Source organism: Peromyscus leucopus, chromosome 5 (assembly GCF_004664715.2).
Source record: "Peromyscus leucopus breed LL Stock chromosome 5, UCI_PerLeu_2.1, whole genome shotgun sequence".
NCBI classification, from domain to species: domain Eukaryota; kingdom Metazoa; phylum Chordata; class Mammalia; order Rodentia; family Cricetidae; genus Peromyscus; species Peromyscus leucopus.
In genome coordinates, this window is record NC_051067.1 from 35,895,023 (window position 1) to 35,967,111 (window position 72,089).

The following is a 72,089-nucleotide window of genomic DNA, read 5'->3' on the forward strand; positions in this document are numbered from 1 at the left end:
TGTAGTAATTGCTTAAGAAAAAAGTTGAAGAAATGAAATATGGTAAAGAAACAGAGTTTTGAAGTGTATCAATATTCTAAGAACTACATTAAGATATTTTGTATCTTGAAAATAGATTTAGATAATTTCACCACTTTGGAAATCAATATGGTGCTTTCTTAGAAAATTGGGAATCAATCTCCCCCAAGATCCAGCTATACCACTCTTGGGCATATACCCAAGAAATGCTCAAACATACCACAAGAGCACTTGCTCAGCTATGTTCATATCAGCATTGTTTGCAATAGCCAAACCTGGAAACAACCTAGATGCCCTTCAACTGAAGAATGGATAAATAAATTGTGGCACATATACACAATGGAATACTACTCAGCAGAGAAAAACAATGACATCATGAGGTTTGCAGGCAAATGGATGGATCTAGAAAAAAATCATCCTGAGTGAGGTAACTCAGACTCAGAAAGACAAATATGGTATGTACTCACTCATAGGAAGATGCTAGATGTGGAACAAGGATGACTGGACTGCTACTCACATCACCAAGCAGGCTAACTGGAAAACAGGACCCCAAGAAAGACACGGGGATCACCCAATGACAGAGAAATGGCTGAGATTTACATGAACAACCTGGACATGAGTGGGAGTAATGAAGGGCGAGGATCAAGGGAAAGAGAGACTGTGGGAGCAGGAGATCCCAGCTGGATCAAGAACAGAGAGGGAGAACAGGAATAGGAGACCATGATAAATGAAGACCACATGAGAAAAGGAAGAAACAAAGAGGTAGTAAGGCCCACAGAAATCCATAAAGATACCCCCACAATAGACTGCTGGCAATGGTTGAGAGACAGCCAGAACTGACCTACTCTGGTGATGGGATGGCCAAACACCCTAATAGTCATGCCAGAAACCTCATCCAACAACTGAGGGATCTGGATGCAGAGATCCATGGCTAGCCCCTGGGTGGAACTCCGAGAGTCTAATTAATGAGAAAGAGAAGGGTTTATATGAGCGATAATTGTTGAATCCAAGGTTGGATAAAGCACAGGGACAAATAGCCAAACAAATGGAAACACATGAACTATGAACCAAAGACTGAGGGGCCCCCAACTGGATCAAGCCCTCTGAATAGGTGAGACAGTTGATTGGCTTGATCTGTTTGGGAGGCATCTAGGCAATGGTACTGGTTCCTGTGCTTACTGCATGAGTTGGCTGTTTGAAACCTGGGTCTTATGCAGGGATGCTTGGCTCAGTCTGGGAGGAGGAGACTGGACCTGCCTGGACTGAGTCTACCAGGTTGATCTCAGTCCTTGGGGGAGGCTTTGCCCTGGAGGAGGTGGGAATGGAGGGTGGGCTGGGTGGAATGGGAGGGGGCAGGAGTGGGGAGACAAAGGGAATCCGTGGCTGATATGTAGAACTGAATAGTATTGTAAAATAAAATAAAAGGAAAAAAAAAACCTTAATACAAAAAAAATGAAAATAGATTTAGAGAAGATAACATTGTATTTTACCTTAAAATGTAAATGGTTTAATTATATTAATTGTGAAATGTGACATAAATGTGGACAGGAGGAAAACCCAGGAGTCCTTGACCTTATACAAAGATCTATAGGCTATTTGGGAATCTTGAGAAAGGAGAAATACTTTTCTCAATGGAAGAGCACATAAATTGAATACCCAACACCAAATGAAACATTCATATAAGTGATATTATGCAGATTGAACAGTTTGTATTTATTTACTTAGGAATATGTATGTATATTCATATCCATTGCATATACATATATAACAACAATTGATGAAAAAGAGGCCATGAATTTGAAATAGAGCAAGGAGGGATATATGAGATGTTATGGAGAGGGGAAAGGGATGAGGAAATGATGTAATCATATAATCTCAAACAAAATAAATGAATTAAAATTATATGAAAATTTTTTTTGTTTTCAAATGTTTTGTTTTTTTGAAAATGTCCATTTCAAGGTTGGTGTATCCTTGATGATTTGGAGCACAAATAATAGAAATCTGGGGTCTTAACAATGGTTCCCAATGTTTCCTTTTCTTTTCCTGTCTCTATTATACAAATAAGTTGTAATTATGACAGATGATTTTCATACAGAAGAGGCTATTTTTCTGCTTATAGGATATTCTTGAAAATTGCTAAGGAAATAAATTCTGCTACTGAGCTTTCCTTACCAGTATATTAGAATGTATGCAGTCAGCAATAATTAAATATGAATACCATTTTAGTGATAGATGTGTATAATTATCTGGTATTCACTTATCATTTGATAATAACATATGAAGAGATGATCCAATCAGTGATGAATTCTGAAAATATTTTGTTGGTAAGTTTTCATTGTTACGACAAAATACACAAGGAATACATCTTAAATGGTGTAAAGGTTTATTTTAGTTCATAGTTTCCAAGGGTTTAGTTAATTGTCACTTAGTCCTGTGACAGTACTGTATATTATGGGCAGATGTAGCCTATTTAAATATTCATGTTCATGAAGGAGGGAAAGAGAGAGGGCGAGAGAAAGATTTCTTTATCCTTTTCAAAGTATATACTCAGTGATACACCTTCTACCAGGTTCTATTTCCTAAATTTTAAAATTTTTACCAGTGCTCTGTAGTTCCACAGGGTGAAGATTCAAGCTTCAAAACAGAAGCTTTTGTAAACTACTGCAGATACAAAGTGTTACACAATGTATTGTAAACTTTTAGAAAGCTGGACACGAGTTCAAAGAGAATAGGCAGTCCTTGTGTGGTATTCAGGTACAATGAGGAATAGGGAAGACAGTGACTTCTGTCTTGTTATTGTTTAATGATGGTAACTCTTCTTTTCTGGTACAGTACATACTTAAAAGCACCATTTGATTAGACTCAGCTTAATGATGTTTTTACGTTACAATATGTTGGTAAATGTGGTTTAGTCAGTGATATATAGGAAAATAAAGTTCATGAGCAATTGGCCATAAAGTTAACTGGCCTCATCTCAGTCTCTTGGATTTTACCCTCATTTTCCATCTATTCTCATTCTCTGAAGATCCCTTGTTGTTTCTGTGTGCTACCTTCCTCTGTTGAGCCCTGGGTTGCTGATGGCTGCTTTGATTTCTTCTGCATTGGAGAGTCCTTGAGGAGTTTCTTTTAGATTGTCTGCAGTGAACATAGACTCACTTGCCCCTTTTCTTCTATCAATTATGCATTCCAGTAGCACAGCCCATTATCATCTATATTCTAGTTACATCATCAAATTCTAGCTATCTCTATTTCTTGTAGTACTATGTGCTGCTGTCCCATTACTCATACAATGATTTCAGACTCAACACTGATAGATATCACTCTCTATGATGGAAAGGCTTTTAGCATCAGGGGTTACCATTTCTTACTCCATAGTAATATCTACAGAAAAATCTTAAACATTGATTGTTTACTAATGTCTTATTATAAAACTCATCTCCTTTTACTAAAAGTCAGTGTATGCAAATGATATAGGAATACTGAAAATTAACTGATGAATATATTTTTTTTCCTTTTTTGATCAATCAGCATTTCATCAAACCATCAAAGCCACGAGGCCTTGAAAGAAAAGATTTAATCATTCGGTAATTTCTTTGCTGTTTGTTTTTGTTCGTATTTCCTTTATTTATCAGTATCCACCACTCTGACATTAGTGCAGTGATCTGCATATTTGTCTAACCCTTCCTCCCAAGTTCAGCTCAAACTACTGGCAGCCAGATTTTTTAAAACTTTCTTTTGGTATTTGTAGTGCCCATAACACTAGGTTTCAAAACATCAGATGAATATTTGTGGTGCTAATTTCTTTCTGTTTTGATATCATGGCTCTTATTCCTACAATAAAATGATTGTTTCCTCTAATGTCACTTTATGTTGAAATCCATAGATACAAGCACACATAACCTCATTAGAGAGGACTGACTCCTATGTTCGTCTTAAATATTTATTCTTCTTTTTTCTGATTCTGTGTAACATTTATAGCTATAGTAACTTTTCTCTGAAAAGTTTCATTTCAGTTATAAGCCACTTTTGCACAGAGGTCTTTCTCCATCATATACAAATGAATAATTGGCAGTATAAAGACCGTGCTTTATGTAATACTGTGAAATTTACATTCCTTAGAATTGTCAGTCATTGCCCAGTTTCCTCCCTGTTTAGTTATCATCATACATTCATAAATTGACTATTGAGAAATCAAAACTAACATATATAAAGTATCCTTGTGTGGCGATGTAGTGTGTCCCCCAATAAAATTTATCTGAGGATTAGAGGAAAAAGCCAGCCACTATAGTAAACATAGAAGTCAGGTAATGGTAGCATATGCCTCTAATCCTATCATTCGGGAGGCAGGGATCTGTGATCTCTGTGAGTTCAAATCCACACTAGGAATAGAGCCAATCTTGGTGACACATACCTTTAATCCCAGCACTAGCCTCCAGAGGTCTGGAGGTCTGTACAGACAGATAGGAAGTGACAGAGCTGAGCAGAAAGAGGAAGTGATGTAGTTGGGTGGAGAGAGGAAATGAGATAGCAGAACAGAAAGGCATATAGGCATGGGTATACAGGAAGTAGGTCTCTTTGGAGACTGAGGTGTTGGTGAGGTTAGTTTGCAGCTTTTCCTATTCCTCTGATCTCTCAATTTTTCACCCCTATATCTGGCTCCAGGTTTTTATTTAATAATAAAACTGTCATGTTTTGAATAATGAGCCAGTGTTATAGAAATGACATGTTTACTGGGATTTGTTTTAAAATATTCAATATATATTATCCATTAAAATATACAATGTGAAGTTTATGTATGGAGTTTTCTAATGAGATCTTGTCTCAAACAATGAAGCAAATTATATTCAACTATATATATAAAAAAAGACCATTTAGAAATTCATCTACATCCCTGGATCTCATGATATATATCCACGTTTTGAAGAAAAAAGTTTGAAATATGTCAGAGCAATAATAATTTTGAATGTATTCAAGAGAAAATAGAAGAACTGATATATTTTGAAGCATGGTGTTCAGTTGTTTTCGAGAAAAAAATAGAGATCATCACCATTAGGGAGAAGGCAGATTCAGTGCAAATAAACCTGGCTGTGAGGCAAACAATAAGTTTACCTGAACTATTGTCTTATAATCACCAGGAAATTTCATTACACAGCAAGACTTATTCTTGAATTTTGTCACGGAGAGTGGTCTAGTTTTGATTGTCACCTAGAGCTCTAACAATTCAATGAATGAAGGAAAAGGTACTTTTGATGCAATGAAACTTTAAAGAAAGTAGGTAAGATGAGAAAAGGCACGTGGAAGGAGAAGGTGGAATAAAAGTTTTATATGTGGTTCTAAAATTTAAGGTACTTCTAGGTGATCATAAAGTTTAGTATCCTAACACTACAGATTCATTGATAGTAACAAAATATACCTATATCATCATAGTATCAAAGCACACCATGCCTTTTGAAGGTTTTCTTTTATTTAGGTTTTCTTTTCTTTACTCCTTCCCCCAACATTCAATTTTGTCAATTTCATCCATTGTTTTCATTTATATTTATTAGAATTCTGTCTGGATGGTCTCTCGGTATCTGGAAATCCTTGTAAATCTCTGATCCTTGGAAACAGAACCCGGCAGTCCACTTCCTCTAGGAGCATCTGACAGTGTGATGGGTCCATATCTTAGGTGCTTAGACACATATGACAAACTGAGCTCCCATCAATTAATCATAACTATGAAGACTGAAGAAGTCAAATATCAGGTGTTTTGACTAATTGTATTGGATGACTATTAGGATTAGTGTGCTACTCAGGAACAACTGAGTGAATGAATCTAAAGGTGTTATTCCTAGACAAAAGTACATATGGGATTCAAAAGAAAGGAAGAATAGCATCTTATTCTTCAGGTGATGAGTTGCTAAGCTAGCTTGTATCCATATGAACAGGAAGAGAACAACGTTGGTAGAGACCCCAATGGGGAGTCAGCAGTGATATAATGCTATTGCTTCTTGACTATTCTAGTAATCCTGATGCAGAAAATTGCTACATCCACTCATCAGAAAGATCACTTTGACCACTATTCTCTAGTACTATGAATTTATCATAAAGGAAGGAATGCCAAAGGACATAAAGGACAATGCTAATGTCAGAACTGTAGGTAGGAAAATTCAGCAAGGTTATTAATACACTGTATCTTGTGGTAATCTCCCAGTAGGTGTCCTTGGAAAGCACCAAAGTGACCCATGGGAGAGTCAGTTGCCACTGAGAGGAAATCAAATTGTGATCTTATCTAAAATAGGTCTTTCATATCGCTATGTAAGTTGGAGATAAGAGAAATTTTCATTTCCCTTAATCCTCCACCCTATTCTATACAAATCAAAGGACTGTAAATGGAGCAGGAGGAAGGAAAGGGAAATTGTTGGACTGACCTTCTCTGAGTTTAATGGTGTGTGACTTGATTCACAAGAGTATAATGTTAATGTCTTAAGTAATTGGAATTTGAGCTGACACTAAACCAAAGAAGGCTTGTTAGACTCAGGAGTAAAGAACACATGAAATATGTCTCAGAAGATGCTGAGGAGAAGTAAGAAATGTGGAGGTTTTGTTGTTGTTTTGGTTTTTTGTTTGTTTGGTTGGTTGGTTGGTTCACAGTTTGACAGTACATCATGAGGCAGATATTTCATTGAAATTGAAATCAAGAAGAAAGATGAGTGCTCATCTCTTAGGGCCCATTCTGAAGGAACACTGATTTTCCTATCTTACAAAAATCACTTATCAGTTACTTTTCTCCACCTAACAATGGAGCCTTGTTAGATTTCCCTGATTCCATGTCAGAAAATTGCAGTAAAATTTTTTCCTTTTGGTTTCATGGCCTCATTAGCCATTGGTAGTTGTCTAGTTCAAGGTGTTAGCCCACCAGGAGGTAATGCCCTGATGGGTGAATCTCCATTAGACAAGGCCCCTAGACCTCACACCCCAGGATGTCTTTTGCTTTTGCTGCGCCTTTACTTTTGTTGCTGCTATGGCCTGCCAACAAAAGAGTTGGCTATGAAAAAATACTTTCTGCTTGTTCATGTTCTGTTAATATGTAACAAGTTACTTAAATATAAATGTATATGGCTTATTGGAGTGACTTTGTTTTTAATCATGTAAGGGAGATTTAAAAAAAATGGGTTTTTACCTGCACTCTGTAGGAATTTAGCAGAATCCCTGTATGGCGTAGATGTTAGAATGCACAGCTATTTTTTAGAAGTACCTTGACCTTGAAGAATTCCTGTGTAAGACAGTGATTGTTTTGCTGAAGGGGCTTTGCAGTCATCCCATGACTTTGGTCACAAGACACCTCAGGTACACCTGAGGCTCTTGTATTACTGTGTATTGCACACAATGCATAATAAAGAACAAGAGTCATGAAAGCATGTGATGCTCTCCTTCAGTAAGACATGTAAATTAAGATTAGAGACCTTGGTATGAGGAAATACTTTGTGTAACAATCAATAAATACACCTTGGTATGGCTGTTCAGGGTTCAAGCCATCAGAAGGGGTTAGACCTTCCTGCTGCCACATGGGTCTTAAAATTTCATCTTAGAGTACCTTTTTTCTTCAACTAACAATGGAAGAACACAGAAAGAACACAAAAGAATAGAGAATAAAGAAAGAAATCATCAAGAGAGAGTTTGAGTGTCTTTTTCCCTAACCCCCTCAGATTAAAAAAAAAAAAAAAAGCCTAATACATGATGATGCTGTGGATTTCCATTTGAGTCCCATGCTGCTGAAGGCTCCCCTCCACCCCCGGCACTGATACCTCTTAATGTCATGTTACTAATATCAATACAAACTCAAATTCTATTACATAATTCTATTACATATACAATTTCATGGTAAAGACTTGGAATTCATGAACTTACCACACTATTTTTGGTATGTAAAAGAGATAGGTGGTGGGAGAGGGTGGGGATGAACTGTTATCAATAAAACACTGGATACTGACTTTGTACAGTCAACCTTCCATGTGTTGCTAGTGTTTGGAAATTTGATTTACACAGGGGCTACCTGCTTTCCCTTGTCAAGATGTATCCTGACTATATACCAAATAATGTTTAGGGACTATGAAAATCACTAAGATTATTACCTCTGAGATGATTTTAGGAAAAAATATTGCTGTCAAATAAAATCTGTCTTGCTTTTTTATATGATTTGCTAAGTCATCAATGTAAATTTTTGAGGATTGACTGAGTGAAGGAAGAAGCCAATTTCATCATTTCCCAATGAAACATCTATTTTTTTTCTGTTAGGAGGGGGTCCATGCTACTGATGTGTTTAGTACTAAATGAATGAAAGATATTAATAATTGTCACATTATACATTGACATATTTAAAGCACTATTTTGTTTTTGTGGAGGCATGTTACACTCAAGCACACATGCAAAAATCATTAAAAATGGATCATTATAGAGTATCAGTCCTCTAAGTTGTAGCAGATGTCTCAATGAACATGAACACACCTCAGGAGTCTGAGATAAGTGTTAACCTTATCTGTGTCAACACAAAGGCAGTAGGATAATTTATAAAGAGCAAAAAAAAGAAAACAAAAAAACAAAAACAAAAACATGATTTTTCCTCCACTGATTGTAAGGATGCAAGCTCTGACCAGACAGGTACTCTTAATTTCCTTCCATTCCAGGATGAACCTAATGACAAAATTAATAGTCACATTATTACTGTTTGTGTTGGATTGTCCTTTTCCCTTTTAAGTATTGTCATCAACACAAATCCAGAGTCAGAAGTGTGAATTTTCATGTGTCAAAGCCTGGATACCATGCATCCTTCTGGTCATCTGAAAACTAGAAGTAAGACTCAAGTATATATTTTCTCAGATAAAACTGATTCTAGACAATGCATATTCTTTTGTGAAAAGCTATATAGAGGACCAAAAAAAATTATACTTATGTTTGTGCAAGGCACAACTGAAGGACTGATTGTATCATCTTTCTCACTTTAGATGCACAGAGGCCAGGAATGGTAGATAGTTGAGAAGAACTCACTTTGCCAGGAAAGGTACTACCCTGGTGACTGTGAGGAAGAGCTCTATCAACTAGTGGCCAGGGAACAGAAAGACTTTGTGCATAAACTGTGTTCTTGCAGAGTGGAGTGTTTCAAATGTTATTGTTCTCCACATATGTCACATCATTCAAGGAGAAAAGTAAGAAGACTGCTCACCCTGCTGACTATCCTCATGATGCTCTCCTGAAGCTCTTTGTGTTTTACCTCAATATCTTCAACTCTTGATAGAATATCATCAGGGGCTCCTGGCATAGCACTGAGTTCCTCCAGTAAGTGGTGTAGAGGGTTGTTCCAGGCATGCAATATGCTGAGTATCAGTTTCAGAAAGTCTTCAAGCTATGCAACAGTAAGTAAGCAATCATATTGACATAAATGAAGTTGATCGCGATGCATTGCATTTTTATTTTAATCAGAAAATCATAACTAAAATGTACATTTGTCATTTTATGGATATATAGAATACATTTTGTAGATGAAAATTATGTAGAACTGTGAATTTCAACAAATTCATCTATATTTTGCTAAATAATATATTATTTTAAACAGTAACTTTTTCTAATAAAATATCATGTTGTTTTTATTTTATTTTCCTACTGCAATTGTACCATTTGAACCCCCTTTAGTATTGTGTCCAGAAGAAACCAAAGCTTTGTTGGGATTTGGTAGGTGCCCAAAAGACCTGACTCAGAAAGATAACTGTCACTAATGTCAGTGGCATATGGCTCAAGTCATTTTCAGTCAGATTTGTCATAATAAGGAGATGGTTCACAATTACACTCATCTAAGATGGCAAGGTTTTAGGGGATATAAAAACAAAGATTTAATAAAGAAATCATGTTGTTCATGAATGTGCTTTCTACAGTCTACTTCACTCTCTGTCCTTGCCTCTAGCAGAGCTGTCTGTCAGCATCAGCAGATGAAGATCAATGGCACAGTGTTGTCTTCATTACTAGCATCAGTGGAAATCTCAATGGAGTTTGATTTCCCAGTGTGTGCCCTCTGCCAGGATCATACATGAAGCCCAAATGTGATTTCAAATACTTGTTGTGTTGATATCTGTAAGCAATTCTGTGGTAATAAATATAAAATCTAGAAAGGTATGACACAAACTTTGTGAAGTAAGACATGAAAGAAAAGACCATACCAAATGGTGACAGATCCTGGGAGCAGTGAATGCTTGACTTAGAGGAACTACAGACTCCCAATGTTTTTTTTTTTTTCCTTATTAATCACTTTTATTTTTTTATTTATTTCACAATACTATTCAGTTCTACATAATAGCCACAGATTCCCTTGTTCTCTCCCTTCCTGCTCCCCTCCCCTTCCCCCCAGCCCACCCCCGATTCCCACCTCCTCCAGATCAATGTCTCCCCCGAGGACTGGGATCGACCTGATAGACTCAGTCCAGGCAGGTCCAGTCCCCTCCTCCCAGACTGAGCCAAGCGTCCCTGCATAAGTCCCAGGTTTCAAACAGCTAACTCATGCAATGAGCCCAGGACCTGGTACCACTGCCTAGATGTCTCCCAAACAGATCAAGCCAATCAACTGTCTCATCTATTCAGAGGGCCTGATCCAGTTGGGGGCCCCTCAGCCTTTGGTTCATAGTTCATGTGTTTCCATTCATTTGGTTATTTGTCCCTGTGCTTTATCCAACCTCGGTTTCAACAATTCTCGCTCATATAAACCCTCCTCTTTATCACTAATTAGACTCCCAGCGCTCCACCAGGGGCCTAGCCATGAATGTCTGCATCCAGATTCCTAGGTCCTTGGATGGGGTTTATGGCACAACTATTAGGGTATTTGGCCATCCCATCACCAGAGTAGGTCAGTTCCTGCTGTCTCTCGGCCATTGCCAGCACAGACTCGCAATGTTACTGGGCATGCTGGTGGTTAAAATTCTGTGTTAACCTCCCAAATCTTCACTTTTTATTTCTCAGCTAGTATGATAATATTCCATTTGTAAGGACACTGGAGTGAAGTCAATATAGTATTTCATGAAGTGTCTACCAATGCCAGTGAAGAACGGCATTAAAATATTACTCCTTCACTTCTCATTATTACTTCCATATAATGTTCAAACCAAATCAGTTCATGATAAGTTATGGTAAAGGTCATACAGGAATGATCATATCAATTAGAAGTTATAGCTGCCATAATAAGATGATCTTTCCAACATTTTTGAGGACATAGTTTCATTTGGAGAAACATTAAATAGTATTTGTGTGATCCTCGTGTTTGAGTCCTTTCAGTAAAGCCATAGGAAAAGTCCATAAAACAGAGAGTAATAACACATCTGTAAGATGCAAACATGGAATCAGGAGATTCTTGAGAATTAAGAGGAGCTGATTTAATGGTCAGTAGTATAAAATATTGCCAATAAGGTACCATTAGTAATACGCAATAAATATAACTACATTTTCATTCTTATGGATATACATGAATGTATATTTAAACACGGATGCCCAATTCAGGTCAGTCTCCTACAGAATAGTAAATAAATTTGGTAGCCAGATATTGCAAAACTAGGGTTATGTAAACAGACAATTTATAACTTAGCTACAAAATTGTTTTATTATTAAAACTTTATTTACTTGTAATTCATCAACGATGTAATATGATTTTGTATCATTGTTTACTCTTTCAGCATTTCCTTGTAGGGGTGATTATAACACATATATAGTGCTCATAATGACCTACAGAACAGCTGATCCAGTATACTACTTGAGTTCCTTAGGATAAAACCATGGACTGAGGATTCACCGAGATCTTTTTGGCTTCCTCTTTTGTTTCTGGGGTGTTGAGTAAAAACGTATGGCAGCTGTTCAATGTCTTGAGCATGAGCTCTTGGTCTCTGAGTAACTCTAGTGTCTGTAAATGTTAAAATAGAAACTGAGTTAGTTGTAGTTCAGTCAATGATCTATGATCAGAATATGAATGCATTTAATAAATGTGTAATTTTAAATGTGAGTGTTAAATAAACCTGAAATTAAGGAAGAAAATGGCTATTTTACCTACTCTTTTCTCTTTAGATACAAAATTTCAGTTTCTTTTCATCTAAGTGTCTAGCCTCTGAATCACTTCCTTTCTCATGGTTCCTGTGTATCCCCATGCTTCTCAATATTTATGTTTAGAAGTGAGGTCCTTCAAATAACAAAATAACTAATATTTTAAAGCTCATTTTACTCTGGGATTTGAATTAAAACTCATTACTCTCCTGTTTTTTTGTTGCTCAAAACAGATGTTTCCTTTAACAAGATATTGTTAAATTAGACAATTCTTTCTATTGATGCTGAATATATTCAATTATATCTTGCAAAGTTAATCATAAGTACTGAGTGGAATTGTGTTACTGTTGATATAATTAGTTATCAGGTCTAGTATTTTTAAAAATGACTAAATAAGAATAAATTAAAATACAAAAATATGATTTAGTATGTATATATCTATCAATATATAAGTATTAAAACATTTACTTAACTATATTATTTTCAATATGTTATTTAAAATAATAATCAGATATTTTATGAAAGTTTAATGGATCACTAGGAAGTATAGGCAGTTAATGGCTGTAAAATCTAGAAACACAAACTGAAAGAAAAACATGTGAGTAAAAATAAAGTGTGAGTGACTTTTATTACAAATGCTGAGATATATTTTCTGCTTGCCATTTGTTGAATTGAGGTCTAATTTATTTTCTCTTCATTGAACTAAATAGCTAAATGTCCTTGTATACATAAAATACAACCATCAAGCAGAGATAAACTACTTACTTCTTTTCCCCCTTTTATTACTAACTTTTTTCATACAACATAATTTGATCATATTCTTTACCCACTCTCAAATAGTTATAAATCCCCACTACCTCCATACTCACTTAGCTCTGGTTTGCTCTTTTTTTTTTGTCTCTTTGAAACAAAAGCAAAAGGAAAACAAAAGAGTGGAAAGAAAAACAAACAAAAGTAAGATGAAAAATATCAAAACAGAATTCCTCCCAAACACCCCAAACTCAACAACATGGAGTCAGTTTTATGTTGGTCAAGCACTCCTGGTTTGAGGCCTCTCCTGCAGTGTCGTTGATTTACCCCATTACACTCCATCAGGGAAATCAGATTCTTCATTCCCCACCAGGCACCAATTGCAAATAGTTTTTTGGTTAGGAGGGGGACATTGTGGCTCTCTCCTCAAGACTAAGTGATTGTTGAAAAGGAAAAAGAAAGATCATGAGTTAGAGGTGTAGGGCCACTCTAAGAAACAGTTTCTGCTAGGTACAGCAAGAAGATACACATAGTAACTCACAAAAACTATGCCTTCTTCTAAACCAGTCCTCCTGTTGAATAAACTCTATTAATATATATATTCTCCTAGCATTAGGGGGCTTCTAAAAAAGCTAATCTATTAATACCTGATATGGTTTCAGTTTATGCTAGCTCTTTCAATCCATGGAATGTAATACATAACAATGAAATTCTCATCCCATGGAATATTTGCAGTGTACTCGATAAAAATGGCAGAGGATACTACCTCCCTATAAGCACAATCAGAACAGCAGTGTTCTTCACCTCGGAGACATTTTAGACCTCTCTCTCTCTCTCTCTCTCTCTCTCTCCATATATATATATATATATATATATATATATATATATATAATCATATATATCATTTAATATAAGATTGTAAGAAGATAAATTTACTCAAAACCTGAGATTTCTTTGCATCTATTATAAATCAGAGATTCTCTACATGGTCCTACACTTGTTCTACTATTCCTGACTGATATTTCCTTTCCTCTAGAGGTATACTATTAGAAATTTGGCTCATGGCTGTTTCTCATCTAAGCTAAACTGTAGTGCAATCATTGGCTCCAAGTTTTTGTTTTTTTTAGGAAAAACTATCTGAAGTAGGGGAAGTACTTACAATATTAAGGAACATGTCTGACGAGAAGGCATTGGTGCTCTGAAACAAGAGGGATGAAAGAAAAATTTATAAGTAAAAGATAGCATGAGTTCATACTTATTGCAATTGGCGAGACACATTTTGGGGATGCCTATTGGAGCACTCAAGCCTTTTCCTTCCTTGATCTTGACTGTTCTTGATCACATAACATACAGTTATTAGGAAGAGAGAAATTGTTTGTCCAATCACCCTATTGTCTAAGCGTTAACTTTAGGAATGCATTACGAATGTTTTTAAAAGTTTCCTAGCACTTATGGGTTTTAGAAAAGCTGCTGTGGATATCGTTCTGTATAAATAAAATGCTGATTGGCCAGTAGCCAGGCAGGAAGTATAGGCGGGACAAACAGAGAAGAGAATTCTGGGAAGAGGAAGGCTGAGCCAGCCGATGCCAACCCACTGTCCAGGGAGCAGCATGTAATAGGCACACAGGTAAAGCCACAGAATATGTGGCAACATCTAGATTAACAGAAATGGACTGAGTGTAAGAGCTAGTTAGTGATAGGCCTGAGCGAAAGGCCAAGCAGTTTTAAATAATATTAGCCTGTGTATATTTATTTGTGTCTTAGTGGCTGTGGAAACGCAAGGACACAGGAGCTGGGTGGCCACAGGAAAACTTAAACTACAAAAAGCTATGACTTTTTTCCCATTTTGAAATCTATTGTAATTTAATTTACTACTATTTTATTCACCTAATTCATGGCTGTGTACTTGATTAAATAAATGTGCTTCCTTATTGAAGAAGGCAGTAAATTTGGCCTCCTACAAGCAAGATCAGGAAGTGGGTGTTCTAGAAAATTTTAAAACATGTGTTTATTCTTTTAAGTCATTTGTTTGTAATTCTCTAAGAAGTCATGAAGTTCTTTTCCTGCTTCTTGGAGACAGATGCTTGCTTTCACATATGAAGGTGTAGTACTTGAATTTTAGCTCATGAATATTTCTGTTAGATTGTGATGCACTACCACTACTGTTAGGGGCATCTGTTGTTGCAAGATACCTGGGACCAGTGAGGTACTAACAAATAGCCTTTGAATTTCTGTAGCAAGCTCACTGATGTTCTTGGACAATATGATAGCATCATCAAAATGGTCTTTGAGGAATACTTCAAAATTGCCAGACACACTGGTATCCATGGATGCAGAGACCATGTTCTCCCACAGGAGGAGGCTTGACACCAACAGCATCAGAGTAGTCCCTGCTATACAGAAACAGAAGCTCTGTTGAGATCCATATTTCTGTTTCTTGCTTACAAAAACACCTTTATAAACTCCGCCTGGCCTCCTCCATGATACAGTTCCCTCATATCCTACTGTATTAAGGAATAACCATATTATATGGTAAAAATTAATTTTGTTACTACATTTACACTGACATATTTGAAGAAGTTGATGTGGCAAAAGTTTGGTTGGCTGTCAGAAGTGACATTAAAGTTTTTAACATTTAACATAAGTTAATTCTAAGTGAGTGTTTTCAAATCATTCACCACAGATGATTTAATTTTGAGAATTTATGCTGAACTTCAGTGGTCTTATTCTCCAAGGCTTTGTCTCTAACTCAGCAAGCAGTGTTTGCATTTAGTCAAGGACAGTACACTATTTTTTGTATCTTCATGCCCAATAAGAGTAAAGACATGATTGCTTGGTGTTTAATAATGAAAGTGATGAGAATTCAGTCATGAAAGCATACTGTACGCTGGATTTGCTAAATCCCAATAAAGCCATATACTGTTATTTTACCAAAGCCTTAGGTTGTGTTTTCTGTGAAGTCAGGCTTTAGAATAACCTATGAGTAGGGTGGGCCCATGTAATATCATCAAACTGGACTGATGAAAGAGAGTCTCCCAGGGTTATGTGATTTTTGCTAAGCCCCTTTAATCAATGCTGAGAGACAGAATGCCAACACTATGGACTCTCTGCCACACATGGAACTTTATATAGTGGGTAGCTGTTTCAGCTTTGACATGGAAGTACTACCCCCAGTGGTAATTGTCACGTCTACCTATGACCTGCCCCTGAGGCAGGGCTGATTTGGGAGCCCTTAAGACCCGAGATCCAGATATGTCAGCTCTCTTGGTTCTTGGTAATCTTGGATGCTAGATGGTAGACCAAGCAGAATTCTCCAGAGTAACCAGCTGGACTGTACCTCACCTCTCCTGGAGCCTGTGACCAACCCCTTTACTAGCTGTAAGTTACCCCAACCCTTGTTTGGACTCTCTGCCTCACATGGAATTTTATCTTTGATCACATGAGTACAGAAGCCCTAGGAATCTTCATTTTATCTACATTTCTTGTTCTGTAAAAAAGTATTATCTTTATATTTTTGACAATGATGACTGTTGAATTCCTCCCTAATTTGCTGAATCATTAAAAAGCTAGTGATAAGTCTCTAACATATCAACAGTTACACTCTTAACAAAAAAGAATCTAGATATAGAAACCAAGTTAATATAACTTTTTTACATTTCTTGACACTTTTTACATTTCTTCACATAATTTGTGAAAAAAATGTGACTCTAAGTAATCCAAATAATTTTCATGATGCATTGAACATGTGCTCAGAATATACCAGGAAAATGTTAAAGATTTACGCCTAAAGAACACCTAAACTCAAATGTTCACAAGTAAGTGGATCTAAACTTTTTGTACATGAAATTTTACTAAGGGTTTCTTGGGTAAATAACTAAGCTATTAGTAGATAAACTCCTATTATAGACTTTCATTTTCCATGAATATTTTGGTTTCAGACATTATTTTATAAAATTATGTGTATTTCATATATAATTTCAAACATAATTCAATATATAAATTCAATAGTTATCTATCTCTCTATAGATACATGCATATGTATATATGTATAAGTGTACTATCCAATTTCACCTGAAGCATTTCCATAATCTAATATGAAGTGAAATAGAAAAATGTTTTTGTTCTCTATTTCATAAAATACATTTCATAAAATTCTGTTTTGCTGTGCTTGTCACCTACAGAACTTTAATACCACCAACTGTTAATAAATATATTGGTGTCATTCAAATAACTTCATAACTCCCTATTGATTAGTCAAGAAATGTAAGAAATGCATCTGCTATCATCATCTATTCTAGGTCTCAGCAGTGAAAGTTTTAAAGGTTAATTCAAGAGGTTAAACTATTGTTTAAAATGCAAGAAAAACAAGAAAACCTTTCCTTCTTTCTGAGTTGTGTCTATTTGAACACACTGATTCTTGTGTTCCCAGTAAATTACCATTTCTGAATCTCAGCAAAATCAACCTTTGAACTATAGTTTTTTTTTTTCTTCTCCAGAAACTGTCATGGCAATTGAAAGTTTTTAAGCATCATCCATGCTTTCTAACCATTAAGATGCCTTTCTCTAACCCTTAGAATGCTTTAGAGTATATGGGTATTTATGTGTGCATTCACATGAGTATAAGTATGTATATAAGGCAGAGAACAACTTCAGGGGTTATTTTTAAATACCAACCACACTTTTATTTTATAATTGCTGAGATGAAAACTCACTCTCCTGGAACTCCCTAAGTAGACTATGCTGGCTGGTTAGCCAGACTCGAGACCGATCTGCCTCTGCTATCTCAGCACAGAAGTACAACTGGCTTTACCCATCCCATTTCCTCCATCACTTCAAGTAAGATAAGGAAAACAAATTAATTATTGCCCTTGACATAAAGAAAAGGTCCCCATGTTGTGAACCTCTGTAAACAGTGAAGATTCCTCCTAGACTGTAAAATTTCTCCTAAGCCTGGTCCTGTGTTACTTGAACAAATATGCATGTCTGTTAACACAAGATGACTGAGACAGGACTCTATCAAAAGGATTCCATCTCATAACCTCAGAGAACTCACAGACTGATCAGATATACTTAGAGCATGAGTGAGAGCTTACTTACAGAAGCATGGTTGACTCAATGACAGCTGCATCTCAGAGAAGTTCTACCACAGTATGTGGGCCACTGGAGAAGGCTGCTGCACTGGAGTTCTAATCTCTGTTTGCTTTTTACCTCCTATATACTCTAGCAGATTGCTGCAAGGCCACCTACAGCTGTAACAGGAAGGAAATAAGTTTTTAATGCTGGGTATGTTTCCAATGACTCTCCTGCTTCTGGAAATGTTAGTAGTGTTATCACCATCATCACAGAATTGTTGTTTCTGTGTGTGTCTGCTGTTTGTAGCTAGTGTCCAACTCAATGTAGAGCTCTCCAAAGCCAAGTTGACTACATGATCATTAGTGACATATCAGTCCAGGTATATTTTTTTGTATGCTATCACATCTTCTCCTTCCTCATACTCTTGCATTCTTTCAGTAAAGTTTTATAAATTTCAAGCCTCTTTGAGAGGGTGATATATGTATGTGCTTTTTTTTTTACTCGATATTGAGCCAGTATGTCACAGCGCCCATCTTTTTTTTTTTTTTTTTTTTTTTTTTTGTAGCAGTTTAACTAGCCATTACTACTGTAATCAGTACTGCTGTGTCACAGTGGTTTTGGTGGACATGCATTTCTGTGCTCTCCCCTGGCATTAGCATGTAATTGAATTCTCTCCCTGGTGTCAGTTCTCCCCAGGCAGATCCCTTACTGCCTTTGGAACTGAGAAACAAGTAGCATGGAGGAAGATTCCACTTCAACCCCAGTCTGATTTTTCCACATCATGAAATAAGACCATGAAATGTCTTTCAGCAACTGGGTCCAATCAGTTCCTTCCCACAAGTGACTACCTGTAGTGTCAACAGCCTAAATGGTGTAAAAAGATCTAGAAATCTTGCTTGTCCACTAAGTCCTAGTGAGGGAACATATGGCAGGCAGTGGCATTTCATTAAATAAACTTATAACTGTTAGGAATGCTTTTCCCCATGCCTGTGTAAAACATCTTACTCATTCTTGTAACAGCTGTCTTTAGCTGGGAAGCTGTCAGTTTTCTCTGAATACATTGCTAAATTATTAAGACCCTTAGAAGTTAGCTTTAGATAATGGCAGCTTTAGAGAGAGTCAGCATGCTATTTTATTGTCTACTTCATGAAAGTGTAGAACTGCATCTGAAATTTTCATCTATGTGGATGCTAAATAAAATCCTCATAACTGTTCAGTACATCATGAACATGTCTCATTCTCATTTCAATGTTTTCCTTTAGAGCAGTGATTCTCAATCTTCCTAATGCTATGACATTTTAATACAGTTCCCCATGCTGTGGTGACCACCTCAACCATAACATTATTTTCATTGATACTTCATAACTATAATTGTGCTACTATTATGAATCTTAATGTGAATATCTATATTTTCCAATGGTCTTAGGCAAACCAGTGAAAAGATCATCAATACCTCCAAAAAGGGTCATGACCCACAGGTTGAGAACCATTGTTCTAAAGCACAATCTAAGTTATAATAGATGGTTATTAATATCTACTTTTCATAAAGTATAATCTATTTTTTCACTAGCTGTTTACTTTAGCTGATGCTTTGCCATGGCTTTACCAACCTTGCTACATGTTGATCATCTATGCCACAGTGAGTTATCTACTTTTGGCTTTTGGTTAGTCCTTTGTAAAGGAGCAGGGTAACTTTAATGAATGCCTTCTGAAAGGGCCTGGAGTTGGGTGAGCAACTTCTTCCCCACTGATATATTTCTGGGAAAGCAAATGATTGCCTAATATTTCAGTCCTCAGGGAAAAGTTTACAAAAGGTTATACAGCAGATGTTCCACTGAACACCCTGATGTAGCATTCCTCTGCTTAGGACAGAACTGAACACAATGTACTCTTTGAGGAGGGGATCATTGTCCACACTTAAGTTCAAGCTTATTCATATTTATGTCTCTGTAATTATCCATCAACTGTTGTCTGTAGTCTAAATGATTTAGGTATCAGGATGTAGTCATGAATTAAGGTATACTTAGAGCAATTTATGTTTTTCCCAAATCTACCCCTTTAAAATTTTTATTAGCCACAGAGAAACCCTGTCTCGAAAAACCAAAAAAAAAAAATTATTAGCATATACCAATGATGATAATAATAGGTTTTATTTCAACATTTTGTATTTTGATCACAATGACTCTGTTAATCTCTTTTGCCCCCCCCCAATCCTAGTGATCTCCTGCTTCTTTGTTAATCTCCCTCTTTTACTTAAAAAATATTTTATTTGTTATTTGAGAAGTTTGTACGTGTTTTGATGAATTCCTCTATTTCCCCAATTCTTCCGAGATCTACCCTCCATCCTGCTCACCGAACCTTGCCCCATTTGTTTCCTTTTGTGGCTGTTGTTAAATGTATCAAGACCAGTTTGTGCTGCAAAATATTCTTGGTTGTATGGACTTTTATTGGAGCGTGATCATCTTCCTATGATCTGAACTTTTAAAGAAAATTGACTCTGTCTCTCTCTCTCTGTCTCGATGTCTCTGTCTCTGTCTGTCTGTCTCTGTCTGTCTCTGTCTCTCTGTCTCTCTCTTTGTCTTTGCCCCTCTGTCTGTCCCTGTCTCTGTTTCTGTCTGTCTGTCTGTCTCCCTGTCTGTCATCTCTCAGCAGCTATCAGTGAAAATGGTCTTTGGATAGGGGTACAACTTCCTGTCAAAGTCTCCTTTCCAGATTAGGGTTTTGTCTGGCTTGGGCAAATACAAGTCTTATGCATACTGTCACAAATATTACTTTCATTATAGACATTCCTATCCTGTGGCTCTTACATTCTTTCCACAACCACTTCATTAGTGATCCTTGAGTCTAGGAAGAAAGGGGGTATATATGTCCAATTCGTGCTAAGCATTCTGCAGTCTCTTATATTGTTTAACTTTGTCAATTGTAGGTCTATTTATTAATCAATATCTGCTACAAAATGAAGTTTCTCAGATGATAGCTGAGCAATGCACTTATCTAGGAATATAATGATAAGTTACTACTAGGTGTCTTTTTTAATACTTTGTCCATTTAGGAGAAAAATAAGAATAGGTACTCAACAATGGTCAATGAACTATCTAGCTATATATTCCTAGTCCAATAATGGTGCCAGGTACAGGCTTCCTGTTGAAGAGAGGACTTTAAAGCTAACCAGAAAGTAGCTGATTACTCCCATGATGTTCTTGCCACTATTATACCATTGGTTATGTCTTAGCTAGTCATTGTTGCTTGCATGTTTCACGACTGGGTCAAATTGATGGCTATTTTTCTTCTTTGGCACTGCTCATGGCATGATCTAGCACTATGGAGTGTATAAATTAGTAATAAATAAATCAGTAGTAATAAAGCTTTCAGGTCTGTTCCACTTTAATTTCTCCATGTTACATGACTTAAGTGTCAGTGTCTTCATGAATATAGTCTTGCCATTATCAAGAATATTGCCAATAGCCTTTAGTGTTGTATATCTATGGTACTTCAATAAACAACAACTACTAAAGAATTACCATTTCTGTCACTGGACTTTTTACTTCATAGCCTATGGTATCAGGAAAGACATATCGCCCCATTCATATGCAAACTCCATTATAACTCAGGGCCATGTGGTGTCATCTTGAGTATCCTAATGGTGTTGTTAGGGTGTCTTACTCAAAATGTCTAGTGATATAGAGACACACTAGAAGAATTCATGGTTGATGTGACTATAGCAACTCATCTTTAAACACAAATAAAGCTTTGCTATGTACACCCTCACATTAGAAGGCACCCTCAATTTCAAAAGTAAATATCTTATCCTTGGATGAAACTTTGGTAAGAAATCTCCATTAAGCAGCACATATTACTGAATTGCCAACATTGACTCTTCTTTACACACCAGGATGAGCTTTATGCAATGGCAACAGAAAACTCAACCTCCCCCTAGAATCTTTAACAATGTCAGACTCACACTCCTCTATCCACTTCATAAGACAATTATTGGATGCACAAATTTAGTTTAATACACAGTCAGTTACTGGATTTTTCTTCTTCTCCCATTACCTCCCCTTCCCCTCCCCTCTTGCTTGTCTACTCTCCCCTTCTCTTCAATTTTCCTGTTTTCCTTTGCATTTTTTGTCTATTTCATGGACTTTTTCTCTCTCTACCTCTCTCTTCTTCCTCCTTTTCTTGTTGTCCCTTTGTATTGTTTCTGCCCTTAGTTACTTAGTTGTTCAAAGTCTTTATCCCAGAGAGAGCTAATGGAAATTAAGATTTAAAATTCTTGGTGAAGATTTTGAAGCTCTTCCATCTCTTATAGTTCTGTAACCTAAAAGAAAGCATGATACATTTAGGCACACGAGCCTATGAAGAAAATTTTTCCCTAATTAATAATGGAATCATGCCTATTTCCATTCTTTTCCTATCCATGCATGTATATCTTTTTATTGATTTTAAAATTATTTCATTTGATAATATGCTTCATTACAATATTTCTGTAAATATTTATTATTAAATAAAGAACTCATTCACTCTCCTACTGTGCACTCCAGCTCCATCTCTCTGTTTCTCACACCCTCTTTCCTTTTTCATATGGTTCTACTTCTTTATTCCTTAAGAACATAACTGGAATTTTGCAGAGAATAGCACTGAACATTCAAGTTAAGTTTTTTTTTTGCCCTGTAGCCATTTTCACAAGACCAATCTGTCAATCATGATAAAATGTCTTCTTTAGTTTTGTCTCCAGTGCTTTAAAACTTTTATGGTACAGTTCTAGATCTTTCACATTCTTTGTTAGGCTTACTCCCAGGTATAATTTAGATGGTGCTCCACTGTTGTTCTGGTCCTTGGATAATAAAAAAATTAATATCTTCACATGATTAATCAAATCTCTTGGTTTCCTTTTGCATCTTTCCTGGGAAGAATGATACCAAACAGGTCTAAGATTTCTTGTGTAAAGATATGAGTAGAGTTTGTCTCAACTAAAGGAATATGTGTAGTCAAAAGAAAAAACTCTGAGCAGACAGAAGGAAGTTGACACTCTAGAACTATTCTTGGTCTGTAAAGCCTTGGAGTGCTTAAAAAAATTCTGTAACACATGAATATTTATCCCTCCTTAAATAGCTGGGTATTTTTGTTGCTCTCATATTTGAGTACTTATTGTTTTTTCATATTCATTTATACAAATGAGGATGCAAAATGATACCCACAGTGAGTTTAGTTCATTGTTTACATAATTAGTTTGCTTTCAGAGTGTCTTGGGATTTACATTCTTCTGGAAAGGATTCTAATGTGAAATTTCAATTAGAAAGTGTATTATTTGACAAATCGACAATCAGATAATAAAAAGTCTAATGGTGATTAGTCACTGATCTCATTAACTCTTATGCATGTATATAAATATATATGTATATATGTATATGTATATATATAATCTTATTCTTAGCTGCTTCTGAAATTATAAAAGCTTAGATTTAAATTACACATAAAATGATATTTTGTTTGATGACTATGCAAAAGTTCATATATTTACTTATGTATATAGAGCATATGAAATACTAAACTTTAAAAATGAGTGTCCTTACCAAAATAGCTATTTCTATTTTCAATGTATCTTGTCCTTCACTCAAACTTTCTATGAATTATAAGATATAATGCAATAATAGCAATAGGTATGTTACAATTTAAATTTCATAATGCTAAGTACTGGTAAGATTTGGTGAGTAAAGTGAGACTTAGTTTCTAAAATCTGGAAACAGCTTTAAACACTATATTCAATATGTATTAAATTTTCAGGAGTTTGCTGAACAATTATGCATAAAAAAATTTCATATAACTGGAAAGTTTGTATAGTTGTAGCCTTCTTGTTCAGATCAACTTGAAGTACATGCCTAATCTTAGCTTGTGCTAGAAAGAGACATTTTGAAATCATGTAGGAAAGAATTAAATCCTGAAGAACAGAGCAAAAGCTTGATCTATGATCCACGTGAACACGCATCATCTCAAGTAACACAGGAAATGAGCTTTACCTTGGAGTTCACACTTCTCCAGAAGTTTTTCATCAGCTTCACAGTGTTCTTGTATCCTGTTTGTGTCAGGTACCTCTCCCAGCTAGAATTTACATTTAATTCAGTTGCATGTGCTTAACATGTTTGCTCATGAGTGTGAACCCAACACTTGCCAAAGTGAATGAGTAAGTAGACAAGGAAATATATATTAGCTAAGTGGCCAGTAACAGCTTTCTGGAGTGACCTATAAATTTGGGCAATCAGTAGTTACTATTGACCTTTGAAAATATATTAATATATTAATCTGACTAGGTTAAGATATTTTTTATTCTCAGCATGACCATGAACTATATTTGAAAATAACTGTTAAATCAGTTGTGTTAACCAGATTTGAGATTTATGAAGAGTCCTAGAAGTTTTACTTCATTTAATTTGATCTTTATGATTTTTATTTTTCTTTATGTCATTAAGTGAAGTGAGTGGTTCCTAGTAGTAATTTTAGAAAAACATTTTAAACACTGGAGTAGATAAGCTTCTCAATGGAATACTGACATGGCTGTCTTGGCTGAAGTACCTCCAGTTTGACTTACTCATCTTTCTTTATGGTGTGTAGGCACACAGTGGTATATAGTAAAATAAGTTATCATACCAGTCTGTGGTGAAGTGATTCCCATGTTTTTCATGGTTGGATTTTTTGTCTTATCTTTCATGCATATTGGTCATTATTGTGGTAAAGGATTTTCATATGGAAGGAATATATCTGACTGCCTGCTGGATGGGTAAGGTGCTAGGGTAGAGGCATTATGCTGATAATACACCTTTTAGAAGATATTAGAATGGTTCCTTGGCCATCAATCAAAGGAGGGATATTTTTAAAGTAGCTTTAGAACATAATTATTTTCATTAGTGGTTAGTTGACCATCTCTTGAGATTAAGACATGGATAGAAAATAACAGGTAGATTTGAGGGAAAAACAAACAAAGCATTATTAGTCAGCTTCCCATTGCTGTGACACAGTACACAAGGAGATCACATTAAGAGGTGAAATTGTAGAATTGATTAATAGTTTAAAGTGGTTTTAGGTCATGGTACCTTTAAGGTGTTGCATTGGTCCTATGACAGTATAGGACCAGTATAGTTGTGACCATGAGGGAGAGTGTGTGTGTGGTGGGGAGAGGGTGAATTAGCATTCTAGTGTCTCAAGAATTCCAGGCACACCCTAGTAACATGGATGCCATCCACCATGTCTTCCTTGTAGAGTTATAGAGTTTTTACCAACTAATCACAGTGTCAAAAATTTTCAAAATATAATCATCTGGCAACATTTCAGTTCTAAACAAGAACAATGAGGAATGCTTAGGAAAATGGAGAAAACTTTAAAGGGATCAGGGTTTAATGTCTACTTGTAGCTGGTATAGGCATAGTCTGATTCACGTTCATTCTTTCAGTCTTAATTATAGTGTGTTGTTGCACATATCATATTTTACTTTCTGATCCATTAGGAATCTCTGTGAACAGGAAGGGAATGGAAGAGGTTGAGATTCCAGGAAAGGTTCAGTAGTGATTGAGTGCTATTCATTTTACTGCTTAAATAGTTCCAATTCAGGTTGAGATCTTGTCAATAATATGTGTTCAAGTTCACTAAGAAAATCAGCAATGGGACTTTATTTCCCATTTCTACTAATCTACTATACTATTTTAAGAACATTAAATGAATGTACATTCAGTGGCAGAAAGGTGAAAAGAAATGTTTTAGGGACTGATCGTCGCTCTCTTCTTTGGCATGTGATGAGCCATAAGAAGACAAGAGGGATGTATTATATAATTTGAATGAGATTAATGTGAAATTAGACCAAATAAGCCCTGTTAGAAAAGAGTGGAGAAAACACATGGGTGATGTCCAAGATGAATTTTTTTCTTTTTTGTTTCTCTTTTTTTTTTTTAAATTAAGGAACCTTTTTTATTTTATTTTACAATACTATTCAGTTGTACATAACAGCCACAGATTTCCTTGTTCTCCCCCTTTCTGCCCCCCTCCCCTTCCTCCCAGCCCACCCCCCATTCCACCACCTTCAGATCAAGGCCACCCCCGAGGACTGAGATCGACCTGATAGACTCAGTCCAGGCAGGTCCAGTCCCCTCCTCCCAGACTGAGCCAAGTGTCCCTGTATAATTCCCAGGTTTCAAACAGCTATCTCATGCACCAAGCCCAGGACCTGGTATCACTTCCTAAATGCCTCCCAAACAGATCAAGCCAATCAACTGTCTCACCTATTTAGAGGGCCTGATCCAGTTGGGGGCCCCTCAGCCTTTGGTTCATAGTTCATGTGTTTCCATTCGTTTGGCTATTTGTCCCTGTGCTTTATCCAACCTTGGATTCAACAATTCTCGCTCATATACACCCTCCTCTTTCTCGCTAATTAGACTCCCAGCGCTCCACCCGGGGCCTAGCCATGGATGTCTGCATTCAGATTCCTCAGTACTTGGATGGGGTTTCTGGCACAGCTATTAGGGTGTTTGGCCATCCCATCACCAGAGTAGGTCAGTTCTGGCTGTCTCTCGACCATTGCCAGCAGTCTATTGTGGAGGTATCTTTGTGGATTTCTGTGGGCCTCTTTAGCACTTTGTTTCTTCCTTTTCTCATGTGGTCTTCATTTACTATGGTTTCCTATTCCTTGTTCTCCCTCTCTGTTCTTGATCCAGGTGGGATCTCCCGCTCTCTTTCCCTCGACCCTCGCCGTTCATTGCTCCCACTCATGTCCAGGCTGTTCATGTAGATCTCATCCATTTCTCTGTCATTGGGTGATCCCTGTGTCTTTCTTGGGGTCCTGTTTTACAGGTAGCCTCACTGGTGATATGAGTAGCAGTCCAGTCATCCTGGTTCCACATCTAGTATCCTCCTATGAGTGAGTACATACCATATTTGTCTTTCTGAGTCTGGGTTACCTCACTCAGGATGATTTTTTCTAGATCCATCCATTTGCCTGCAAACCTCATGATGTCATTGTTTTTCTCTGCTGAGTAGTATTCCATTGTGTATATGTGCCACAATTTATTTATATATTCTTCAGTTGAAGGGCATCTAGGCTGTTTCCAGGTTTTGGCTATTACAAACAATGCTGATATAAACATAGCTGAGCAAGTGCTCTTGTGGTATGATTGAGCATTTCTTGGGTATATGCCCAAGAGTGGTATAGCTGGATCTTGGGGGAGATTGATTCCCAGTTTTCTAAGAAAGCGCCATATTGATTTCCAAAGTGGTTGTATACGTTTGCATTCACACCAGCAGTGGAGGAGAGTTCCCCGAGTACCACATCCTCTCCAACATAAGCTGTCCTCAGTGTTTTTGATCTTAGCCATTCTGACAGGTGTAAGGTGGTATCTCAGAGTTGTTTTGATTTGCATTTCCCTGATGATTAGGGATGTTGAGCAATTCTTTAAATGTCTTTTGGTCATTTGAGATTCTTCTATTGAGAATTCTCTGTTAAGCTCCGTAGCCCATTTTTTTAAATTGAGTTGTTCAGTATTTTGGTGTAGAGTTTCTTGAATTCCTTATATATTTTGGAGATGAGCCCTCTTGGATGTTGGGTTGGCAAAGATTTTTTCCCATTCTGTAGGCTGTCATTTTGTCTTATTTACCATGTCCTTTGCCTTACAGAAGCTCCCCACATTCAGGAGGTCCCATTTATTAGTTGTTGTTCTCAGTGTCTGTGCTACTGGTGTTATATTTAGGAAGTGATCTCCTATGCCAATGCATTCAAGACTACTTCCTACTTTCTCTTCTAGCAGGTTCAGAGTAGCTGGATTTATGTTTAGGTCCTTGATCCACTTGGACTTAAGTTTTGTGCACTGTGACAGATATGGATCTATTTGCAGCCTTCTACAAGTTGGTATCCAGTTATGCCAGCACCATTTGTTGAAGATGCTTTCTTTTTTACATTGTACACTTTTGGCTTCTTTGACAAAAATTATATGTTCATAGGTGTGTGGGTTAATGTCAGGGTCTTCAATTCGATTCCATTTGTCCACATGTCGGTTTTTATGCCAATACCAAGCTGTTTTTATTACTGTAGCTCTATAGTAGAGCTTGAACTCAGGGATTGTGATGCCTCCAGAGGTTGTTTTATTGTACAGGATTCTTTTGGCTATCCTGGGTTTTTTGTTTTTCCATATGAAGTTGAGTATTATTCTTTCCAGGTCTGTGAAGAATTGTGTTAGTATTTTGATGGGGATTACATTGAATCTGTAGATTGCTTTTGGTAAAATTGCCATTTTTACTATGTTGGCCCTGCCTATCCATGAGCATGGGAGATCTTTCCATTTTCTGACATCTTCTTCAATTTCTTTTTTCAGGGACTTAAAGTTTTTGTCATATAGGTCCTTCACTTGCTTGGGTAGTGTTATCCCAAGGTATTTTATGTCATTTGTGGCTATTGTAAAGTGTGATGTATCTCTGATTTCCTTCTCAGGAAACACATGGGTGATGCCCAAGATGAATTTTTTCTTCTTCTTTTTTGTTTCTCTTTTTTTAAATTAAGGAACTTTTTTATTCATTTTATATACCAATCACAGAACTCCCTCTCCTACTTCCTCCTGGGCCTCCTGATCCCCACAAATCCTACCTCCCATTCCCTCTTCCAACAAGGCAAGGTCTATCATGGGAGTCTGCAAAGCCTGGTATATTCAGAAGAGGCAAGTTCAAGCCCCCCCCCCCATCAAAGCTGTGAATGGCGTCCCACCATAGGTAGTGGGCTCCAAAAAGCCAGCTCATACACCTGGGATGGATCCTGATCCTACTGTCAGTGGGCTCCTTAAGCACATCAATCTATACAATAGTCTCATTTGTGCAGAAGGCCTAGTCCAGTCCCGTGGAGGCTCCACAGCTGTTGTTGACCTAAAGTTCATGAGTTCCCACTGATTTGGTTTGGTTGTCTCTGTAGGCTTCCCCACCATGATCTTGATGCTTCTTGCTCATAGAATCCTGGAGCTCAGCCTGGTGTTTGGCTGTGGATCTCTGCATCTGCTTCCATCTGTTACTGAACGAAGGCTCTATGATACAATTTAAGGTACTCACTGATCTGATTACTGGGTTAAGCCAGTTCAGGCACCCTCTCCACTATAGCTAGTAGTCTAAGCTAGGGTCATCCTTGTGTATTCTTGGGAACCTCCCCAGCACCCGGCCTCTCCCCATCCTCCACCAAGGTTTCTCCCTCATTGTTCCTCAACTCAGTCCCTGCTCTAGATCAACCATCCAGTTCCCTCATATTTTTATCCCCCATCTCCCATACTCCATTTCATCTCCTTATCCCCATTTTACTCATGGAGCTCTACTCTATTTCCCCTTGCCAGCGTGATCCATGCATTCCTCTTAGGGTCCTCTTTGTTAGCTAGCTTCTCTGGAGCTCTGGGTTTAGTCTGGTTACCCTTTGCTTTACATCTAGTATACACTTAAGTGTGAGTATATACCATGTTTGTCCTTCTGAGTCTGGGTTACCTCACTCAGGATGATATTTACTACTTCTATCCATTTGGCTGCAAATTTCATGATATCATTGTTTTTTTACTGCAGAGTAGTACTACATTGTGTATGTGTACTACGTTTTCTTTAGCCATTCTTCAGTTGAGGGGCATCTAGGTTATTAACAGATTCTGGCTATTATGAATAATGCTACTATGAACATAGTTGAGCATGTGACCTTGTGGTATGTTTGAACATTCCTTGGGTATATGCCCAAGAGTGATATAGCTGGGTCTTGAGGAAGATTGATTCCAAATTTTCTGAGAAACCATCATACTGATTTCCAAAGTGACTGTACAAGTTTGAAATTCCCACCAACAGTGAACAAGTGTTCTGCTTGCTCTGCATCCTCTCCAACATTAGCTGTTATCAGTGTTTTTGATCTTAGCCATCTTAGTTGTAAGATGGTATCTCAGAGTTGTTTTGATTTGCGTTTCCTTGATGACTAAGGATGTTGAGCAATTCTTTAAATGTCTTTCGGCCATTTGAGATTCTTCTATTGAGAATTCTCTGTTAAGCTCTGTAGCCCATTTTTTAAATTGGGTTGTTCATTATTTTGGTGTAGAGTTTCTTGAATTCCTTATATATTTTGGAGATCAGCCCTCTTGGATGTTGGGTTGGCAAAGATTTTTTCCCATTCTATAGACTGTCATTTTGTCTTATTTACTGTGTCCTTTGCCTTACAGAAGCTTCCCACATTCAGGAAGTCCCATTTATTAGTTGTTGTTCTCAGTGTCTGTGCTACTGGTGTTATATTTAAGAAGTGGTCTCCTGTGCCAATGCTTTCAAGACTACTTCCTACTTTCTCTTCTAGCAGGTTCAGAGTAGCTGGATTTATGTTTAGGTCCTTGATCCACTTGGACTTAAGTTTTGTGCACGGTGACAGATATGGATCTATTTGCAGTCTTCTACATGTTGACACCCAGTTATGCCAGCACCATTTGTTAAAGTGACTTCTTTTGTTCATTGTACAATTTTGGCTTCCTTGCCAAAAATCAGGTGTTCATATGTGTGTGGATTATTGTCAGTGTCTTCAATTCAATTTCATTGGTTTACATGTTGGTTTTGATGTCAATATCAAGCTGTTTTTATTACTATAGTTCTATAGTAGAGCTTGAAATCAGGGCTGGTAATACCTCTGTAGGTTACTTCATTGTTCAGTATTGTTTTAGGTATCCTGAGTTTTTGTTTTGCCATATGAAGTTGAGTGTTTATTGTTCTTTACAGACCAAGATTAATTTCAGGAGAAAATTTAAAGAAACATGGGCAGGAGATAGCTGTGGGTTTATAACCTCCCAGTTCCTGCATTGTTTAAAAGTTTAATGGCTTTTGGGCATAGTGCAATTTCATAGTATTTGTACTGTTTATCATTTCACAATGAAAGTTGTCCTATATAGAGTGTGTACTTTTCTTAAAGAATAGGGGGTTTTCCTTATTCTGAGTAGGATAGAGCCATTGATCAATCACATTCTCACCCTGCTTTAATAAGGCGACCCACACTGACTTGTTGTGATTCTAATTAAACTGTAAGTTGCCTTTTTTGCAATCATGCTTCTATGTATGATTACTGTTGTGGAATATTTGTACACTGCATGAAGATATATTGTTGTGATTGGTGTAATGAAAAGCTGAATGGTCAAAGCTAGGAAAGAGAGAAAGGATGGACTTCTGGTTAAAGGAGAGGAACTACAGATGGAAATGGCAATGAGACATGGAGCGAGTTAGACATATATGATGAAAGAAAGGTAAAAAGCTGTGAGGTAAAACATAGATGAATAGGAACAAATTAACTTAAGTTATAAGAACTATTCAGAAACAAGCCTAAGATATAGGTTGAGCTTTCATAATTAATAAGAAGTCTCCATGTCATTATTTGGGAGCTGTCTTGTGGACAGAGAAAGACTTGTTACCTATGTGTCTATGCTAGTGATATATTACCTACATCTCTTTGTTAGTAATATATTTGTATTTCAGGGGAAAGTGGAATGTCAACAAACTTGGCTTTTAGATATTAACATGTCTAAAGGGTCCGTTATTATTTTTAATGAAGGATCTCTCACAGACAAACATACATTCAAAGTTAAATATTTAAAAATTGGTTAAAGCAAGACAGATTAACCCAAAACACCTCAAAATTAGATTGAAGGGCTGGAAGATTAACAATCTATTTTATAGACAAGTTGGCACATCAGGAGCCTAAGATTAAAGTCAACCTTACGTGAATCCTTTGTCAGGCACCGAAATAAGTTATACAAAGCAAAAAAGCAAGTGTCTTCATCAGGTGACTGCAAGGATGCCAGTCCATTCCAGTATGGGTACACATAACTTTCTGGGAATCCAGGATGAATCTAATCACCAAAAGGCATTCATTTATTATTCACTATTGTTTGCTTGCTGATATTCATTTTAAATGTTGAGTGAACTCTTGGGATGAAGTTAGAATTGTAAAATCTCAGGCAAAGGCATGAATTTTAATGTATCTGTCCCAGAGTAGTGTGGATGTGTTATCCATGAAATTGTATAAGAGAGATTCTTGGATACATTTCCTGTATACAGTATACACCAGAATAAGGATGTTCCCACATACAAGGCAGACAGATAAATAGGGGGATGTTACTTGCTTATAGACATGGACTTTACCATGGGACAATGTCAGTTCTTTCATGAGGGAATTTAAATATGCCCTCAGCGATGGCCCAGACTTTGCTTACCTGATTGTAAAGGGAACCATTGCCCTTCAGTACTTTGCAACTAAATCTTTTGTCAACATAATACATGGAATGGAAATCTCAGACTTGGTGAGGACTGCACATGATGTTTCAGGTGCAGATAGTCCAGGGGTGGTTGTGATGGGAGATTTAGTTATGGCAGGAGTCTTTCCCCCTGCCAAGGAAAGGTAGCTGCTTAAAGGACTATGAAGAGCATCTACTTTGTATTGAGACTCCTGATATGTAAAGCATTCTATAGATGGACAGCACTGCCAGGAAAGCTTTAGAAAATAGGCTGTGTATTATACTGGATGATTACGTTTTGCTATTTAAAATAAGGTATTTATGGATTTGTTTCTTACTACAGTGGTCACATCTCTGATGAATTAGAAAAGCAAAGGAACATAAGAAGACTACATACATTGTTCACTATCCTCTTAAAAGCCTCTGTAAGTTCTTTGATTTTTGCTTCAATGTTGTTGGCTCTTGATATGATATCATTAGGGGCTTCTTCCATTCACTTGCTATGTAATGCAGAGTGCTTTTCCAAGATCCCAACATACCGATCGTCTCTTTCAGAAGGAATCTACCCAAAATATCCATAATTAAACAACTGTATTAAATTGGTGAAATATAGAGTAGTTAGCCCATGTGGTATATGCTCCAAGAAACTGGACTAAAATAGCTATTCATTATATTTATGTAGATGTCAGTTGTTACGTAAATTTCAAAGTTTAGTCATTTGTCTACAGTTTGATTGAATAACACTAAATATGTCTTATTTGACTAGCTACCTTTTCTTATGATAAATGTGTTTTATAATATTTCCTTTTCCCTTTGAAATTCTACCATCTTTCCTTCCTGTATAAGCAATAGTCTTTGATGGTTTTTTGTTTGTTTGTTTCTCAGCAAGTAAGCAAGCCTTTCCAGGAACTGAGTAAGTGGTCATAAAACCTGATTCATATATGATTGCTACCAGCATTGCATTTCAGTGGCAAGTGGTCCAAATGCTTTTCCCATGGGAATGCTTTTATAGTAAAACATCATATTCTTCATTGATGTATTCATTTATGATTTTTTTCATTTATCTTAACACAGTGGAACAAAAATTCAATGAAGACAACTAGGCCTTTATATGTGTGTTTTGCTCATGCTAAGTGAATCATATCTCTTGCCTCTATGAGCAGCCTATGTGTGACCATATACAGTGGAGAACAGTGGAACAGCATTGCCTTTAATAAGTGGATTGATGAAAAGCACAAGAAGATGTGATTCCCCAGTGTGTGCTCACTGCCAAGGACATATAAGAAACTCATCTCTGAATAAAATGCTGCTATGCTGCTGTCTGATGCTTATCCTCTTGGTAATGAAAACAAAGACTAGATTGGATTCCATTGATCCACTAGTTTTCAACATTTTCACATTGTGATATGGAATGCACTACAGATGTGTTTAATTAAAGCAAGGAATCAGAAAGGAGGAAATATAATGATTATAAATTGAAAGTGATTTAATACATGAATCTTGTCATTACAACTGATATGTAGCTGTATCCTGACAACTGTAATGTCTTACAGAAACTTCTTGTTCAACTGACCTTTAGTTAAAGCTTAGGAGAAAACCAATAAATTATTGAGGGATGGACATGCAGGTTGGACAAAACCAGGACAATCTTGAAAGTCAAGAGGAGTTGTTTTTGTGATTAGTAATATGCAAAGCAGCAAACACAGGAGCATTTCATATATATATAATTAATGAAACTGTATTTACATTTCCTATACATAAATACAAATATATTTAAGCATGTGTGTATCCTATAAAATAACAACTATAATCTTAGCTATAGGCATTGGTAAAACAGTTCCCCTGCATTCACAATTTATGGTTCTATTAAATATTACTTAATCTTTGGTTTTACTTATAATATATCAACTGTACAATGTGACTTTTCTTTGATTAATCCTTCCTCTTTCATTCTTCTGCATGTATGATTGTCATAACAATTTTCTTACCCATAACCACCTTCACTGTGGCCAAGTCAGTGACCTGCTTAGTTCTTTAGCATAAAGCACAACCTGTACTCACCGGGATCTGTGGGGCTCCTTTCTTAGGTATCAAACGAGCAAAGGTAGATGTGTGGCAGCCAGTAAGGTCTCTTTCATGGAACTACCGGGCTGCTGTATATTGCACATCCTCTAACTGGAAAAAAAAATCCATTTTAATTCGGACATGAGTAAGTTAATCCATAACCAGAATATTGATACATTTGTTATATATATTTGTTTTATATTATATTGCTGTGGGGTGGTCCTTCTGTATGCTGTGAATGTGTGTTTCTCTGATTGGCTGATAAATAAAATGCTGATTGGCCAATAGCCAGGCTGGAAGTATAGGTAAGATATGCAGAAAAGGAGAATTCTGGGAAGAGAAAGGGTGAGTCAGAAGATGCCAGCTCACTGTCCAGGGAGCAGCCTGTAATGGCACACAGGTAAAGACAGGTAAAGAACATGTGGTGACATATAGATCAACAGAAATTGGCTGAGTTTAAGTGTAAGAGCTAGTCAGTGGTAGGCCTGAGCTAATGGCAGAGCAGTTTTAATTAATATAAGCCTCTGTGTGCTTACTTGAGTCTGAGCAGCTGCAGACTGGACAAGACACGAAAAAACTTTCAGCTATATTACACACACACACACACACACACACACACACACACACACACGTATACAGCCTTCGTGTGGGGGGCTGGGGCAGGGAGGTCAGAGATTATGCTCAGATTTTGGTCTCTTTCTTTCTTTCTTTCTTTCTTTCTTTCTTTCTTTCTCTCTCTCTCTCTCTCTCTCTCTCTCTCTCTCTCTCTCTCTCTCTCTCTCTCTCTTTCGTTCTTTCTTTCTTTCTTTTGATTTTTGAGACATGGTTTCTCCACATAGTTTTGGAGCCTGTCCTGGATCTTGCTCTGTAGACCAGACTGGCCTTGAACTCACAGAGATCTGCCTGGCTCTGCCTCCCAAATGCTGGGATTAAAGGCATGCACCACCATAGCCTGGCATTGGTCCCTGCTTTCTATCTTCTTTGAGACACCATCTCTTTTTCTCTGCTGTATCACACAGTAAGCTAGCTGAACTGGCACTGCCATGGATCAACCTGTTACAATATCCCATCTCATTGTGGTGGTGCTGGCCTTACAGACTTATGTTATCAATTCTAGCTTTCTGTGGGTTATAACACACATCTTAGAAGGGCTTATAATAAAAATCCCAGAGCCAGATAATGGGGTGAATGCTGAAAGATCAGAGAAGCAGAAGCCACAGTCAACCTCAATCTGACAACTCTTCAGCCAGTCATGTTTCTAGGAATCCTCAGAATGAAAGCCTCTGAGTCCTCACCAATGAGGGTCTCAGTTAAACTGTGTAAAAGCTTCTAGTTCCTGGTCCTCACACCTTATATACCTTTCTGCTTCCTGCCATCACTTCCTGGGATTAAAGGTGTGTGCCACTACACCTGGCTCTGTTCCTAGTGTAGCCTTGAACTCACATGTAGCATGAATCTTAAAAGGTCTTATTAATAAAAACAAACCTGGAGCCAGGTATTGGGGTGAATACTGGAAGATCAGAGAAGCAGAACAAGCCACAGTTTCCTCACCTCATCAATTCCTCAGCTGACCCTGTTTCCTCAGAATGAAAGGAAACTGGGCACAGCCTATCTTTCTTCTTCTTACTTGCATTCCCTAGCCCAAGGCCTCCTTCTTCTTTGTCATCTTACTGTTACTACCTCCAGATTTTTCCTCACCATCCTCCCCTTTCTCATCTTACAAGAGGCCCCCTTTTTATTAAGAAAAAAAATTACTCATTTTACATATCAAAGATCTCCCTCTTCCCTCCTCCGGCCCTCAGCCTCCCCCTCACACCCCAACCCCTATTGCCTCCTATAAGAAGGTAAGGCCTCCCATGGGGAGGTATATTTAGTAGAGGCAGGTCCAAGCCCCTCCGCCTGCTGCAAGGCTGTGCAAGGTGTCCCATCATAAAAGTGGGTTCCAAGAAACCTGCTCATGCAGCAGGGATGGATTAAATAAGAGGCCACTTTTTTTTCTCTTCTAGTCTGAAATTTTCTGAGCCTACATTCTTTTCCTTTGGGTTTTCTCAGCCAGCTCTTCACCATCCTTTTCCTCTTCCTTCACTAACTCATTGACATCATTTTCATTGTACTCTCCACTCAACGGCTTATCTTCCTACCCTTCTTCTAATATGGAGAAGTCTTGGGTGTTGAATTCCTCCACGCAGCCGAGGCTCAGGGCCTGAAACCCAGAGAACCACAGCCCCTTCCTACAAACAGCTAAGTCTGTGGAGAGAACTTAAAGCAGCTAGAATGGCCTTCTGAGAGAGCCTTTGAAAATCATTCACCACAGCCTTGAGGCAGGGGGAAAGGCTTGAACACACCTCTATTGAATGCACCAGGCTCTGCTGACTCACTATGGGAGGCCTTACCTTCTTGTAGAAGGGAATGGGGGGGTTGGGGAGGAGAGGCTGGAGGGGCAGGATGGGGAGGAACAGGGGGATCTGTGATTCGTATGTAAAATGAATAAAAAATTTCTTAATAAAAATATCACCACTGACACTTTAAGGTTGTGAATTTACACTAATATTCAATGGTTTGTGTGCATAAAAATTCATATCTATATGCATAAATATATATTTTTATGGGTACACACACACACACACACACACACACACACACACACACACACATATATATATATATATAAATGTATGTAGGTATATGTGCAATATCTATTTTCAGCTGAGTAATTCTAATAATCTAAATGAAGTGACACAGGCAAATACTCTGTTCTCCATTTCATAAAATCCATGGCTGTCCTGAATTCTCTTTCTTCCCAGTGTCATCTACGGGGTTTTAGCACCAGCAATAATTAACCTGGTAGTGTCATTCAGTTTACCCCAGACTGACAAAGAGTGCAAGACAGGTATCTGCTATCGTTATCAATTTAGTCTTCAGTACTGTAGGTTAGAAGGTTGATTCAAGTGGGCAAACTCATGATTAAGATGCAGAAAACAAGAAAAACTTCCTTTTTCTTTCTAGAGTCATGACAACTTGAACACATCGACTCTAGTATTCCCAGTACATTCCTTTTCTTATTTTCAGAACATCAATTATACTGTATTTTTTCTTCCTCTAGGAACTGCCTTAGCACTTGAGATTTTTAAACACCACATGGTGTTTAATACTATTAGATGCCAAGATAATGTCCCTTCACTTGTGTATGTGTGTGTGTGTGTGTGTGTGTATGTGTGTGTGATATTTTTTATTTTTTGAAATTGAATATCCAATTGGCTTGAATTTGCTAAATAGACTGGGATAGCCAGTTTGTCAAAATCAAGGAGCTGTTTTTACCTCCAGAACTAGAATTATAAGCTTCAACTACATCATGGGACTTTCACTGTCTTTTTGCTTCCTTTAGTTCAAGTATCATGCTGAATCATCTTAGAAATTGCTCCTTGTCTCAAGGAGAGAGAATTCCCATGTTTAAAAACTGTTCTAAATGGTCTACTTTGCTCCTAAACAGTTCTTTCTAGATTGTAATTTTCCCCTAAGCCTTTTGTTGTTTTACTTTTCAATTAAATATGTCTGTTAAAAGCAGGTACACAAGATAGGATTCTAAGGAAATAATACCATCTAATAAGCCTTGGGGACTGATGGATTGATCAGATTTACTTAGAATAGCATTAGTGAGAGCTTAATTACAGAAGCAAGGTCGACTCAAAGACGCTCACATCTCAGAAAGCTTCCACGATGGTAGGTGGGTCTCTGAAGAATGCTGCTGCACTGGAGTCCTGGTTTCAGTTTACTTTCTACCTTCTATATACTCTGGCAGATTGCCCCAAGGCCACTAAATACTAGAGCAGGTAGGAAATAATGTTTAAAGCCCTAGGTAGGGTTACACTTACTCTCCTGCTTCAGGGAATGTTAGCAGTGTCACCAGAATTATCACATACCTGCTGTATCTGTTTCTGCCATTTATAGAGTAGGGCTACAGGGTATGGCTATAAGGTACAGATAAAGGGTATGGCTACAGAGTTTGAACTTACTTCAAGACCTACAAAGCAGAAGTCTTCTTTACTCAATGACCAGTGATGCTGATCACGTCAGGCCAGGTGTAAATTGCTCTCCTTCTCTACATCTCTTCTTTCCTCAGACTCCTGCATTCATTCTGTAACATTTTACATTTTCTGACTCTGAAGAAGTTGAGATATGTATATGGATTTCACTGAATTTTGGGCCACTATGGAACAATATCTGTCACTTATTATCTATAGTTTAACTGGGCATTATGCTTTTGTCTGTAATCAACAACTACTATAAAATTTGTCTCTGGGCAAACTGGACCTAAACAGAAATCTTTAGAAGGCAGTTTGTCAGGCATATTACATCCATTTAATAAGGAAAGGAGAATGATTTATTAGTGTAGTTTGCAACCATATAAGATATGATACACATTTTTTCCATAAACACACACACACACACACACACACACACACACACACACACACACACACACACACAATGTGTTTCCTCCTGTGGAAGTGGCATTAAATAAAATCAGAAAGTTGTTGATTGTCACCAGAATAATTATATCACAATTGGTTTGGATAGATATGCCTTGCTGTGCTTACTCCTGGCATTATTATTTAACTGATTTCTCCCATTGTTGTCAATTCTGAGCCAAGTATATTCCTTGGCAGCTTTGGAACTGTGACTGCCAGCCAGTAAGGGCAGAGAAAGTTTCCAGTTTAACAACAGCCTGATTTTCCCATGTCATGGAACCAGAGAATGAAGTGTCTTCATCAGTTGTGCTAAATCAATTCCTACTGACACGTATCCAGCTGTAGTTGCAACAGCCTCAATGCTGTAAGTGTTCTTAGAGAGCACGCTGTCCACTAAATCACAGCGAGGTAACATATTCTCAGGCATTTGCACCTTTTCTTTGAAAGAAACCTTAGAGCTGTACCTTTCCCCCAAGCATGTGTGTAACATCTTTCCACCTCTTTAATACTTGTCTTTAGCTGCTAATCTATCAATTTTCTCCTGATACACTGATAAATGACTAAGACAGGTAGAGGTCAAATTTGCACGAGAGTTTTGGAGGTGAGTAATCTCACTGAAGTCCTAGTTAAAGCATGAGTGTAAAACAGCGAATGAATTTTGCATCTATGTTTATTCTAAACCAAATCTTTATGAGTGTTTACTAAAGTACAAACAGGTCTCAGTCTCCTATCAGTTGTCTCGTCTGAAGAGCGTAGTTGAGTACATTAATGTGAATATTAGATCCTACTAGTTTAGCAATATATAATCTATGGTTATTCTTCAGGTGCTGTCAAATTTGGCCTTGCTGACTCTATGCTATATATTTACCAATATGACTTAGGTCAGTTGGTATGTGGACTAGCTACAGATCAAAAAGTATCCACTCCCATTCAATCATCCACTGGTATAATCATGTGCAACTGACTTTTGGCCATGTGTTCATGAGCTGTTCATCTGCAGTGAATGTTTTCTGAAAGGGCCTGTGTTGGGTATATAGTCTCCACAGATTTATTTCTGGACAACCATGGTTTCCTAACAGTTCTCCTTTGTCAAGACAAACTCTGCAAATGTTGTGTGAAGCCAATACTGTTAAATATTTTTCTGCAGCATTTCATGTTCAAGACAGAATTGTACAGAGTGTACTCTTTGGGGAAGGGATTATTGTCTACACTTAGGACAATTTCCACCATTTCCATCTTCACTTCTCTGTAATTATCCATCTACTGTTGTCTATAGTCCAGCAGATTTTGGTTTTAAAGTCTTGCAAGGAATTGAGGTATTCTCCATTTATATGTTATCGGCAGCCACTTTTTAACATAGGGTCTACAGGTCTCATTCAATGCTCCTGCATGCCATGAACTTTACACCCTGCTATGGATCTGCCTCAGTAAGTTTCTACTCCTGAGAACTTCTTTCTGTGCATTAGAAAGTGCAGTGGGAATCCCTGGCTCATCTACAATTTTTAGGTTTGATTGCTCTCTCTTTTTATCTTAAAATTCCCTGGAGATCTAATATTCAGCGTGTTGTCCTTTGTTAATACTTCCCTTGGATGTTCTTGCTCTTGCTCGCTCACAGCACAAATATTGGCACATTTGCTTTCAGGGATATTTGAAATTATTGTTGAATAGAACTATTGGTTATGTGACATGAAAATTTAAATATTCTTGGGTAGAAAGAGCATTTGCATGCTTGGTTGCTGTGCATAGCCCATATTGGATTTCCTGTCTTTAGATTTTGGTTCATTCTTTGTCTCTTTGTGGTGTGAAAGCCATGGCGATTCACCTTGAGTGACTTTGCCATATCAGATGATGTTAGGTGTCTTGTCTCAACTATCTGAGGTGGGAATGGCAGTTGAGATACTGTCTTCCTGAAAACTTTGAAATTCAGGTACCCAGAATTTAGGAAATTTGCTTGCTTACATTTGTATTTGAATAAATTTTGGTATCTGTACTGTGATGTTTGCAACCATATGCAACTATTTAACTGTTTTATCTAACTGTTAAAAGAATTCTGGGTGAATGGGAGAATTCTGGGATAATTCTGGGTGAAATGTCTTTTTTCAAATCAAAGAGTGCTGTCTCTGTCATTGTAAATATTCAGGTGTCATTTTTTGTGCATTTATCTGTCCATACTACTGACTGATAAAGAACGATGCAAATCAACAATTCCCTTAGAAATTCATTTACATAGTGGTTCCACAGACCAACAGTGTGTGAGTCCAGAGAACTGTGTTCTAAATAACATTACCATGGTATCTGGCCCCAAATGTGCAGTGATCTGATAGGAGACCCGCCCTGTCAGAAGACCGTAGCATTCACGATTGGGAACAGCATTGGCAAATCATCTTCAAACACAACTGAGGCTTGGCTACCTTCCCAACCTCACATTCACACGTAAAGGCATTCCTGCTTTTGCAAGTAAGCCTCCTACCTCACATGGAACTTTGAAAAGAAATCTCCATTAAGCAGTACATATCACTGAACCAAAACCTCCCCAGAACTGACTCATGATAGGATTCACTTCATGCAGAATGTCAATGGAAATCTCAACTTGCCCCTTGAAAATTTAACAGTATCTGACCATCAACCCATGTTCATTCTGGTGTTTTGTTGTTGTTGTTTTTCTTTAAGAGAATTATTGATCAGCAAACTTGTTATTCTTTTGCATCTCTAGTTTTAATGATGTAAATATTTTTATTCTCCTCTTTTGTGGTTTGTGCTTTTCTCTTTGTTTTTCAGAGGTCTTTTTTTTTCCTATTAAGGCAAATTAGTCTTGAACTCACAACATAGCCAGGCTTCTCTCAAACTTATCATGGTATTCATCCTTAAATATCTGGAAATCTGGAGTTCCATGCATGACTGATACTTGCCTTATATGAAACCATATCTGAGATAATTTTTGCATACACAATTTTAATGTATAGTCTGTTTTTCTATTTCCTTCTCTCCTCCCTTTCCCTTCTTCCTCTCCACTTTTAGAATAGCAGTTTCTATTACTAATATAGCATGTTTCTTACTCAAACTTTGCATAAATTTTAAGATACAAAATGCAGAAATGGTGTGTTACAATGTAAGTTACAGTGGTGAGTATTGGTAACAGTTAGTGGGCAAAACTAGTTTTAGTTTTATGAAATCTAGAAATAAATTTATATTACTGTAATCAAGATGTAGTGAATTTTCAGGAGTTTACTACACAATTATTCATCAACCATATAAGTTCAACTGAAAGGAGTTTGAGTAATTGGAAACCTCTTCTTCAGATCAACATGAAGAGAACCACACATTTAAAGGTTAGATTCTTCTTGGAAGCACGTTTGAAATCATGTAGGAGGGACATAAATCTTGATGGACAAGACAAAAGCTGGATTTGCAATCCAATAGAACATACTGTAGTCTGAATTAACACAGGAAATGAGGCTTACCTTTTTCCTTGAGTTCTGACTTGAACTTCACATGAATCCCCTTCCCCATCATCTCCTCTTCCTGAGCCTTTCAGGACTCTGCTAATTCTTCCTTTCCATAGCACAGGTGTCCTGCTCATCTGCTTCACGGTGGTACATGTGTTCTGTTTGTGTCATCTGTCTTTTCCAGTTAGAATTTGTGTTTAATGAGTTCAGGTGTGTTTGCCTTTTTGATCATCAATTTGGACCCAACGGCTGCAGAAGTGCCTGAGTAATTTGGCAAAGATATACATGTTCGTAAAGTGGTCAAGAACCCACTACTTGGGGTGATATATTATGTTTGGGGATTTTGTAGGTTAGTGGTGATTGTTGGTGAAGTGTTATTCATTTAATCTGACAAGGTTAAGACTTTTTTCCTTTTCATTTTATCAGTATGATCATGAACTACATTTGAAAACAATTGTTAAATCTATTGTGCTGGGTTGCAGTGGTGGTGGTGGTGGTGGTGGTGGTGGTGGTGGTGGTGGTGGTGGTGGTGGTGGCACACGCCTTTAATCCTAAGCACTGGGGAGACAGAGGCAGGCAGATCTCTGTGAGTTTGAAGCCTGCTTGGTCTATAGAGCAAGTTCTATGACAGCCTGGGCTATTACACAGAGAAACTCTGTCTCAACCTCCCACCCCCCCCAAAAAAAAATCTATTATGCTAACCTGGTTGAACATTTATAAGATAGTACTCAAAAATTTTGCTGTAATCAAACATTGCAACTTGGGGCAATTAAGTGAAATGTGTGTCTCTGAGTAGTAAATTCAGAAAATTATTTTAAACTCTGGAGCTGGATAAGCTTCTACAAGCAATTCTTAAATAACTGTTTTTTTTTTTTTTTTTTTTTTAAAGTCCACGGTGTTCTATTTACCCATCTTCTCTCTTGGTGGTTAGGCATGTAGTGATCTGATCTGTGTCAAAAGAAGTACCACTCCCATGTGTGGATGAAGCGTTTCCTAGATCATTGATTGCTGGTGTTTCTTGTTGGTATTTCTATACACACTGGTCATGATTGTGGCAAAAGATTTTCATACAGAAAAAGTGTACTTCGCTGCTTACTGGGCATTATAGAAAGGTGTTAGGGAGGAGTTATTATGCTAGGAAAATATCTCTTGAATTACATCAATCTTGAAACAAGAACAACATTTTAGAAACAGGTTTCAAAAAATTCATTTCATTAGTGTTTGACCGACTAGCTGCCAAGTGTGAGACAAGAAGTGACAATAACAAGTAGGTTAAGTGGTAATTAAGAAAACAATATATGATTAGTTAGCTATCCATTGCTATGACAAAATATTGGAAAAATAATATTAAAAAAGGAAACTATTTCAGAGGCTTATGACTAATTAATGGGCTGTATTGGTACAATGGCAACATAGCAGACAATACTGGGACAATGTGTAGGAGAAATATGAAGAGGAAGGGAGGGAGGGAGAGAGGGAGAGAGGGAGAGAGGGAGAGAGAGAGAAAGAGAGGGAGAAAGAGAGAGGGAGGGAGGGAGGGAGAGAGAGAGAGAGAGAGAGAGAGAGAGAGAGAGAGAGAGAGAGAGAGAGAGAGAGAGAGAGAGATTTCAGTGTTTCAAGAATTCAGTCACATCCCAGTTACCGGAACCCCTTCCATCATATTCTTTCTTGTAAAATTTATATCAATTCACAGGTTGAGGACCAAGTTTTTAAAGCACAAGCTACTTGTGGATACCCTATTTCCAAGCAATAACAATAACAAGTGCTATGAGGAATTCTTAGAGAAAGTTGAGAAAACTTAGAAGTGCATGGCTTAATTTCTTCTTGTGGCTGGCTCAATAGAAACATGGACTGATTTCACTTGATAATATTCTTCTAGTATTATTTATTAGAATGTATGTATTTTTTAATTTTCTGATCTACTACGAATCTACATGTATAGGAAAGGAAAGAAAGTGGTAGAGATATCAGGAAAGGTTCTGCAGATTGAATCACTGCTGGTGTGGTCCGGATGCATGAGACTCCTGTGTCAGTTACTGGACAGCACTTTTTGAGTCACTTTTCTCTAGTAGAGTTTCTTCCAGAAAAGAACAACAATAAAAACTACAAAGGAGAAACATGTGGTAGGATTGTAGAGTAAATAAGGGAATCGAGCTAGGCATTTCTACCGACAAAGACACTACCCATTAATGTGTTCAAGTTGGTAAGTTTCTTGAGAAAACAGTAGTGTGCTCCATTAGAAAGACAGTTGCTAGTTATAGGAAATTCAAATTGAGGTCTTGTCAGTAATATATGCTTGATTTCACCAAGCAAATTAGTGAACTGAGGATTGTTTTATTCTTCCATCCCATTCTGTCAACATCAAAGGAATGCAAGTCCAGAGATAGTGCAGGGATTAGTCATCTCTGTCTTCCTTGGGGTGTAACTTGAGAACAAGACAAGAGAAATGTATTAAATAACCTAAATGAAATGTAATTAAAATAAACCAAATAGGACCTGTTAGACAGGGAGTGAAAAGAATGTATGGTAGTGCCTAAGTTGATGTTGAGAAAAGAATTCAGAGAAGCATGGCAGTAAACAATTGTCAGTAAAACTGAGAAATACCATGTTTGTAGTCTAACATTTTCTGTACTGTTTTAAAATCTCAAGGTAATATATTTTATTGGATATTGATTTGGGGAAGATAATAATCATGTCAACTGATGCATATTTCTTAAAATATGTGGATAATATTATGTATTCTATGTGATTTTAGATAAATATAAAATAGTAGGATTCTCTATTACTTTCTCAAGCATGTTCAGTGTTGTTTATTCCTACTCTCTCTCTTTCATTATGTATGGCCTATGCCACCCTTCCCAATTAAAGCCTCCCTCACTTTTCTCCATTTCCCATCATATCACCTGTATCTAGTCTGTTGGTCCGAGGTGTTCAGGAACCTCCCACAACAATACACACTATTGCTTTTATTTTTTAATACCTCACAGATGTTGAAGTTAAGTCCATATTGCCTAAGAAACTATACACTTTTTACATAGGACTCAGTAGACTCAAGATGGATTTTATGGGGAAGTCTTGTCCCTGAGAATAGCTTTCATTGTACCAGTAGTTGCTATTTAAGCTGCAAAGGGAAAAAAGTGATCAATACACCTTCCCAGATTTGATGTCTGAAAAGCACAAGAATGATTAGTACCAAAAGATATCCCTAAAGGTGCAATAATGGCATGTCTATCTTGCAGTAAACAACTGCTATCTAAATGGGCTTAGGTCTAGTCAGTAGGAGGAAAATAACATCTGTAGTGAACCATAGCCAACTGCCCTTGGCTAGTATTGTCCTGGATCTAGGGCAGGACATAATACTACCTATTTATTAACCATTATAATTACTAATTGCAATCTAAATATTTCTCCTTATACACATAGTTAGGTATAGCAATTACTCCATATCAAAGAAGCTTCTTTTTGCATCAGTCCAAGACCATTACAGAAAGCCACAACCGATCAAAATACAGAGAAAAAACTGACCATGGGGTTTTCTATGCCAATTTACACATATATAGATAGACAATCCTTATACCTAAGGCTCTGAAATCATCAGGAAGGACATAGTAGAAAGATTGGAAGGCCCAGGTGACCAGGATGTCTGCATGAGATTGTATTTTTTAGATATAACCAGAAATCTGCACCAATGAACTCTCAATAATATTGATGCCTAAACAAGACTTGAACAATTCCAGTATGAGTTGATATCCCAGAGTACATGACAGAAATCTCACTGGGCTCTAATTCTAGTTGAAGAGCTACTGGCAATTAATCACTACTGATAGGAAGAATTAGTCTTCTTCAGTAATGAGCCCATAATTAATTATCTAATATCAAATGGTCTGCCTTAAAAACAAATATACAACAACACTAAGCAAACTCAGGTGTGTGTATGTGTGTGTGTGTGTGTGTGTGTGTGTGTTTAACAAAAGGAAATAAAAGAAAAAGAGGCCTTGGATTTGAGGAGACATTGGGGTGCATGGGAGGGGTGGGGAGAAGAGATGGGCAAATGATGTCATTATATTTTAATTAAAAATTAAATACTTTAAAAATTGATGACACTTATGTATAGTGCAGTCTCATAGTACTTCTATTGTTTATCCTTTTACTATAAAAATAAGCCCATAGAAAGTGTCAGTTTTCATAAAGTACTCAGGCTTTCTCAGTTCGTAGTAGAATGGATCAACTATAGTATCACTCCTTGCTTTAATAGGGTGGTAAGCTTTGAATTGCCTTACTTGCAAACAAAAATTCAGTTGATGAAATTTGTTGATACAGACATCCCAATGCTATTGATAAATTTTGTATTAATGAACAAAAGGAAGGTTTAAAAATTAGATTTTTAGAAATTATCTTTTTAAAGAGTCAGCTTTTATTCAAGATAAAACAATTCATCATATCCAAAAGTTATAAAAGACAAATTTCCAAACAAAAAGATGTTTAACAATCATATCAAAATTAAATGGGCATGAAGCTAACAATCTCTGTCATAGACAAACCGGCACTTGAGGAGCTTTAGATGACCATTAATCTTCCGTGAGTCTCTGCTCAGGCACTGAAACAGGTTATGAAAAGCAAAAACACGAAGGTCTTCATCAGGTGACTGCAAGGATGCCAGTCCCTTCCAGACAGGGTACTCTGCAACTTCTCTGAATCTAGGATTCACCTAATCACCAAAAGGAAAGTAACTTATTATTATTATTTTATGTTGGTCTTCATTTATTATAAATGGTGAATGAAAATTTGCGGGGAAGATAAGATTGTAAAATTTCAGACAAAATCATGGAATTTATTGTACCCAAGTGAGGGTAGTGGGAATGTACTTGCCTCAAAAATTCTATGAGAGGGATCTTTGGATATGTTTTCTGAACATACTAGATTCCAGATTGTGGATGTTCTTGCATATAAGGCAGATGGAGAGGTGGGAAGGTGCTACTTGCCTATAGACATGAATTTTGCCAAATGACAATGTAGGACTTAGTGTCAGTTTTGTTTGTTGTGAAGGAGTTTTAAAATGCCCTCAGTATTGGCCCTGATTTAATGTCTATGCTTTCCTGATCCTGAAGAAAATCATTGCCCTTTTCTATATTTCAACTAAATCTCTTGTTGCAGAATTCATGTATAGAAATCTCTCTTGATGGTGCTTTCAGGTGCAAATAGCCCAGGGACTGTTGTGATATGGGGATCTGGTGATATTGTCAGGAATCTTTTGCACTGCTAAAGAAAGGTAATTTCTCAAAGGCCTATGAGGAGCATCTATTTTGTACTAAGATTCTTGAAATATGGAATAAGACATCTTAGAGATACTTTGTGTTACTAACAAACTCTTAGAAGCAAAACTTTCTAAAAGACTATCTCACTTAAGTTTGCTCTATCAAATTTCTTATTAAAGGACTCATCTATCTAAAGAACAAGAAAAACAAAGGAACATAAGAAAACTACAAACCGTGCCAAGTATTCTCCTAATGCCTTCTTGAAGTCCCCTCATTGCTGTATCTACAATGTTGGCTTTTGCTATGATTGCAGTCGGGGCTTCTTCCATTCTACTCAGCTCAGTCACTGCATGACTCAGAGGATCATTCCAAGCTCCCAACATAGTGAGTATCTCTTGTAGAAGTAAAGCACTCTACACAACCATAATTGAAGAATCACATTAAATTTTATGAAATTATAGCAATGTTAGTACTTTATGTGGCATTTGCTCAGAAAACTGAACAAACAAGCATGTATTATTATATTTTTATAAAATAATTTTGTAGATGGTACATGTTATAGAAATGTAAAATTCAGACATTCATCTGTAGTTTGATTGAATCACAAAAAGTATGTCTTATTTGACTACTACATATTCTAATAATAAATATAGTTGATAATACTTTATTTTCCTTTGAGATTCTACTATCTGCCCTCCTGGTCAAAACAATAGTCTTTGGTTTCTTTATTTCTCCACAAGGAACCTAGTGTGAGCAAGAACTTAATAGGTGGTTATAGAAACACATTCACATAAAATTGATGCCAACAATTCAATGGCAAGTAGCCCAAAATCCTTTCACATAGGTTTGCTTGTACAACATAATCCAAAATTGTTCATTAATGCACTAATTTATTAATTTTAAGTTATTTGAATACCTTATAACAAGTATCCAATAAAGTAAACCTGATCTTGATACTTTTTGCTTTCATCAGTCTACATACAAGCCAGCTGAGGAGCCTATGTTTAAACATGCACAGGTGAACAGCAATTGAACAGTATTGCCTTGAACAGGAGAATTGATGGATATACTGGAGAGATGGCACAGAAGTTAAGAACACTGCATGTTCTATGAGAAGACGCAAGTTTGGTTTCTAATACCCACACAGTGACTTACAGGCATGTCACTGCTCTTCACAGAGACCTTACACCTTCTTCTGGTCTTATCAGACATGAGGGACACATGTAGTACCCATAAATGTATTCAGGTAATATATATATAAAATAAATACAAATCTTTCCCAAATGAGAGAGAATTGATGGAAATCACAAGAGTTTGACCTCCCAGGGTGTGTTCACTGCCAAGATAATAATGAAAACCACCTCTGAATAAAATGCTGCTGTACTGATGCCTGATAGCTACTCTATTGGTTAATGAGAAAAAAAGAGTAGAAAGGATTCCATTGATCCAACATTTCAGCACTGTGATATGACATAAAGTACAAATATGTTAGGCTCCATTCATACATCTTCTAGTGTGCGTGTGCCTTGTAAGCCAAAATTTGGACATGGCTGCTAGGTACTGCATAGGAAATATTTAAATGTGATTAAATATTGAGTAAATGGTGATAGAAAGATAGTTTGCTGAGAAGAATATGACATGATTAAGAGTGTGGGCTTGAGTTGGATGTAGCCCACAGAACCATTCTTAGTTAAATAGACTTTACACAATCTCTGAAATTTAGTTTTCTTATCTTAGTCACTGCAGCAAGTGAAACTTGTCTAATAACTTTAGCAGGATCTATTGCAACAATATCAGTAGACTGTTTTGTGAAGTTTCCAACATGAAGTTTATGTCTACATATATTATCTCTTCATCTTTCTTCTTTTACTTTTCCTTACGTTATGATGCTTATTATTAAAGAGAAGAATACTATTCTCATTAATATACAGATTAATGGTGGACTAAAAAAATCATGGTGTAAGAACAATTAGACATGATGTGCTCATGTTTCACGTTTGAAATTCAGGTTAAAACATGCTAAGTTTTATTAAATCAAGCAGAGATGGCATGATATATAGAGCTTGTTATCACAACCCAGGCCATAGTTGCATCCTGAGAATTTTAGTATTTTAAAAGAACTCTTTGTTCAGCTGATTTTCAGTTAAGGCACAGGAAAAGGCAGAGAATTCAGTGAAAAATGAACATGCAGGTTAGAAACCAAAGTAGAACAGGAGAATCTTGAAAGTCAACAAATGACATGTTGATCAGTAATATGCAAAGCTGTAAACACAGGAGCCTTTCATAATGTATAATAAATGAAACTGTGTTTGTGTTTCCTATGAATACACTTAAGCATGCATACAATTCAGTTCAAAGTGTCCTACATAATAACAACAACCTCAGGTGTGGGTACTGGTAAGCAGGTTCTCTGGTGAACAATTTATGAATCTGCTCTACTATTACTTAGATTTTAATTTTACTTACAATTTATCAGCTATGTAACAAAGATTGTTCTTTGATTGTAACCCCCTCCTCCATTATTCTGCATGTGTGATTGTAGCTACAGTGACCAACTTCAAGACCTTAATTCTTTAGGTTAAAGCACAAGCTGAAGACTCACTTGCATCTGTCCAGTTTCCTCTTCCGTTAGCAGAATAGCAAAGGTGGAAGTGTGACAGCTGCTTTGGGCCCCATCAAGGTACCACCTGCCTGGTGTGTATTGTATATCCTGCAACTGATGAAAAAGATTTAATTATCTTAAATTTGAAATGAATAAATTTATATATGACCAGAATACTAACACATTTAGTGGGTGTATAATTGTTTAACCTTTGTGTGTGTGTGTGTGTGTGTGTGTGTGTGTGTGTGTGTGTGTGTGTGTATACAATGTATGTATGTGTGTGTGTTTATGTTTGTGTTTGTTTTGGTCTGTGTCTCCATATTTCTGTTTACATAAGTTTCTGTGTGCATCAAGGTAGAAATGTAACAATCAGAGGACCACCGCTGTTTTAGTTTGCTCTCCACCTTCATGGAGACAACTCTTGCTATGGATTACTAAGTTAGTCTAGCTGATGCAGTAAAGTTCAGGGATTCTCCTTTTGTGTCTTCCATCTCTCTGCAGAAGTGTAGGGTTTACAGAGGTGACTTACTGTGTCTTGACTTTCTAGGACCATTTGATGCAGAAGTGTAGGGTTTACAGAGGTGACTTACTGTGCCTTGACTTTCCAGGACTGTTTGGAAGCCTCAGGTCCTTGTGCTCACACAGCAAGCACCTTATTTTTCCACTGGGACATTTTCTTAAAATTAGATGTGCAATTAAAAAAAATAATAAAAACTAAAATAGAAAATTAAGAAAATCAACTTTTTACCTAATTTTAAACCATTGGGTATGTAATCTCATATTCTTCCTATCTAGCTTCTCAGCTTCTTCTTCTCTTAAAAACAGTCTTTGGCCAGGCGTGGTGGCACACGCCTTTAATCCCAGCACTCGGGAGGCAGAGACAGGTGGATCTCTATGATTTCGAGGCCAGCCTGGGCTACCAAGTGAGTTCCAGGAAAGGCGCAAAGCTACACAGAGAAACCCTGTCTCGAAAAAACCAAAAAAAAAAAAAAAAAAAAAAAAGTGCTACTGCATTTACTCTTCAGAGCAATTCAGTCACTGGCATGAAAGCTCCTATTAGAAAGAGGACAGAAGTAAGTGAGATACTTACAAAGTCATGTAACATTTGCACAGTTTGGTTTTGGAGTTCAGAAGACAGACTCAGGGCATAATCGAACATGTTCTTGAGGGTCCCATGGCAGGAACTATCCCAGCTGGGGCATAAACGTATAGAGGCCACATTCTCCCACAGGACCAGGTTTGACACCAGCAACACCAGGAGTGTCCCTGCTAAATAAAAAGAGGTGTCACTTGCATTGATCTAGTGTGGTTATAAAAAGTCATTATGTGGAGGAAATCTTTGTCCATCTCTGAGGCTTTCTGAATGATTTGGTTCCATGTAACAGGAGTGGAGAATAAACCTCTTGCACTGTGCACTTGTAGGTCCATAATTATCTTTGCACTGATAGTTTGGTAGTGAGTGACTTCCTTCTTTTGGGATTGCCCACAGAAGTTTGTCTGCTGTAAACACTAAGAACTCACAGTAATTATGACTGAGCATTTTAAAGTTATTCTCGTAAGATGACTTGATATTGAGGGAATACATGTTTATTTCCAATACTCACACTCTATGAATTTGTAATGTTTTAAACTCACTTAGGTGTCTGATATGACAAGGACAGCACAGGTCAACTGTTTGCTTAATTTTCATGCTTGATGAGAATAATCACATGATTGCCAGATTTCTAACACCAAGCATGAAGAGATTCTTGTCATAAATGTGATCCCATATCCTGAATTTGATAATATGCAATAAAAAAGGTCATGTATGCTTTATTTAATCAAAAGGTTTTGGATATTTTTTCTAGGGAGTGGGAACAACCGAAATGACCTTCAACTGATGAATAGATAATGAAACCATTGTACATATATACAATGGAATATTATTTAGCTGTAAAGAAAAAGGAAATCATGAATTTTCAGGTAAATTGATGGTGTTAGAAAGTATGATACACCAACTCAGACCGAGGAAGGAAAGTGTCATGTGTTCTCTTTTATTTGTGGATCTGAATCTTTGTATTTGATTATGTAACCTGAAGTATCCAAAGATGACTGGGGAGTAAAAAGGGACCATAAGTGGGTGGAGAATTGAGGAGCTCTAGAAAAACATCCTAGAAGATGGGTGCTATGAAATGGGTAATGGGGAGAATATGTCCAACTTTAATAGGAAAGAGAGAATGGTAATATAAAGGGAGAAAGATGGAGCAATAACACTAAGGATGTTTTTTAAAGGCATCTGGGAGCTGAAGAGATGGCTCAGAGGTTAAGAGCACTGACTTTTCTTCCAGAGGTCCTGAGTTCAATTCCCAGAAACCACAGATGCTTTACAACCATCTGTAACGAAATCTGGTGTCCTCTTCTGGCCGGCAGGGATGCAGGCAGAACACTGTATGCAAAATAAATAAATAAATATTTAAAAAAAATAGCTGGGTGGTGGTGGCGCACGCCTTTAATCCCAGTACTCGGGAGGCAGAGGCAGGCAGATCTCTGTGAGTTTGAGGCCAGCCTGGTCTACAAAGCAAATTCCAGGAGAGGTACGAAGTTACACAGAGAAACCCTTCCCAAAAAACCAAAAATAAATAAATAAATAAATTAATTAATTAAAGACATCTGATAATACATCATTTTATAAGACATATAAGTAAACAGATAATGATAGATGATAGATATGTAGATAGATAGATGATAGATGATAGATAGATAGATAAATAGATAGATAGATAGATAGATAGATAGATAGATAGATAGATAGATAGATAGATAGGGGTTATATCACATAAGCAATGGTGTTCTTTCCAAGAACTCTACCTAACAAATACACAGTGCCACATACGTTCCTCCTTTGAGTCATTTTTTGGAGAAATACAAGACCTCCAAAAATATTATGGTTTCCATGGCCTTTGATTACTTTCCAGCTGAAGATATCACATATTTAGACTTGGAGGAATGGATCTGGAAGTGTCTTAAGCCTCCTCCTTGAGAACTAGCTTTCATACTTGTGAGATGCAAAGTGCTATACAAACTGTCATACTAAAGCAGGAACTGTTACTCTTTTTCTTTCAGTTTTTAAAATATTTATTCAAAAAGTATTTCATATAAGATATTTTGATTATAGTTTTAGCATTCCCAGAACTCCTGCCAGATATCCCCCAACTCACTATCATTAAATTCCATGATCTTTCTCTCACTCAAAAAACCCCTATAACCAATAGTTGGCAACTGCTTCTCTTACTGAGCAGTAAAACCTAAGACTAACATCAAAGACTCGGCTGGTCATATTGCCACAATTCTGCAATAGTTGTGCTTTTATCTTGAGGCAACCAACAGCTGTCTAATTAGAATTTAAGTCTACCTAAAAGGAGAGAATTTGTGCCTCGTTCTGTACCCTGAGCCAACCACTCATTTTTGGAAATGTTATAGACACGAAAGGAGAACTCACTATAGTTTTTTTCCTAAATCATTATCTTTCCGTGATTTAAATGATTAACCTTTACTCACAGATAAAAATAACTCTAACCCCTCATCAAGTTTCTCTTTCCAACATATGGAGTATTGGGGAAAATTATAAAGGCCACTCCACGTAGTTAAAAGGAAGATTTATTTAGTGGATGACTTACAAATGAAGGAATGGATAGGTCGTGGGGGTCTGGGGAAGGCGTATCGCAATCCAGCGGTGTTCTCTGGAGCTCTGCACAATCAATCTCCACCATCCAGGGTCCAGGCACAGAGAGTGTGCCCAGAGCAAGCGCTTGCCCATCCAGCTCTCAGGTTTCCAGCACCTCCCCTCGCCCCGCCTCGTAGGCGTGACAGTTGCCAGAGTCTCAATGGGGGTTGGAGCTTCCAGATCCAAGCTGGAATGGCTACCCACTACATCTCCCCCTTTTTGTCTAAATAAGAAGGTTCTAAACTAATACAAGACTATATACATGCTTACTCTTGATTTCTCAGAATCCTTTCTTACATGCTATGTCCTCTTTAAATCCAAACCTCCCATTTTTGATAACAAATAAGTTTTTCCAATAGCAATCTCAGAAGTCTCCAGAAGGAAGATGGGGCCCCAACAACAACAACTCTACCCAATCCAGAATGATGCCATGGTAATCATCATCATACTACACTTCTTGCCAGAATTTCAGACAATCTTACCCATTACTCTAAAACTTGCTGCAGAACCTACAGTTAGTCTAACTAAGATTTAACTATCTGAGCTTTCTCACAGTACCCAACAGAGATAACATCACCCCCTAAACGGCAGGAAGCAATTCTAAGAAAACGACGCCCCTTCTCCCTTAGGTTTCATAATTCTCAGGGTTATGGATGATGGTTGTAGGGTTAGGGGTGGAAGAAAATATTAACTCAATATTGTAAAAAAAGGGGGGGGCAGAAGAAATGGAACGGATAGGTATAAGATATGATAGTAAATCATTGTATATACTAGTAAACAAACTTGATAAAATAGCAACCTTAGACAATTTGCACTGTAATTTGTACTGTTATAGATTCTTATATGTTGATACAAATGTAAACTATTTTTATACTCCTGTTTAAGATAATTTGTATATTGATACAAATACAGAACTATATTTGTTATAATGTACATATATTTCTACTCTTATTTGAAACATTTTTATAATGATACAAATGTAAATTTATATCTGTCATACTTTATATATGTTCTACTTCTGTTAGGATATTTGGTATATTGATATATATTTAAGATTATTGTCATATTGCATATCGCACTATATATTCCTACCTCTGTTATAAATATCTTGTGTATTGTCACAATTTTGAAGTCATCGTTCTTCACCATACATTTGCTTATAGACTGTTTACCTTATTTACGTGAAGCTTTAGTCCTTAGGTTATTTCGGTAGATAATATTTATAGATTTATAGTCGCCTATGCCTGTCATCTCTATAGTTACGTTAGTTAGGTTATCCAGATTTACAGATACATAGGTCAGATGGACAGGTAATCTTCAAACACTTCATAGACCTAGAGAATATGGCATTTAAATAACTTAGAATTCTGTTGACGTGAGGCACAATTGCTCCTGGCTGCACCAATTGATCCCGAGAGAATGTTGGGCTTCTAAGACATTTCCATTTGGAAGTTTGTCTTTTTGGCACAAAATGGCCTACGGGGCAAAGAACTGCCCTTGCCTTGATGGCTGACAGTACAAATGCAATGCTGTCCTTTCTGGACAAGCGGGACACAAGGAAAGCGACCACTGTACTCTGCCAAGACAGGGTAAGATGGTCTTTCAGAATTCCTGCTTCTAAAAATGGTCTGTCATATACTCTAGGCCAGTAGCCAATTTGAATGCACCAACAATGCTGAGAAACATTATTAGGTGACTGTCCAGGCTGCCAGCTGTCTTGGTCTACTCTTACAAGATTCCCGAAAGTTGCTTGCATCCGTCTACCCTTTCTCAGGTACCATTATGTTCCTTCTCAGGTCTTTGATGTGGTTGAAGACCAGATAGTCGTAATTTCCTCAGTTATGATAAAAGATAAGTTAGCTATAAAACCTTAAACTCACAAATATAAGATAGATAGGACATCTTCTTTAATATTGTAACTATAATTCTTGCTCGGTAATTGTTTTGTTATATGTAATTTTACCATGTTAAAGTTAAAACCTTCCTTTTTAAAAAAAGAAGAAAGGGGAAGTGCTGTGGATATCACTCTATATAAATAAAACACTGATGGCCAGTGACCAGGCAGGAAGTATAGGCGGGACAAAGAGAGAGGAGAATTGGGGAAACAGGAAGAAGGAGGAGGGACACTGCATCCACCACCAGGACAAGCAACATGTGAAGACGCTGGGAAGCCACCAGCCACGTGGCAAGGTATAGATTTATAAAAATGGGTTAATTTAAGATAAAAGAACAATTAGCAAGAAGCCTGCCACGGCCATACAGTTTATAAGTGATATAAGCGTCTGAGTGATTTTTTATACGTGGATTGTGGGACTGCGGGGCTTGGGGGACCTGGAGAGAAGCCCTCCAGCTACAATGGAGACTATCATAGGAATCCACAGCTGGCTAAATGTGTTGGATGGCTGTAGATGTCCAACCTAAACCGACATATCTTTGAAGTAACCCTTAGACCCAAACTCAGGAAAAATAATAGAAGAAATGTTTGAAATATTTTAAGGGACAGAAACTCTAGACACCAGTTGCTAGATAGTGTCCCCTAGACTTAACAAGGAAAATGTTTCCATGAACTCTCAAAAATAAAGTAGCCTGAATAAGATCAGAATAATATTAGTTGACATGCCAACATGAAGAAATGAAATCGCTCATGATACCATCTCTAGAACCAGAACTACAGGAGGTCAATGGCTATTGAGAGAGTGAGAATAAGTTTCGTTTCAGGCACAAACTCCCCAAAGATTGTCTAAACCCAAGTGCTTTGACCCTCTAGATATGTACTTATAAACAAGCTTCAATGGACTCAATCTGTTGTATATATATTTAATAATAATTAAAGAAAGGATCATGATTTTGAAAAGACAGGGTACACAAGATATGGAGGTGGGAGAGAGGACCCTAGTGATGCAAATGACATGTTTATGTATTAAATTTTCAGGCAAAATAACATTAAATAAATTTAAACACAGAAAACAAAACTCTGTCTTCAATGAGATGTTAACTAAAGCTCTAGGAAGCTTTATTCTCTTCCATTTTCCCTACCCTGTGAAACACCTACTTTAGAAAGTTTTCATAATAGCCAGTGTTGGTTTACTCACCAGATAAACAGATAAACAGATATTCAGATAATCATCAGATAAACAGACAAAGGACTTTCCTGTATCAGTAAGTTACATTCACATGAAGAAAGAAAAAAATTGCAGTCACATAGTTAAATTAATGAAACTGTTCCTAGATTATTTTTGAAATAGAAATGGGCTTGTCTGGAAGATGTCCATTATAAAAGTGAGTACATTTTAAAGATTTATGCACAGAAAAATTCATAAATTCACATATTCAAAATAAAATTTGCTAAAATACAGTGAATTATACAATATAAACAAACACCTTAGCTAAAAATTAGCATTAAATAATTTAAACTATAGTTTCATTTTCTAAAACTAATACTTTCAAAAACTGATGTATTAATGCAATTTTACAAGTAATATTTGTAAATTTATATATATGAATTTATTTCATGTAACATTCCATCTCCTCAAACAAAAATTATGCAAATTCTATGTACAAAGAAAAGACAGTTTGTTAACACTACTCCACTCTTTCTTCTTCAGTGAAATTTGTCTTACACAAAATTGGTAATCAGTATTTTAATCAAATCTGCTATTAGTGTCTACTTAGGCTTCAGAACTGATTGCTTCCCAGGTTGATTTTGGTGGATAAATTCATGGATAAGACCATGAAACCTAAAAATGTTCCTTCTATTCCCTGCAGATGATAGGAATTGGCTGCAATTATTCTTATGTCCCCAATAAAATCCAATTTTTCAATTTCAGTGACAGTGACTTTCTAAGGTGTGGTATTTTTGTCCTTATAGGTACAACTATTCATTTGAAAATGTTGAAAGGCATCGGTGGTTTCTATCTTTTGGAAACTGTTAATACAGTTCCCTTTCTTTCTTTACTTCAATTAAAAAAAACCCAATATGTGCTGGATATTGTCACATGTGTCCAGGAGAAGGAGGCTTACCACGTTTAAGGGCTAAGATTGAAAGACTCTCTGTCCTCATGCAGTTGTTTTCTAGAGAAATGACTGCAAAGTTCTTCTAAATCTGATATTTTATTTCTCATGAGATGTGAATAAATGTCTAGTCAATTCTATAGAACATCAGTAAATGCTAAGAAAGAATTCCATTCATGCACAGGTAAGAGATTACTTACAGGAATGTGGTTGAATGAAAGTTAGCCGCATCTCAGAAAAGTCCCCCTGTAGCTTGGTGCTGATTAGTGAATGCTGCTTCACAAGAGTCCTACCTTTAGTGAACGTTCAACCTCTTATATACATCAGTAGATTGTCCCCAAAGGCTACACATACCATAGGTCAGAAGGAAGGAAGTTCTGGAGTTGTTGGTGAGGGTCCTTTGACTCTCCCCCTCAGGGAATGTTAAGAGCAATCACCACAGACCTAACTTTAGCTGCATTGCTTTACTTCTTTTCATGCTATGACTGCTTTATTTTTTAGATAGTAAAATCCATATTTCTTCTAGATGCCTGATGATCATGTTAGTCTAGACAGAAATCAATTTTCCAAACACATTGCCTCACATTCCTCAGTTTCTTAGATGATTTTTGCCCTCCACAATGGTCCCTGTGTCTTCTAGAGGATTATATACATACTTGATTCTTTTCAGAGGACTGGAGAACAATGGCACAACAGTTGTTGGTTTTCTCAAGAGTGGAGCAGATAAGAATCTCTTCAAGTAACCCACAAATACTGTAAAGATTATCTCTGTTCACACTAGGGTGATAGCTACAGTCATCTATAGGCCCAAACACAAATGTCTCTTATGCAATGTAATAGACCCATCATACTCATTTAACAAAACAAGATCAGTGGCTTCCATGCTGGAGTCCACTGCCTTCCAAAAAATGTGTTTTTACAGTCTTATGAAACAAAAAATGGTTTTCATTCTGGGCATCTGAGGGTAAATCAATTAAAAATGGTTTGATGGCATGTGTAGATTGTGCCATCATTATAGTACTGGCTACTTCTTGCTAAGGTTACTGATGACCAAAACAAGTGGCCAAGTAGTATCATTGGTGATAGCTGTGTCTGATAAACCTATACAGCACCATTAGGCAATATGAAAGCTACTTAATGTGGAAAGGGCTTCTAGATCAGTCAAAGCTTGATTTTTCCTTGTTGTAGAAGCAAACTGTATGTTTCATTCACCAACAAGGTCTATCCTGTTCTGATGTGTAATCTTGAGTAACAGCAATAGTCTATATTATGTGATCCTCAGTGGTTTTCCTTTTCAACAACTCCAAGAGGAAAATCCATTCTAGACATGGAGATTTTATTCAATAATTTTGTAACTGCCACACATAACCTTCTGACAGACAAAAGGTTCTTTCTTCCAAATTCTATTGCTATCTTTATTGTCCTTCTAGATGATTTTCCAAATCAGTAGGCCACACAGAGGTTTGCATTATATCATGAACATTTTGTGGAGTGTGGCCAGCTTCAATAGAGTACAAATTATCACAGAGAAACAGTGTCTAACAGGATACTGAAAAATCTTAGTAAGGTATAATAAAACATTGAAAAGTACAAAGCTTGGTAACACTGTTCCCTGCAAAGAGCAATGTTTGTTAAGGCAGCATGAATTGGAAATACCCTTCTTCATTAGTATGAGCCTTCCTGTCTCCTCATCCTGGTATATTGCATAGGCTGCCTCCTAGGTTAGGTGAACTCATCTGGGGTACTTCTTGGCCTTGCCATGAGCCAAGGAAGAGTGTTATCTGTTTTATTCCTACTATATCCTCCAGCTGACTGTTTTGACAGACTCTGCCTGTCCTTGTAGCCATTGGCTATTTGTTGATCACAAATCTTCTAAAAAGGCCCATGCCTGAGTGAAGAATTTCTATCTCCATAGACTCTCATTTCACATAGCAATAGTTCTAACCCTCCAACTCCCCAACTGTTATTTTAATAAGTGTCACCAAAGTATAATCACTTTGAACACAGTTACTCTCAGCAGAGAAACACATACACTGTTCTCTCTGATAGAGGGTAATTATTCACACTGAAAACTAACTCAATACTTTTCACCTATGTTTCTCTATGTTTTACCCATCTTCTGTTGCCCATTTCCCTAGATGTTTTAGGAAGTAGCTGTGATTTGCTTATACTCATGCTATGAGTCACCAAAGCCCAATGCATATTAGAAGGAAATAAAAAAAAAAAGAAAAAAAAACCACCTGTAATTCAATGTGTGGTCTTCCTAACAGCATTTGGAGGCCCTGTTGGTTATTCTTATATCGAACTTGCTGCAGTGATTCCCACCCAACAACAACTTCTCTTACTTCTCTAGTAGCATGTTCAGCTGGAATCAGTGGCCCTATCTCTGACACTTCAGGGATCTATTATTCTGATTTCAATAATGTCTAGGGGTTCATGGGCAAAGCATCTTATCTGGGCCCCTGTCAACATTTACTTTATGATTGATGGCTTATTTTCATCAAAGATCTTGCCAGATTCACTTTTTAGTCACAATCTTTGTTAGCTTTTTTTTTTCTCAATCCATCTTGATTTTATTAACACTCAGATCCACCAAAGCTCTCCCACTATAGCTGTGATTTCATGGTGACTCTGGCTGGGCAGGGTATGTTCTGAACAGGAAAAGTTGTACATGCCCTCTCTTTTTTGTCCATCAAACTGTCCTTTTCTAATTTAAAATTTTGAATGCTCATGAAATTTGGAAAAATTGGGATCTGAGTCTGAACTTTAAAAATGGTAAGAAATTTTCAAGCTCTTCCTATTAAAGGGAAGGTCCTAACAACAAAAAATCTTCAAGTCAAAAATGTGTGAGGATCTTACTTCTCACAAGACCTGTGTCTGCAGTTAACAAGAATCTCCTAACCCAAAGGAACAATTCACTTAGTGTAACTCACTGTAACACGTAAGAGTTAGATATGATCTAGCCTATGTCCTACAGTTTTCTATAGATTATAAGATGGCCAAAGGGATGATTGCAAAGATAAATTGATACTTGCCTCATCTCCTTAAGCTCAACCATAATGCATATATAAGAAACAAATAAATCTATTTTTCTTTACCAATTTCTTTTTCCTTATTTTCCTTATTTGTTTGAAAATAAGGATCTACATGCCCCAGGAGCACTTTGACATTAGCAAGCCAGCAAGAAAATTGCAGGTTTATTGGCTTATGGGCAAGGGGACTTTTGTGGTTCTCTGACTCTTGGTTGTTATTTGATTGCAAGTGCGCCTGAATGAGTTTATAAAGAAGATGTTGTCAAGTGTTATTTGTAAAGAGTCCACTGGCTCTTCAATTTCATAACGTTGAGAGTTTTGGTAAATTCTCAAGGTCCTGACCTTGGTGTAGTTGTGCTTCTTATTCATAAAGTTAAAGAAGTTAGTCTTGAAATGGCTGTCCTTTTGAAGCTGTTGAACCATTTGTTGAAGGGGTGATAGGTTATATGACAAGAAGTTTCAGATTATATTTGGCAGAGCACTCAACATGTTACTTATTCCATACAGTTTTTTTTGGCATTTGTGTGTTTATATGTTGGCTTAAAATTTATCTTCATATTGTAAGTATGACAGTCATTTATAGTTATCCTGGGTGCTTGAGTATTAGGTTATATGAGATAAATTACCTCCACTATTCAAGGCTTGAATACTTGTCTGAATGTTCCCCCTAATGAATTGGTAAATAAAGTTTCAGAGGGTTAAAATTCTTAGAAAATGTATCCATTTGTTTTAAGATTTGAAAAAAATCTATTAACATCTCTATTGTAAATAGGGGCAATACTATATTTATTCCCTCTTTATGGACCCTCAATAGAATTCTGGATAACAAATCCATCTGAAGATCCAAGAGTGTGCACTTCAATTTAATGTAACATTTTATGTGCTGTTTTGTTCATTAAACTGTTTGTGATAACTGGATTGATGAATACTGGAAATTTGATGGATGAAACTGTAGTGTCATTAGAGATTTATGTATAGAAAGGTGCCCTGAATACCAAAGAGAACAAAGAACTGTATTATTTGACCAACTTGGGATGAATCTAAGTGTTTTGAGTTTTTAAAAGTCTGGGATATATGAATTGAAGAATTGAAGCACACCAAAAAAAAAAAAACATAATCATTTTCTGATTAAAAGGAAGTTGTGTTACTCATCTTGGAGGTAGAGTTAACCATTTGTCACCATACACTAAAAGGTGTATACTCTAGCACCCGTTATTTTGCAAGATTTCTTGAAGAAGTAAGAGTGTATATGTGACCCATTGGTGACATTCTTAGAAGGAATCAACATATGTTACACAGTACTGGCCACAACTACTTCTATAGCATTAACTATTGTTTCATCTACCACAATGCCTTTTCACCTAAAGTATTACGTGATATGGTAGTTTAGATGTAATTGGCCCCTATAAGCTCATGGGAGTGGTACTATTAGGAGTTATGGCTTTGTTGGAGTAGGTATGGCCTTATTGGTGGAAGTGTGTAACCGTGGGGGTTGGCATTGAGCTCTCATATATGGTCAAACCATGCCACGTGTCTGATTCACTTCCTATTGTCTGTGAGTCAAGATGCTCAGGATGCTCAGCTCACTGTCCAGCACCATGTGTGCCTGTATGCCATCAGGTTGTACCATGATGATAAAGGACTAAATCTCTGAAACTGTAAACCATCCCATTAAATGTTTAATGAAAACATCTTTAAAGGATATAAGAGTTTCAGTGGTCATGATGTCTCTTCACAGCAATAGAAACCCTAATCAAAACATGTGTTAATAGGTCAATAAGTTAGTAAAATTCCCTAAAAGATAACCAAAACACCTGTGGATACTTCATTTTTTACTTAAAACAAACTTAACCTAAACTTATTATTCTTGACATGGCTAATTTCAATTATGATTTTTTTCCCCAGATAGTGCTTCATTGTATATCCTAGGCTGCCTGTGTGGCCCCAAAGCTATGATGCTCCCTCAGCCTCAGCCACAACAATCCCCATTAGTGTAAGCATAGGATACCACACATGACTAATAGTAAGCACTTGAGTGGATGTAACAGTTGTAGCATAAATATAAGGTATCCCTTTTGATTTTGTTGCTCTTGTAATAACTGGTTGTTTATGGTACTTCCTTCAATGATGCTAAACTGAGAGGCAGATATTAGAAACTTTACCAGTTCCCTACTGCAAAGTACCCTACTTCTATAACTTCCCCAAACTTTGCCACCAGCAGGAAAAATATTCAAACACATGGATGTGTGGGGAACATTTCAAATTCAAGCCATAACAATTGGTAATCTATGCTTTTCTTTCTACCTTATGTCTTTCTAGAAGTTCGGATATTTTATTATTTTTCAAATACACTATATTATCAATTTAGTTTTCTCAATTTCCTACTTTTAGTTTTATTGATAACTATTATTGTTTTTGTACTTTCTTTCTTCTCCTTTTTCTAATTTATTCCTGTTGTTTCTTTAGATATGATATGATTCCATGCATGAAAAGTGGTAAAGACTCAGAAAACTCCAGCCTTTACTAACCACATTCATTAAAGTAATAGAATAGAAAATCAACACATAAAAGTCAGTAGCATTCTTATATATAAATGACAAACTTGCCAAGAAAGCAATCTGGGGAAAAAAAGCCATTCACAGTAACAAAAAAAAAAAACCCTGGAATAAATATAACCAAGAAAATGAAATATTTATACAATAGAACTGGACAAAGAAATGGAAGAAAATAAATGAAAATCCTCCTATGCACACAGCTAGACATTATACATTTTGATTTGATTTTTTTTATCTTAGTATATTTTGTTTCTTTTGTTTTGTTGCTATCGCTTAAAAGCCTGTTCTTTCCTAATGAGAAACAGAAAGGGAGTGGATCTGGATGGGAAGGGAGGCAGGGAGGAGTAGAAGGAGGAAAATTGTAATCAGAATATATTGCATGAGAAAAGAATCAATTTTTCATTAACAAGGGAAAGAAAGAAAGAAAATAAATAAAAGAAACAGTAAAAACAGAGAGAGAGAGAGAGAGAGAGAGAGAGAGAGAGAGAGAGAGAGAGAGAGAGAGAGAGAGAGAAAAGAGCGCTCTTATGATAGGTAGGATTAATATTGTGAAAATGGTTATTCAACCAAAAACTCTCTACAGATTCAATGTAATCTTGGCTAAAATCCCACCATAGTTCTTCAAAGAAATCGAAAAAAACAATCATATGACATATTTAGAAAGCAATGCTCAGCAACAACACAAAAATCTGACATGAGCACCTAAGCATGTGCTGTTCAGTGATAGCAACAATGGACATGTGGAAGTTGACAGGGAAAAGTCCATGAAATCTCAACACTACACCAAGATCTACAGGCAACTGAGCAAATTTGGGAGTGGGAGAGGTGGTCTAACCCAGGGAAGAATACTCAGTTTGGCTGTGCACTGCTCAACAGTCACCCCTGAAAACATCCACATGCAAGTGACATTGCAAAGACGCAATGGTTTATATTTGGGAATATATAGAATTATCCAAATACTTATATGCATGAAATAACAAATGATAGAAAAAGAGGCTATGAATTAGGAGAGCAGAGATGTATTTATGGAAGGGCTTGAGGGAGAAAAGGACAGAAGAAATGTAATTATAATCTCAAAGAATTTTAAAAAAACTAAAAATTATATTGCAAGAGTTATCACCATCGCAGATTTCAATGTTTACTACAATGTTAGAGAAAAAAAAAACCATGGTATTGGAATAAAAATGATACACTCATCAGTGGAATAGAATGCACACATATAAGCCCACACTCCTATAGCCATCATATTTTTAACAAAGAGGCCAACAATGGACACTGGAGAAAAGACAGCATCTTCACCGAATGGAGCTGATCAAAGTGGGTAGTTACATATAGAAGAATGAAACTAGATCCTTCCTTCTCACCCTGCACACAATACACTCCAAACTAATCAAGGACCACTGGCAGCATAAAACCCTTCTAATCATGCTGCATCTGATAGAATAGAAATTAGGGGATGAATTTGAGCTTATTAGCATAGGAGATATTTTCTAACCCTGTCCCAGGTTTCACAGGCACTAAGACCAAAGACTTCATGAAACTAAAAACATTCTGTAAAGTGAAAGGTACCATCATTCAAATTAAAGGTAGCATATAGAATGGGAAAAATATTTACCATCTAACAAGTGACAGAGCATTAGTACATAAAATATGCAAAAACTAAAAAACTATGCATATGATGAAATTATTACTAATTATAACTAATATTTCTCTGATGCCTAAACACGTTCAATATTTTTAAATGTTTCCAAGATATTTGTATTCCATCTTTGAAACTATTTAGTTCAATACCTCATTTTTAATTGGACTTGTTAATGTTTAGTTTATTTAAAGACTGTAAGTACTGGCATGTAAGTGGAGAAAGAGGGATACTTATTCACTGCTGATGGGTATAAAAAGCGTTACAGCCATTGTGGAATTCAGTGTGTAGTTTCCTTTAAAAGTGAGTAATTATCTACTGCATGATCCAGCTATTCTACTCTGGGACATATTCCCAAAGGACTCCACATCCTACTCTAGAGACACCTGTTCACTGCTCCTCATTTCTGATCTACTAATAGCCAGGAAATGGACAATAGGTCCATCTATTGCTGAGTGTATATTGAAAATGTGTTGTATTTACACAGTAGAATATTATTTGGCTATTTAGAAAATTGAAATCCTAAAATCCACAGGCAAAATTGATAGAACTGGAAATAATCATTCTGCACGAGGTACTCCAGACCCACAAAGACAAATGTTACATGCTTTACCTCATCTATGTTAGCTTTGAATCTCTAAATATGTGTGTTTCATTTGAAATAGCGATAAATGCTATGAAATTGCTAAGGAAACACGTGAAGAGGTTTTCAAGGGAGGGGAGAGAAAACTCCTTAGTATAACTGGTTAAAAGTAAATAAAGGAGCAAGAAAAGTTAAATTGGTGTAAGGGAGTGGAGCATAGGGTAAAGGAGGGAGTGAGGAGAAGGATAAATAACACTGAAGACCTTTCAAAATATCATTTGCAAATCCCTTACTGTAGAGGGAGAGAGAGAGGGAGAGAGAGAGAGGGGAGGGGAGCTAAAGTCAGCTTCCCTAAAATAGGGTAATATTGCCCTATTGGACACCAGAGGCTTCCTTCTTTGGGGTTACTTATTTTGTAGCTGTTGGTCAGTAGGCTACACAGAGTACCAAACATCACAGGCTATTGCCATTTTACACATCTTTTCTTTCCAAAACTGTGATCATTTTGAATGCATTTTTTATTTATCCTGTTTCAAACAGCCAAGACTTTCCTATCTGTAATGTTTTATTTTTAAGCAAACTATTGGAAGTGTTTTTGAGGGACGTCACAGCACCTTCTTTGCCTCCTGTCTATTGGAAATATAATTATTCAATCACTTGGTTATCTTGTGTTGTCCAGCTAGTCTCTGTAGTTAGTCTACATGGTACCACTTGGGCTTTCCACTCTATCGTTACTCATTCAGTAATCCGTATTTTGCCCTTTTACTTTCAATTTTGATAGTTTTCACTTAGATCTCTTCTTAAAAATTTCAGACTTTAATGTGATAATTTTCAATACCCTGAGAAAAATTTTAACATGTTAGAATGCTTTAACTTGCTTTAAAATCCCTGTGAGATAATTGCCACCTCTGATCGATTTGGGGAGTGGTGTAGAAGAATACTTATTCAAGCTTTACTTTTGGGGATCTTGCTATGACAAATCAGTTCTAGTTGTTGCCAGAGCATTTTCAGTTATATGAGTAGACTTTAGGTCCTATGCTATGTTGGTGCAAAATGGATAAGAAATAGTTTATTCTGGAGCCAGTTATGAGTGACTAACCTTCAAACATAGATTCAGGTTGCTCTGACTATCTTCCAAAGTGACAAGATTGGTTTTTATAGTAGCAGAACAATGAAACTTTCATTGGTTCCATTGAAAACAATGCAATTTTCAAATGGAAACTTTGGGTGGTTGGATTAAGCCAGAGTAAAAATCTCTGCTGTGTTATTCAGAGCTACGTCATCATAGTCTTTGCCTTTTCTTTAAGAGAAGTGTGATCTGTAAATTTCCTGTATTCCAAAAGGTTTGCCAGTTAGTTACAGGAAGTTAGGTCAGAAACTGAAGCAGGCAAGGAATGGCAATTAAAGTGACTAACTAAAGATAGTCCAAGATAAAGTGTAATTTTGGGCTCTGGACCTGCAACATTCCAGGGACTTCATAATGACTTAATCCTTATCATGCAGTCAACCCTGAAGAAGAATTAGGCTAGGTAACGTTCTTTCCGGAAATTTTCCTTTACAGTAAAACCTATTTACCAGACAGGAGACTGGGCTCAGCATTTTAAATCACCTATTACTCTGCCAGATGACCCAAGTTCAATTTGATGCACCTACATTGGCAGCTCACAACTGCCTGTTACAGCTCCAGTGAGAAGACTCCAAGCTTTTGGTCCTCACTGACATCCACACTTACATTCCCACACCCAAGTGCAGACACATACACATAATTTAAAAAAAAATAAATAAATGAAAAGAAAAACTCTTTTCATTAGCATAAAGTTTCTGGCACAGTTTTGAAACTGTGATCCTAAGAAGAGCTGAAGCTTCAGTTTTGCCACACTATCCTTGTTTGCTGGACTTATCAGATGCTTTTGTTTGCAATTTCCCTACGTGTACTGCCTGTGGGAGCGGAAGTGGTTTCTCCAGACAGGATAAGGTGGTAGATGTAGGTTACAGAAGCCAGATACATGCTAGTATAGAGACAGAAGCTGCTCTAGCCAGACTTTGTCATATGATCTCCTTACTCCTGCCTCAGCTTCCCCAAATGTCTGAGAAGCAGAGAGGAGTCAGTTCCTGTTAGACAGTAATATGCTCCAGGTCCTGCTGTCTATTGCAGTTGCGTGCTTGTGCACTCTCCAAACCCTAACTTTTGTCTGTATTGAGGAGTGTTTCAGGCCTGTGGAACCTTGCCTGCTAGGTTCTTGCTCTTGCAGGGCTTTGCCTTCTTTAAGGAACATTAGTTTAGTAATTTCAGTGATGAAATCCCAGTGGAGGACAAAAGACTGAAAGACAAGGATTGTGGAAAACATGACTCCTTCTTGCTGGAAAAGATCGTCCATCTTTCCTCCTGATTCTGTGTCCAACACTGTGAGTTTTATGGGAAATTCTGGGTCTTGGCCATTTACTTTGTGTTTCTCTGTTACTCTTTTAGTCATCAGATCCAGAGTCAGTTTACAAACTTCTCCTTCATGAAAAGTCTCCTGGTTCTACCTATATTGCCAAGGATGAAAGTGAACTTGTCCATATCTTCCTATTTTTATCAGAAGACCAGAGTTGATTATAAATCACAAGAAGATATTTTTATGACTAAATATTTAAACAAAAGAAGAAAAGTCTTGTCAGCAGTTGGGAGAAAAACATACAAAACCCTTTATATGTAGAAGCTGTAAGATGCTAAGAAAGTATTCTGAATCACAAGAATGTCTGTTAAGCAATGAAATTGCTTTCTTTCTGCCAACTTGAATTTGTGGGAAGTATTTTGAGAAGCTTTGATTTTCATAATTCTTTAAATGTCTGGTAGACTATATTCATTAATTCTCCATACAAATGGTGGTGTGTAATGGTAGCCACTATAAGTATCATTCATTTTTTATGCATCATGGGTTTATTTTCAGTGTGCCTTGGGGTGTACAATCTTTCAGGAAGAATTGTATTGTACAATCTGGATTACAATTTACCAATACCTGAATTGTTGATGGAGCAATAAAAGATTGAATGGTGATTAGTTTGTCCTTCAAAAATTTATACATAGAAATGAAGAAAGATGCGTACCTATAACTTTTTCTCAACCACTCAAAGCATTATAAAAACTTGGATTTTGATTGCACGTAGTCATGTATGCATGCACGTATTTATGCAGCTATTTATGTATGTGTGCCTACAGAACACATTGACTAGAGACTTTGAAGACAAACATCGTTTTTTTCTGAGAAGAGAAATCTTTAGGATAGCTATTTCTATGAGTGCTATCTGGCTTTATATTTTGTGTGCAGTTTAAGTGCTATATTCCAATATTATACTATATGATTGGAGTATGTGTTGCTGCTTTAAGTCATAGGAGCTGGAGCTCAGTGGGCTATGAGGCTTATTGCACAAGCATGAGCACCTGGGATTTTACCCCAGCACTGACAATAATAAGCCAGGTGTGCATGCCTGTAATATTTGTGCCTAGAGGACACAGTGATGACAGGAAGATTACTTGTATTTAGTAGTTGAGAGCCTTAACTAGAAAATAGTTAAATTTAGGTTCAGTTAGAGACCCTGTATCAAGAAACTAATGTGGAGATATCAATAGAAACAGATACCTGATATCCTCTGTGTATCAGCATGTGAACATAGATTCATGAGCCCCACTACTGCACACAGATACATACATGTACTGCACACACATACAACATACTTCTAAATTATGTAATCCTGGGCACACTGAACATTTCCATTGCTCAATGAACACAAGTTTTTTATTTTTGTTTTCTAAAAGATTTTTTAAAAATTGTCTCATTAAAATGAACTTAATTTTCAGGAGTTTACTGCAATATACTTCAAAAATCTACCCAGTTGTACAGAAAAGGGTAGAATTTTCACAACACTCACACTTGGATATTTTTGAAGACCATATAACTATCTTAGATACTGAATGAGACATTTTTTTAAATTATGAATTAGGGAAATAAATCTTATTGGAGGCAGAAAATTTGAATCTTAGATTCAAGAGATTAACACCTTTGACTTCTCAGAAAAATCATAGCTTGCCTTTCTTGTTGATTTCTAAATTGAATTTTACAAGCACTTCTCTCTAACTTATTTCCCTAAGTCTCTTTCACTATTTCGCAATTTCTTTTCCTAAAGCACAGATCTCCTGTTCACATGCTTCACAAAGTTATTGTGTTCAAATGTGTCCTTTCTCTTTCTTTCCTTCTTTCTTTCTTTCTTTCTTTCTTTCTTTCTTTCTTTCTTTCTTTCTTTCTTTCTTTCTTTCTTTCTTTCTTCCTTTCTTTCTTTCTTTCTTTCTTTCTTTCTTTCTCTCCCCCTCTCTCCCTCCCACCTTCCCCTCCCTCCCTCCCCCTCCCTTCCCAACTCTCTCTTCCTTTCTTTCTCAGTTAGTGTCTAAGATTCATGTCAGCAGTGTTGGTCTTTGCTCATCAGCATGAATCCAGATGCCGCAAAATGAAAGTGACATTACATAGATGGGAAAAGTTGTATTTATGTATATAAATAAATGCAACACACACATATGTAACCATAATTAAAGAAAAAAGAAGACGTGAACTTGAGAGTCAAGTGGTGGAGGATAGAAAAGAGAAGAAATGTTGTAATTATACTATAATTTCAAAAAGATATATGTGTGTGTTCTATATTTTTTAAGTACAAGTGTAAAAATGAAGGATATATGAGTTCAGTGGCCAATAATAGCTTTCATGGGCTGACTTATGAGTGTGGTGAGCTAATGAATATAGTGATTGTTAGTAAAATGTTTTTTGAGTAATTTTAGAAGGTTATGACAGTTTTTTCTTTCTTTTCTCTGTATGAACACAAATGGTATTTGTAAATAAAAATGTAAAACCCTTGTGGTAACTAGGTAACTAGAGTGTTTAATTCTAAGACAGTATTAAAGGCTCTGTTCTTATGTTCATTTAAACTATACTGTTTTTAATTGACTTAGAAAAATTTAGCAGGATGAGTGGTTCTGAGTATTAGATTCAAAAATTCATTTTCAATCAGTTGAGTCGAATAAGTTTCATCACTGAGAGAAATCAGAACAAGTGCTCAAGACAGGAATCTGGAAACAGAGACTGAAGACAAAACCATGGAGGAAAACTGCTTTTCTCATACAACCATGCCCACATGTCCAAAGATGGAACTACCCATAGGTGACTGGGTCCTTCTATACAATTAGAAGTCAAGAAAATGCCCCACAAACATTACTACAGGCCATTCTGACTGAGGCAATTCCCCACGTGAGAGCCCTCATATGACTCCGGGCCATGTTGATTTGACAGCTGAAGCTAAGTGGGCAACGATAGTCCCACAGGCTGGGGAAACAGGCTGCATGGCACTTTAGGGAACATTCCAGATCCAAATGATGGCAATCAGAATGAGAAAATGGACAGAACTTGAAACAGTCGAGTAAGCCTGATGTTCTGCTCCCGGATGGCTTGGCAAAGAAAGGGATTGATTTCACTTTGCTTTGCCCCTATATCACTTATACTGTGTGTTTATGTAAGTGTTAAAAAAGACACAAGACTCACAACTCATCGTTTTCAAGCAGTATAAACACTCTTCTTCTGGTTTATGAATAATTTAATAGAATCATTTGATTAACTTATTATTAAACTCAGTTCTGCAGTTTGAGTAAGAATATTTCTATGATTTCTGGTGCTGAGTCAATGAATTACAGGAAAAGCAAACTCATGGGTAATTGGGCAAAAACAGTTTACCTAAAAAAACATTTGTCTTGGAATTTGTACGTCTAATTTTTTTCATTTAGTTCCAGGTTCCTCAGTCCCTTTCACACCTCTGCTGCCCCATTACTCCATGGAATCCTCTCCTATAGATACCCCCACATATCCCTTACTATTGATTTGTTGTTTTCCTCTGAGTGCTTGTTGACATATCACATAATGATGGCTATTCTTGGTTGTCAACTTAGCTATACCTGGAATGAACTACAATCCAGAAGACTATATGCCTTTAATCCAGATTTTGAGGTGGGAAGGCACATCTTTAATCTGGGCCACTTCTCTAAGCCTATATAAAGACAATGGAAGAAGGAAAAATTCATTCGTTCTTCACCTTCTTGCCTTTACCTTGTCAATACATCCATTTTTTTTCAGTGGCTTTGGAGCCTACTTCTTCAGGATCCATCATATACAGAAAGAAGATCAGTTGAGACACCCAGCCTTGTGGGACTGAGCAAGTACTAGATTATTGGACTTTCTAATCATAGCTAGTCATTGTTGAACTACCACCTATAAGTCATTCCGATATTTTCCATATATATATATAATGAAATGACTATATATTTATGAAAGAGAGAGAGGTTTATTTCATAAGCTTTGTGACTCTAGAGATTCCTAACAAATCCAGGTCAAAATTGTATTTCAACTTGATTCTCAAGTTCAACTCTTTCGTTTCCTGTCAGCTACCCAATCCTACAAGCTTTCAAACTAGATTAATACTTTTATTTTTCAGTTCCAATGACATTGTTTTCTTATTTAAAATTGTGATGAATTTCTATTTGCTCATAGAATAAATAAAAACTCTCCAAATTCTA

The 72,089-nt window shown here is 36.8% G+C and overlaps 2 protein-coding genes and 1 pseudogene across 3 annotated transcripts; all 3 read right to left on the reverse strand.

The window, feature by feature from the left end:
- Window positions 1-8,486: 8,486 nt before the first annotated feature.
- LOC114702127 lies at window positions 8,487-19,382 on the reverse strand (annotated as a pseudogene).
- Window positions 19,383-31,562: 12,180 nt separating this feature from the next.
- On the reverse strand, window positions 31,563-32,717 carry LOC114702123 (prolactin-6A1-like). Its single transcript, XM_028882409.1, is given in 3 exon segments — window positions 31,563-31,754; window positions 32,536-32,633; window positions 32,636-32,717. Coding segments are annotated over 3 exon segments (372 nt in total).
- Window positions 32,718-46,511: 13,794 nt separating this feature from the next.
- Window positions 46,512-57,973, reverse strand: LOC114702114 (prolactin-6A1-like). Of its 2 annotated transcripts, none has more exons than XM_037205858.1 (5): window positions 57,889-57,973; window positions 51,065-51,240; window positions 49,975-50,088; window positions 47,606-47,785; window positions 46,512-46,825 (listed from the first exon to the last, which is right to left on the reverse strand). In XM_037205858.1, exons 1-5 carry the CDS (start codon window positions 57,917-57,919, stop codon window positions 46,634-46,636), a joined length of 693 nt encoding a protein of 230 aa, XP_037061753.1. In that variant the 5' UTR covers window positions 57,920-57,973; the 3' UTR covers window positions 46,512-46,633. The 2 variants fall into 2 exon arrangements, with proteins under 2 accessions (XP_037061753.1, XP_037061752.1); XM_037205857.1 differs by having other exon boundaries at window positions 51,065-51,243.
- Between the last annotated feature and the right edge of the window lie 14,116 nt (window positions 57,974-72,089).

Excerpts from the sequence above, each read along its gene's own strand:
- LOC114702114 (XM_037205857.1), bottom strand. The coding sequence starts at position 57,919 with ATGCGGCTAACTTTCATTCAACCACATTCCT. Across the intron at positions 50,089-51,064 it reads TGCAAATGTTACATGACTTT|TTGCAGGATATACAATACAC; the intron begins GTAAGTATCTCA and ends CTTTTTCATCAG. Across the intron at positions 46,826-47,605 it reads TTAGGAGAATACTTGGCACG|GTGAATCCTAGATTCAGAGA; the intron begins GTTTGTAGTTTT and ends TTTGGTGATTAG.